Source organism: Hemitrygon akajei, chromosome 14, assembly GCF_048418815.1.
Source record: "Hemitrygon akajei chromosome 14, sHemAka1.3, whole genome shotgun sequence".
NCBI classification, from domain to species: domain Eukaryota; kingdom Metazoa; phylum Chordata; class Chondrichthyes; order Myliobatiformes; family Dasyatidae; genus Hemitrygon; species Hemitrygon akajei.
The window spans coordinates 15,175,406-15,247,494 of record NC_133137.1 but is presented as its reverse complement, the minus strand read 5'-3'; positions in this window follow the sequence as shown (position 1 = coordinate 15,247,494).

The window sequence follows — 72,089 nt, the reverse complement described above, 5'->3', positions numbered from 1 at the left end:
TGTATTACTCTGTAGTGAAAAAAAAACTTTTGTATTGTGTTAGATTTGGAAATTCTGTAAGATTCTGTAGTAGTTAATTTTTACCTGTGGTAAAAATCCTTAGAAGGATGGGGGTGTTACGAATGAGGAGCAAATCTGATGGACAGAAGGGTCCAGAATCGCCAATGCCCGCCCCCCCTTTTGAGAATCGCAAGATCGCTATTATTTCGGGTCTGAGACCCAGGAAATGAGAGAAATACACAGCATGTCAGTAATGAGAGAGACACAGGAACAGCAAAGGCAGTTGTTATAGACACCGCAGAATACACAAGGTTTGGAATGTCTCCTAACAAACGCGGAATGGAACCACTGATTACTGCTATTGTCTCTTGGAGACGGAATTGTGTATTGAGTACTGTACTATTCATTGAAACCCCTCAGGGGACAATCAGAGTGGTCTGGTTGAGGGATTGCATCATCCCAACCTGATTGACATCTGAGACCCCGTGAGTGAGGATAAAAGTCGGGTCTGGGGAACACCCCTCAGACACACCAGGAGAAACGTACGAGACCGGTGGGGGGCTTGTGTGTGTCCATCCTTGCCTGGGTGACGAGTCCTCCACGGAACAGTCTAGCTAAAGGACAGATACGGATCAAGATTGTAACAAGGAAAGCCGGCAAGTTTTTCTATTTCTCTCTCTCTCTCCAACAATTGCAACACAGCGACAAACAAACAACGGCTGCAGCCTGTATGAACTGAAATGAACTTTAGATTTCCATCGGACAATTCATTATCCCCTAGACAACGATAGAGCTTGTTTCTTATTGATTATTATTATACCCGCACTTTTAGGTTTAGTATTGACAACGTATATTATCTGTATATTTGTATTGATATTATTTTTGTGTATTTTTACTAATAAATACTGTTAAAAATAGTATCATCAGACTCCAACGGATGCCTCTATCTTTGCTGGTAAGTAACCCAGTTACGGGGTTCGTAACAATGCAAAGAGATGTTTCACTTTCAGCCTGGGGTCGAGGGGTAAAATTAGTAGCCAGCCGAGGTACTAGTAAAATAAAATGGTTCGCAATGCCACTCAGCTGACTACAGTTCTGCAGGACATGTCTGAGGGAGAGCCTAAGGAAATGAAAGGTACATCATTGAACATCCGATGAAGAAATGCAGTGAAGTTAGTGAAGGGGACCAAGTACCCAATAGAGATCTTTCTTACTGTGGAATCAGCAAGATGAGATAAATAATTCCATAATGAGGTGCAACATATTCCTGCATAGACAGGAAAACAGAAAGCAGGAGCAGGAGCTGGAGGAGGCCAATCACCCTATAAATGACATTGTCATTTAATACCATCATAGCCGATCTTCCCCAGGTCTTAACTCTTCTTCTGTACCAGTTCCCCACAGACATTAATTCTCTACTTCTTCATGCAGAGCATGCACGTGAGTGTGCAAGTTCACAACTAGGTCGATTGTTAGGCCGAGAGTCCATCTTATCGTGCAAGAGGTCCGTTCAAGGGCCTGGTAACAGAGGGATAGAAGCTATCTTTGAAACTGGTGGTACGTGCATTTGTAGACTCTACCCAATGGAAGAGGGGAAAGAGAGAATGTCCAGATGGGGCAGGGGTCTTTGACAGTGCTGGCTGAAGTATGAACAGATCCCACGGAGGGGAGGCTGGTCCCTGTGACGTCCACTACTCTCTGCAGGTTCTTGCCGAGCCAAGCTATCATACATCCAGACAGAGTAGTGTCTGTGAAGCAGCAGCAAGCATTTGTGAGAGTTGACGGAGACTTGGCAAATTTCTTTAGCTTCCCGAGGAAGTGGAGATGTACAAGAACACGTAGAACCCTCTGTACTCCACTCAGTCCTTAAGAGACACAACAAGGCATAAACAGTCAAAGCAAGGTGCGACATGAGACTCCAGTAACACAGAGCAAGAGTAGCTGAAAATGACAAACCTAAAGCAAGGAGGGGAGTGAAATGCTGAATTTAAAGGCAGTCCAACTTACGACAGCACCCCGTTCATAACCCAAGCTGTTGGTAAGTGCCAGGGAAAAGATCACAGAAAGAAAAGTGATGGAAGAGTGGAGGAAGTGCAGGAAAGGGCAGCCGCAGGCCAACTTCAAACTTCACTGACTCCACGGGTGAGTGAACAAATATAAGATCTGTTCTGTTTGACTCCCCCTTCCTCTTCCCACCACCTCCCATCAACCATGGTTGCAGTTCGGGGAGGGGAGTGCCGTTGTGGATCCTTAGGAATGGAAATGCCGTATTCCCACCCAGCAGATAAAGTTCAAAACTCTAGGTAAATTGATTATCAAAGTACATACTGTATATGTCAACATATTCAACCCTGAGATTTGTTTTCTTGTGAACATTCACAGTAAATACTAAGACACATAATAGAATCAATAAAAAGCACACCCAAACAACTAATACAATGAGCTGTGCAAAATACAAAAAGAAAATAATAATGATGATCCAATTTTAGAGGCAGAATCCTAAAAATTATATTACAACTGATCATTATTGCAGATAGGATGGTCCATAATTACTGTCAGGATATAATATTATAGGATAAACAAGCAAGAATAACATATAATAGATATAGCCATTCCAGACACATGTAAGATCCAGAAATCATGAAGTGAAAAGCACCAGAAATGTGCTAAATTAAAGAGAAAATTGAAAGACTATGGAACATGAACAGGGTACATGTTGTCCCAGTAGACAAAAGGTATCACCCCAAGGACACTACACACACAATTAGACCTACACAGCAATATTTATGGAAATCTCCGGAAAGTCACAATATTAAACACCATTAGAACAGTCGGAAAGTTCCAAGCAATTGAAAAACAAGTGTGCTCGGCTCAGCCTGTACCTCAGATTCTACCAATCTGAGCTGAAAAAAAAAGCAAAAAATAAATAAGAATGAAAAGGCGAACACACTTTTGCTATGCCCGTATTAACATATTCTTTTGGCATACTATCTTGCTCCAGAACTGATCTGGAAAATTTACAAACCAAAACCTGAAATGGCATGACAAATGACAAACAGAAATGACAAATTTTAGAAAACACTATGTATACTTGAACACTTTCAGATTAACACTACCTACGGTAGATGGAGGAAGATGAATAACAGACCAAAATATTTACACAACAGTCAGATAAAACATCTAAGGATATATTTTCATCAACAAAAACAGGATTAAGCACTCCATGCAAGCATTGGCAATTCTGATAAGAAGTACACACCCCTGAACTTAAATAAAAGCACAACCCAGTAAAATGAAGAAATTATCATGACAGAAGAAAAAGTTAACCAGTGAAAGAGCATGACACTCCATGGAAGACATCCCCATAATCTGACAGACTAGATGTCGACAAGGAAGCATTGAATGCCCGGTTCAGATTTGAAGACCTCTTTGCAGAAACAAAAGGGTTCCTTGTGGTAATACAATGTTGTTAACACAAAAGATTATCGAAAGTGCATAACAAAAGACCAGTAAATTCAAGATGATAAATGCAGAAAATGCCAAGAGAAACCAGAAACAATCCAACACGTTACAAGATCCTGCAGCAGTTTAACTCAATCTGATTACTTACACAGGCACAATCAAGTGGAAAACATCATTCACCTAAATATTGCTTTGAAGTACAAACTCATAAAAGACACCATACCTTACTATAAATACAAGTCTGATCCAGTTTTAGAGTCAAATTCTGACACTTTATATTACAACCGATTCACTATTACAGACAAGACAATCCATAATAACTGTCCAGATTTATTATAGGATAAACAAGCAAGAGCAACTTACTTGATCGATACAGCCATTCCAAACAAACATAACATACAGAAACCAACAAGTGAAAAATACCAGAAATATGCTGAATTAAAAGAGGAAATAGAAAGACTATGGAACATGAACAGGGTATACATTGTCCCAATAGTAATATCTACAAGTGGTATCATCCCAAAATCTCTGCACAATAGCATTAAACAATTAGGCCAACACAGCAATATTTATACTGTACAAATCTCCAGAAAACCACAATACTAAACACCACTAGAATAGTCCGAAGTTTCTAGCAACTGAGAAATGAGTGTGCTTGGCTATGTCCATACCTTAGGATTTACAAGCTTAAACTGAGAAAATGTTTTTATAAAATAAAAAATAAATAAATAGATTAGGTAGATAGATGAATAGATATACAGACAGACTAGATAGACAGATAAATAAATAGGTAGGTAAGTAAGTAAATAATTAGAGAGAGTGAGAGATAGATAGGTGGGTAGATAAATATCAAAACATGAGATGAGGAACCCTTGAAAGTGAGTCCATAGATTGTGGGAACAGTTCAGTGCTGGGATGAGTGAAGTTGAGTGAAATTATCCCCTTTGGTCAAGAGCCTGAAGGTTGAGAGGTAATAACTGTTTCTGAACCTGGTGGTGTGGGTCCTGAGGCTCCTGATGGCAGCAGTGAGAGGAAAGCATGGCCTGGGGGTGGGGATCCTTAATGACGGATGCAGCTTTCTTGCAACAGCTCCCCCATGTAGATGTGGTCAATGGCGGCAAAGGCGATACCTGTGATGGACTGGGCTGTATCCACTACATTTTGTGGCTTTTTCCATTCAAGGGCATTGGTGTATACATACCGTGAGGTAACCAGTCAATATACTTTCCACTGCACATCTATAGAAGTTAGTCAATGTTTTAGATGACATAGCAATTCTTTGCAAACTTCCAGGAAAGTTGGCACTGCTGTACTGTCTTTGTAATGCCACCTATGTGCTGGACCCAGGGCTGATCCTCTGAAATTTTAATATCAAGGAATTCAAAGTTGCTGACCCTCTCCATCTCTGATCCGCTGATGAGGACTGGCTTATGAACCTCTGGTTTCCTTCTCCTGTAGTCAATAATCAGCTTCTTGGTCTTGCTGACATTGAGTGAAAAGTTGTTGTTGTGCTTAGCCAGATTTTCAATCTCCCTCCTATATGTCATCAGAAAACTTAAATATGGCATTAGAGCTGTGCTTGACCTCACATTTGTAAGTATAAAGTGAGCAGAGCAGGGGGCTAACACACAGCCTTGTGGGGCAGTTGTGCTGATGGTGATTGAGGAGGAGACGCTGCTGCCAAGCCGAACTGAGCGGGGTCTGCCAGAGAGGACGTTGAGGATGCAGTTGTGCGAAGCCTGCAGTCCTGCAGTGGCCATCAAATCCATCCCCATCCATCCTGCCTATCTCCCAAACACTCATTTGTACGTTTGGCATTCTTAACCCCAGGAGGATGTGTAGAAGGGAACTGTAAGCTAGTCCTCGGTGCCTGCGTGGTTCAGCAAATAGAAATACTAACAGTTCAGGTAATGAGCAGCAGTTTATGAGAGCTTGTAAATCACTGCACTGGCCAAGGATAAACAACTTCACACACAGGATGTGCCGTGGCGAGATGTCGGAGAACAGTTTGTCAACTGAAACAACTCATAGGCTTCCTGCTGGAGCAAATTTCTATCTACTGTATATGTGTTGTTGGATTGGAAACGTGTGTTGAAGATTTATTCTGAAGGCAAGGTAGTCTATGTTAATGAGCAGCTTAAATTGCACGGAAGATAAAATTTAATGAGGCTTATCAAAACACTTAAGCAAATATAAAATGATATAAGTAGTTTAATTGAAAATTCTTAAAATGCTAAGAAATAATGGATTTACATAAAATATAGTTAACTGACAGATTATGCAAGATGGTATAAATAATTTGGATTAATATACAGAAACAAGCCATTCCGCCCATCCTGTCTATGCCAGCCTTTGCACTCTGTTCCTGCGTCCTCCCACCTTTACTCATCAAATTCATTCCATCTCCTTCTCCCTCACATGCTTGCCTTCTTTCTCAGAAATGTTTCTCCTACCGTATTCTCACTCACCTTTGGACAAAGAAGTTTCTTCTGAATTCCTTGTAGGATTCCTTGGAGACCATCATATACTATGTGGCCTCTATCTAGTTAGGCTCCTCCTCCTCACCCAATCAGGAAACAGCCTCTTTAAGCCCTTCATAATTTTAAAGACCTCTATTCCGTCACCTCTCAGTCTTCTTCTCTAAGAGAAAGAGAGACTCAGCCTGTTCACCCCTTCTTCATTTACGTTTGTTTCTGGTGTCAGCCTTGCAGATCTTCTCTGCACACACTAAGTAATTAAAAAACAGTGAGAAATTAAAATAAAAGCAACAAATCGGCATTTCATTTTTCAATCCGCGAAGTGCGTTCACCATCTCTGACCCACCCCCCGCCAATCAAATTGCGTGCTGAATCCTGTCCGTGAACCTTGTTCCTGGCTTCCGCTCGGTAATGCATAGGCAAGGAAGCCAGGAAGGATTTCACCTCTTCACTGAAACTGGCAAGCAGCTCTCGACAAAACCCTCAGCTAGCAAGCCTCATGATGTCACTCAATGTGTTGTCAATGAATTCTAACTTCCAAGAGAAAGACACAGAATTAACTCAAACTCTTGTCAGCCAATGTAGAGATGAAGTAAATGTTAAATTGGTTCATCCTGACAAACCTCTATAGATGTGTGGTGGAGAGTATAATGACTGGCTGCGTTGTGGCTTACAATGGAAACACCAATGTCTTTGAAAGGAAAATTCTCCAAAAAGGTAGTTAATTCAGCCCAGTACATCAGGTGTAAAGCCCTCCCAACCTTTCAACACATACATGATATGCTGTCATAGAAAAGCAGCATCCTTCATCAGAGATCCCCAATACCCAGATTCATGCTCTCCTCTTGTGCTGCCATCAGGAAGAAGGTACAAGAGCCTCAGGACTCACACCACCAGGTTCAAGAACAGTTACCTTCAACTATCAGGCTCCTGAATAAAAGGGGATAACTACACTCCCATGCCCCATCATTGAAATGCTCCTCTAACCAATGATCTCACTTTCAAGAACTCTTTATCTCATTATTCTTTGGAGCGTAGAAGGTTGAGGGGGGGACTTGATAGAGGTATTTAAAATTATGAGGGGGATAGATAGAGTTGATGTGGATAGGCTTTCTCCATTGAGAGTAGGGGAGATTCAAACAAGAGGACATGAGTTGAGAGTTAAGGATCACAAGTTTAGGGGTAACACGAGGGGGAACTTCTTTATTCAGAGAGTGGTAGCTGTGTGGAACGAGCTTCCAGTAGAAGTGGTAGAGGCAGGTTTGATATTGTCATTTAAAAAGAAATTGGATAGGTATATGGGTAGGAAAGGAATGGAGGGTTATGGGCTGAGTACAGGTCAGTGGGACTAGGTGAGAGTAAGCGTTTGGCACAGACTAGAAGGGTCGAGATGGTCTGTTTCCATGCTGTAATTGTTATAAAGTTATATGGTTATATTATCTCATGTTCTCATTATTTATATTTGCATTTGCACAGTTTGTTGTCTTCTGCATTCTGGTTGATATTTCATCGATGCTATTATAGTTACTTTTCTGTAGATTTACTGAGTATATCCACAGAAAAATGAATCTTAGCTGACATATATGTACTTTGATAATAAAGTTTACTTCGAACTTTGATAGTTACTCTGTAGGAATGAGTCAATGTCAATATTCAACAGGGGCTTTGAAGCACTGATTACAACATCTGGCAATCTGTTATCTATGCAAATGACAGTAGAGAGTACAGTAAATATTTTATTGCTCTGTTAGTTGGTAAGAGTTTTGAATTTGCTCTAGGTCTTTCCAATAACGGTTTGGTACTTAAAATCCATACACGTTATATTGGGCTACATATCTTACGAATGTGGCATTATACCAATTTTTTAAAGTGCTGTCATCTGCGTTTTATCTTAGCTCAATGAATGATGCAGTTCTCATTTGGTTAATGATCCAGGGAACCAAGCTTTGAAGAATACAGTTGAATTGACATATAGTTTGCCATTCTGCTGTTGATTATTATTTTACTGCAATATCACCATTATTTGTGTTTTTCTGTCAGATGATGTTTTGCAATTTAATGTCCAATTTCAAAATAAAGGCCTCATCCGGGAGAAAAGATTCGAGCATCTTCAAGATTCAACTGCTTTAGACGTGATATTGCAAAGAGCATTTGTTGAACAATTGTCTCTACGGTGCCTAGTTCAATGTGTCCCAAAATGAAAGATTTCATTTTCTTGTTTTAAGCTCTCATTTTCTTCCACAAAATTAATTTTGCCTGTGGAGTCCAGCTTCCCCAAAACATTGTATTTCCAACCACATAGCCTCTCGAAACCCATTGTTTCCATTCCAGCTGCCGCCTCAGTCCTTGTCACTGGAACACACAACTAGGCCTTCACATCCCCAACTTGCTTGCTGCGATACCTGCTCACCTGCACATATTCTGTTTCTTCAAAACTTCCCATTCTTCAGAAATCCTCCCCAGCAGCAAGTAATTTGGTCATGGGTATATAATCCATCCTGCATTGTTAAAAAATTAATAGTTAGGAGCATTTTTAGGAATTGTTTGCTTGTTTTCTCCCATTTTGCTTACACTTTGGGTGGAAAGTCACGGTACGAAAAGCGGTCATTTGGTTTTGCCTGTGATAAATGAACATCTCATACCCTGACTCATGCTCCATAAAACAGAGAGTTATGATGTATTTAGGTACTTTTTGAATGTAAAGGAGTTTCTGCCAACACCATCCTTTCAGGCTTTAACTCTGCACTCAGTGAAATAATCTTTTCTCAACCACTCTAATCCTTGCACTAATCCTTTAATCTAAAATCCCAGTTACACATATTTATGCTGAGGGAAAAGGTTCCTTTTTGTTTATTCACTCTGGTCTCTCCTAGTTTTATCCATTTCAATTAAATTTCCCCTCGGTCTCCCTTGTCCCAAAGTAAACAACACAGTTGGCCAATATCTCGGAATTATCGTTCTCTGGTTCTGCCAACATGGGCACGACTTTTTTTCTGCATCTAGTAAAGCACTGTTCCATTCTTCCTAGTCCAGTTATAGTGTGATCTCGGTGTTCTTTGCTTAATGGCACAATGGTTAAAAGTAATGCTGTCTGAGGGCTCTTCAATTCTGAACTCTGGTGCATTCGGTGTGGAGTTTCCATGCTCTCTCGGTGACTCCCATAGAGCCAAAGGTATGCTGGTTGGCGGGGGTAACTGACTAGTTAAATTACTGTGGTGTATGAGGACAGCAGGAGAATTGATAGAGATGCGGGAGTTGACGGGGCTGGAAAGGAAAATATAGAATTTGTGTAGATGGTGGTTATTAAGTCTATATCCACCTGTCCTCCCATGAAGATTCTTGGACATTTATTCCAGGATAAACATCTTAGTGTCTTTTCACTTACTATATACTTCTTTGCCTTACTTACATCTTCTGGTACCTCATTTTACCCACCTCCCCCAACAAGTCACATCGCCTTGCACCTCGTCGGAATGAATATCTATTTGGCATTTTTGTTACTAAGTAACCAGTCTGTGGATATCTTCTCACAACCTAGAACTTACTTCCCCAATTTTGTACCGTCAACAACTACAAGTCCATTTTGGTCTTCACCCTTATCCTTGGCCATGCCTCAGTCTTTCCTAAGGCGGAAGACTTGGATTGATCAAATCCAATAGCTGGGGACGCATGGGTTTGTTGCTCATTGCATTAATGAATTGAATTGAACTGACTTGAATTGACTTTATTACTTACACCCTTCATATACATGAGTAAAAATCTTTACATCACATCTCTGTCTAAATGTGCAATTTATAGTAATTTGTAATAAATAGTATGTACAACAGAACAGTCAATATTGCATAGAAATACAATTGTATCAGCGTGAATTAATCAGTCCAATGGCCTGGTGTCCCAGAGTCTGTTGGTCCTGGCTTTTATGCTGCAGCACCATTTCCTGGATGGTAGCAGCTGGAACAGTTTGTGGTTGCGGTGACTTGGGTCCCCAATGATCCTTCGGGTCCTGTTTACACACCTGCCTCTGTAAATGTCCTGAATAGTGGGAAATTCACAACTACAGATGCGCTGGGCTGTCCGCACCACTCTCTGCAGAGCCCCGCGATTGAGGGAAGAACAGCTCCTATACCAGAGAGTGATGCAGCCAGTCAGGATACTCTCAATTGCGCCCCTGTAGAAACTCCTTAGATTTGGGGACTCATGACAAACTTCTTCAACCGTCTGAGGTGCAAGAGGTGCTGTTGTGCTTTTTTCACCACACAGCTGGTATGTGTGGTCCTTGGTGATGTGTATGCTGAGGAACTTAAAGCTATATTCACCCTCTCAAACCCAGATCTACTGATGTTGGGGGGGGGTTAGCCTGTTTCCATTCCTCCTGTAGTCCACAACCAGCTTCTTTGTTTTTACAATATTAAAGGAGAGGTTGTTTTCTTGACAACACTGTGTCAGGGTGATGGCTTCTTCTCTGTAGACTGCCTTGTTATTATTTGAGATTAGGCCAATCAGTTTAGTGCTGTCAGCAAATTTAATTAGCAGATTGGAGCTGTGGGTGGCGATACAGTCATGGGTATACAGAGAGTAAAGGAGAGTGCTTAGGATACAGCCCTGAGGGGCACCTGTGTTGAGGGGCAGAGGTGAGGGAGTCCACTCTTACCACCTGACAGCAATCGAACAGGAAGTCCAGGATCCAGCTACACAAGGTAGGGCGAAGGCTGACATCTCTGAGCTTCTTCTCAAGCCTGGAGGAAATTGTGGTGTTGAAAGCTGAACTGTAGTCCAAGAACAGCATTCTCACATATGCATCCTTCTTCTCCAGATGTGTTAGGATGGTGCGTCGTCTGTCGATCGGTTGTGTCAGCAGGCGAATTGCAGGGGCTTCAGTGTAGGTGGTAGCATGCTGCTGATGTAGTCCTCGACCAGCCTCTCAAAGCATTTGCTTATTATTGAGGCGAGTGCAACAGGATGCCAGTAGTTCAGACATCTTTTATCTTGGTCTTTTAGGTACAGGAACAATGGTGGATGTTTTGAAGCAGGAGGGCACTCTACACTGGGTGTGAGAGATTAGGAATGACTTTGTGTTATTGGAAATGTGGTGTGGCAGGGTTGCTGGGAAGAGTGGGTCTTCCATAATTAATATGGACATCCCAGAGACTGGTGTGGGCAACTGAACTTGCATGGTCCTCTATTATTTTTTCCACCTCATCTTTGTCATCAGAATTACCAACACAATGATTTGCTTTCTATACCTCATTCAAGTCCAGGCCTCTCTGTGGTATAAGAACTATTCGGGTCACCCTGGCTGGTGCTAACTAAACTGCATCTCCATTTATATCCAGATAATCAAGGTATCTTGAACCTTCCTGTGAGTCATATTTCTGGTATGCTTACTTTATCCAAGTTCGTACTATCCCAGACCTGACAACCATGACCATGCCAAAAATATGATAATAATATTTATCCACAGACATCATTAGTGTAAACAACTAAACAGTAATAGGAAAATAATGTAACCAAAGAGCAACTGGTCTCCTCGTCCTGATAGGTTTTCCTTCAGAGGTCTTAAAATAAGTGGATGAAAATATTATAGCTACCCAAGTGCTCTTGATTTCCCTCAGCTGTCTAATCACCCTTGTCACTTTACTATTAAATTGCAGGAAAAGGGGCAACTCTAGGCCATTTATTCCAGCATTTAATGTTGTGAAGTTTCCAAGTCCCTATAATAAAAGATTGAATTGTACACTTCCATATTTTCACCTGCTCGGAAAGAATGAAAATAGACTTGTCAACCCAGAAAATTGACTGTCAACCCAGGAAATTTAATGACAATTCTTGAGGGATTAACTAAAACAGCCCCCAGAAGGCATTTGATGAACTTTGCAAGGAAGCAACCTTTGACTTAGCGTGAAGCTTGTGGAGTTGAAGAAATTTGTTGAGCAACTGGAAACAACAATAATAATGGACAAATAATGCAATTATTAGGATGTGGCTAACATGGTCCTATGGAGACTTGTCTAAGTGTTCAACAATCCACTTTACTTATAATAAATTACTTAGATTATTAGATGAAGAGCCATATATTTATGCCTGCTGAAAGATTGATTGTATTGCTCAAAGAGTTGATGGGTACATGAAGTTACTGGGAGACAATAATAGATTAAAGGAAGGGACAAATAAATTTAAAAGGCTTTCGGAATAGGAAAGGATGTGCTCACCCACTTGGATCCAGTGTACTTTCTAACTGATGCAAAGAGGGAAAGAGTTGAAGTCTAAAGAAATATAAGCCAACATACACGAACAGGACAAAAATAATGAAAAAGCTTTTGGAATACCTGATATTTAAAGGATTTCAGTTCCAGATGTAAAAGTTACACTACTGCTGTAGATGGTTAGATCCTACCTCAAGCGCTCTGAAAAGTCAAGGCTCCACCACAAAGGAAGAGAATGTTGAACCTGGACAGGGTGAAATGTGTATTTGCTGCAGTGAATCTTGAATTCCAGAGCAAAGTTACAAGGAGCACACAGAAAAAATATATATATTCTCCATTCAAAGGCTAAGAGGTAATTTCATCAAAATTTTCAAGACATTTAAGGAACCATATTGGGATATGCAGAGTGAGAAATTATTGGCACCAGTTAGGGAATATGGGACTTTGAGGCATAAATTAAAAAGCTGATGCAAGCATTCAAGTGTAAAATTAAGATACATTTCACCACAGGACATTGAAGTCTGGAACACTTTTCTGCAAATTACAGTTGATGTTGGTCCACTTATTTGTTTTGAGTAAAATAGAACAGCATAAGATTCAGACCAGCTGTCGTCTCACAACTCTGGAGAAAAGTCTGCTCCCAGATACTGATTTTGATAAGGTTTCTTCAAATGCGTCTTATTATTAACATGGATAAAGCAGTGGCAGGAAGCAAAGAGTGGGAATAAAGGGAGCCTTTTCTTGTTGGCTGCCAGTGACTAGTGGTGTTCCACAGGGTTCTGTGTTGGGACTGATTCTTTTTACACTATATATCAATGACTTGGATGACAGAATTGATGGTGCTGTTGCAAAGTTTGTGGATAATACAAAGATAGGTGGAGGGGCAGGTAGTTTGGAAGAAGTAGGGCGGCTACAGAAGGACTTAGACAGATTAGGAGAATGGGCAAAGAAGTGGCAGATGGAATACAGTGTTGGGAAGTGTATGGTCATGCAGTTTGTTAGAAATAAAGGGGTTGACTATTTTCTAAATGGAGAGAAAATTCAATAATATGAGGTGCAAAGGGACTTGGGAGTCCTTGTGCAGGATTCCCAAACGGTTAATTTGCAGGTTGAGTCTGTGGTGAGGAGGCCAAATGCGACGTTGGTGTTCATTTCAAGATGACTAGAATATAAAAGCAAGGATGTAATGTTGATGCTTTATAAAGCACTGGTGAGGCCTCACTTGGAGTACTGTGAGCAGTTTTGGGCCCCTTATCTTAGAAAGGATGTGCTGACACTGGAGAGGATTCAAAGGAATTTCATGAAAATGATTCCAGGATTGAACAGCTTGTTATATGAAGAACGTTTGATGGCTCTGGGCCTGCATTCACTAGAATTCAGAAGAATGAGGGGTGACCAAATTAAAACCTATCAAATAATAAAGGGACCTGATAGAGTGGATGTGGAAAGAATGTTTCCTATGGTGGGAGAGGCTAAGACCGGAGGACACAGCCTTACAATAGAGGGGTGTCCTTTTAGAATGGAGATGAGGAGGGATTCCTCTCGCCAAAGAGTGGTGAATCTGTGGAATTCATTGCCACAGGCAGCTGTAGAGGCCAAGACTTCACATCTACTTAAGGCAAAGGTTGATAGATTCTTGACTGGTCACGGGATAAAGGGATATGTGGAGAAGCAGGAGACTGGGGCTGAGAGGAAAACTGGATCAGCCATGATGATGTGGTGGAGCAGACTCGATGGGCCAAATGGCCAATTCTGCTCCTATATCTTACGGCCTTATATCCATACGTTTTGTCTTTTTGGAACACCACAGAATAAAATCAACTCAGCACCTTCGGTGAATCTTTCTTGTTCACTCAGCTTCACTTGTGCCATCATTGAAATATTTCCACAACCAATGGACTCACTTTCGAGGACTCTTCATATCACATTCTCAATATCTATCGTTTATTTACTTATTATTATTATTTCTTCTTTTTGTATTTACAGTGTGTTGTCTTTTGCACACTTGTTGAATGCCCAAGTTGATGCGGTCTTTCACTGATTCTGTTACGGTTTTTATTCTATAAATTTATTAAGTATGCCCACAAGAAAATGAATCTCAAGATTGTATATAGTAGTGGTAGCCAACCAGTCGATCGCGATCAACCAGTCGTTCTTTGAGACTTTCCCAGTAGGTCCCGAAAAAATATGAAAAATAAATACACGAATACATTATGCCTGATAAATCTTTTGATGCAAATATGTAGTAACTTCTACTTTGAAGAAGGTCTACTCAACAACTTCATGCCCAAAAGGAACAACTTTATCTAGGACGGTAAAACGATATTCGCATACAGAGGTTTTCACTAAACTGCGCAGCATGGTGGAGGGCCAATTCACACACGTGCCCCGGGTAGAAAAGAATGGAAGTAAAACCCCACAACCCCGGTGATGCACTATCAATTACTCCAAAAGACTGGAAGTAGAGTAAATACTGAAAGGCTTTTATTAACAATAAAATGGATCCGCGTCCATGCTGTATGTCTCTCCTGGACTGTGGGAGGAGCAGTGACACAATCGGGTCTGTGGGAGGAGCCACAGGAGCAGTCAGCAGAGGGGCGTGTCCAGGCATGTCCAGACAGATAACCCAATTACAACCTATATACATGGTTTACCACACCTGGAAATAATCTCTCTTTACAAACAGCTTTCTGTAGCGGGAGTATTGTTATATTACCATTACCCTTATTGGTATTAACTTATCTTTATAATGCTTATATTACAACACTACTCCCCCTTTAACTTCCAACGTTCCCCAAATGTAAAAGAACTGGGATACAAAAACTGTGGTGTCTTTAGCTTGCGTACGCCTAAAACCTATACTAGTGTCTCAGTAACAGTTCATCAATACAGAACACCTGGAAAACGTGGCAGATTCAACATTCAGTCTAACAAAAGGAAACTGTCCATTCAAATATTCAGTCTGTCAGGAGGTTTGCGAGGGCGCTGTGATCTGTGCACTACCCCCGGTGACCCCGCAGGCATATGTGAGTCGTAGTTAACCCACACTTAGTTGCTTTCCCTGGTTATCGTGTTTCTCTTTTCCCACTGCCCAGTGTCGTGCGTCACATGTGTGCTGACATCATGTGACTGTTGTATTTTTTTAGTGTAGTTGTGCTGCATCAAAGTGACCAATTAAATTAGAGTACAAACTGTCGCGAACATCAATATAGGGCACTTGCTGGTGATATCCTGCAAGGTAGCTAGCTAGCATGGCGGAGGCTCCACGAAAGAAGGCGAAAACATACAAATTCCATCCAGAATGGGAAGAGGAATTTCTATTTACCTTGGTGAAAGACAAGTGTGTATGTATGTTGTGCCACCAAACACAAGCACCGACTGAAAGAGGGAATGTGGAGCAGCACCACAACGCCAACTACCAGAAATTTAAAGACACCTACCCCCCAAACAGCGCAATCTGTGCCAGAAAAGTTGAGGAGCTGAAATTGGGGTTGAAGGCCCAGCAAGCATGCTGCTCAGAGGACATGGATCGACAAGTGTTAAAGGACTTGTCACTCTGTGAATATTTTTCACGACAGTTCGATGAATCCCTGGATGTAATGCAAACAGCTCAGCTTGTTGAATTTGTCAGAATGGATTTCCAGGATTTTACAACAAAGGAGGACTTCCTCACTCTTTCGCACTTAAAGGAGAGAACGAGAGGTGAGGATATTTACAATGAGTTTTTACAAATGTCCATGAAAATGACATCCCCATTCATAAACTGGAGGCAATTACTACTGATGGGGCCCCAGCAAAGCGCGGTGAGCGCGTTGTTTTGATAGCACTGTGCCGTGATGACCTGGATTTTCCCAACTTCCTGGATTATCACTGTGTGATTCATCAGCAGGCCTTGGCTGGGAAGGTCGTGGACTTTTCTCGTGTAATGACACTGGTGGTCAAACTGATAAACTTGATTCGAGCAAAAGCGCTTCAGCATTACGTATTCAAGGCATTATTGGATGAGCTCGATCCCGCTATGGCCTGTTTGATATGCTGGTTACAGTGTTTTCTTGCTTAAATTAATTTGGAAGTTTGACAAAAGCATTTTATGTAATTAAAATACCATTAGCCCAAATAAAGGGCCTCAAGTTGGAAGTACAATCTGAGCTGTTGTTTCTCTAAACAATTCAGTAGGTCGATCTTGCCTTTCACTAAAGCCCAGGTAGGGGATCTCAGGCTTAAAAAGGTTGGTGACCACTAGTATATAGTGACATATATGTCCTTTGATAATAAATTTGCTTTGATCTTTGAACTTTAATAATGTCCTTGTGTGGTAGTGTACCAGCAGCATATTGATGGGAAACTTGAGGTATACACATACCCTAAATAATTGAACATGACTGAAAACATACCTTTCCTCATGGAAACTGTGCCATCTAAGACCTAGACAGCGTTTGAGGGCCAAGAGAAGGAGAAAGGGCCAATGATTGTAGAACAGGGAGTCAGAGTGGTGTGCAGTTAAGTGTGTCTGGCAGGAGAAATGAGGGAATATAACAATGTGGGCTGGGTAAAGGGGTGAGGGAGGGGAGAGGACAGGATTGAGATTTTGACGTAAAGACCAGCTTGCTTTACAGAACTCCCCATGGTTGCTCATAAAGAGACAATTGCTAGTGATTTCGGGAAAAACATGTCCTAATTTCCTTCACTTTACTTCAAAAAGAGAATGAAATGGAAACTTTCACCTGCCATGTGCAAAGAAAAGTGAAACTACATTGGGACACAATAATGGAGCACTCCAAATAGCACCCAGCTTTCCAGAATAACCTGGAAATGGTCGTTCTCACATTGCATTCCCAGTGATGTCAAATTTCAATCATTGAATGGTTGAATCAAGCATGCTTTTAACTAGGATCTGTTAGGGCATTTTGGGGTTAGGACATGTAACAAATAGCTTCCGCAATTAACTTTAGCCACCAGTCTTCATACCTGAATATGGACTGTAGATTAAATTTAAAATGCAGCTCTGGACAATGGGATCCTAGAGCTGTGAAAACAGCAGCTGATTGAAGGACCAGACAATGTTGATTAACATTGTCTGGGATGTAGGTGTGAAGAAGGGGATATGAGATCTATGTGTGGTTTAAAAAAAGCATTGTAGATACATTGTAAATATAGAATTGTCATTTGATTATTAGCATATAAAATGTCATGTAGTGTTCGGTTGAGCAGGCCTCTTCCCCTGAAAGGGTTTCAATATGATACCAGCTGTGTCTCATTTTGTCGAATAAGGGGTATTTCATATCTATCGCTACTCCTCTCAGGAGATTTTGTTCATGCAACAAGAAGATCCATACTTAAGGTCAGCTTTCCAAAGCATGGGACAAGACAAACTTCTGGATATCCAATCGCCTCACCACGGGACCTACCTTTGAGTCTAACATGGAACTGTGATGCACTGGAGAGAGGAAGCACTACACACCTGGCCCACGGCTGGCCGTTAACTCCTTTCATATGATCTGATACGGTAAGGGAAGGAAATAAAGGCATGTGATTTATTTCACGTGAAAACTTAATTACTTGCAAGCATCTGAAGTTATTTTAATTTTATATTTACTTGACTAGTTTTTTCATTTTAATTACTTACTGGAACTGTGTTTTTTAAAATGTCACCGACTCTCAGGGGCATTTAATACATTTCAAAAGCCTTTGGCTGCAGAAGACCATCAGGATATTCTAAGAGGATAGTCTTAGGATGCATACTTGAGGTATGCCTTCAGGACGGGACCCATTCTATCTTCCCCTGCATCTTTCCGGAATGGAGCATCAGCTAAGCTGGTCATACATAAGTAATGCAGCCGGGCTGAAATCACAGACAGTGAGCTCAGTCTGCAGTCACAGTCAAAGATAATCTGGCCTAGCTTTCTGCAAGTGAATTTCAAACCTACCGTGTATAGCCTCCGATAAATCAGCATAATATTTGCTGAGTAATCAAATGTCAGACCGTTACATGTTAAAAACAAACGACAATACGTCTTTCTGTCACAATTTTACAGTCAGACAATAAAAACAAAGTTAACCACATGGCAGTTTGCAGGTCGCTTTACATTCTATTTAAACTGACCCTCCATAGTCATTATCTTCGCTTAGAGATTAAAGGAGGGCTGGCCATGCACCATCAATAACTCTCGGAGACGGGAGGCGAACCATAGGCTTTTATTAGCTGCAAGAGACCACGATTAGTAGTAAGAGAGCACCACACAACATCCTGGAGACTGAGGGAGGAGCAGTGCCTCCAATCGCCTTTATACAGGGGTCTGTGGGAGGAGCCACAGGAGCAGTCAGCAGAGGGGCGTGTCCAGACAGGTATATGTAGTTCACAACAGCTGGAAAAAAATTAACACATGGCTTTCATTACAAAATATTGTCATGGACACTTCAACCTCAGTGTGCACTTGGTGCATGGTACGTATGTGCTGTATCTTTGTGCCCAGTACCTCAGCAAATGCATGTCGATGTCTGCATTGTGTGTTTCTCTGAGCTGTTTTCCCTCAGCAGATGAGTAGTGCCTCCAGCCTTATCTCGTTCTGTTGCTTATGCTCCCAGGGGCATTCTTGTCAGCGCTGGATTACCTTAAGTTGTTCCTGTCAGCAGAGACCTGTCAGCGCTCTATCACACAGCCATAGGCAAACTGTGCCATTCAAGCTAATGACAAAGCAATATTTCCACAAACATCCATCACAAATACCCATTCTTTTTCCCTCATAAATCGAAGTGAATGCTTCTCACAGTGGGGAAAATATTCAAATGAGCTCCTGGACAGCTGAAATTATTTTGCTTTCCCTATCACCATTAAATTGAAATTCCTCACAATCTGTCATGCTACTCGGAAAAATCAGCCGTTTCGCACCAACAAGATGAGGAATGTGAATAAACTGTTTTGTTGTATTTTTGTGGCAGGGTGTTTGACTTCCCCATTTTAATGATTGAGAGAAGCGAGTTCTACTGCAGGCAAAAATAAACAAAATGCTTTACGTCTGTCAGATAATAGCAGGTTGCTTCTTTCCCAGAATCAAACCATGGGATTACATTGTGATGGTATGGAGCAGTAATGTACCAATCCCCCCACACCCATCTGAATTTTAGGGCACTGAAGACATGGATCGGAGTCAAGCCCCTCTTATATAACCATAGTTGGTGAGCAATTCCAGCTGAGAAGAGGTTGAACAAGCAACATTCATTCTATTCAAGATAAAGCTATTAAGAAATTCAAAAATTCTAATTTTATTGCTTGGAGGAGCATTGTTAAGCCTCCCACTGAAATGTTTGTGAGGTTGTGCTTCTGGCATTTAGATTGAAATTCAGTGATGATTTCTTCTTCCCTTTGGCTCAAGCCATGAATGAACTGCATTGACAGGATACTTTATTTTTGTTGCAAATACTTTTTCCGGCAACCTTTATTGATTCTGCCCTCATACAAAGGTGATTGTAACCATCAAGACGTAAGCAGTCTTTTATAAAACTATAGTAGGCACAGAGATGGATATGTGTGAAGCGAGGAAAGTGGAAGAGGATAATGGAGGGGAAAGAACAGGGCAGAAGGGGAAAGGTGAAAGGGAATAAAAGAAGGAGAAATGGAAAGGTGGAATGAGAAAGGGGTAAGGAGGAGTAAGGGAAGAAAATTATGCTGAAACTGGAGATGGTTCAAAGGAGGTTCATGAAAATGATTCCAGGATTGAATGGCTTGTCTTATGAAGAGTGTTTGGTGTCTCTGGGCCTGTATTCACTTGAATTCAGAAGAATGAAGGGTGACCTCATTGAAATCTATCAAATGGTGAAAGACCCTGATAGAGCAGATATGGAGGGGATGTCTCCTATGGCAGACCTGTCTAAGGCCAAAGGACATAGCCACAGAATAGAGGAGCGTCCATTTAGAACGGAGATGAGGAAGAATTTCTTTCGGCAAAGAGTGGTGAATCTGTGGAATTCTTAGCCACAGGCACCTGTGGAGGTCAAGTGTTTATGTATAATTAAGGAAGAAATTGATAGGTTCTTGATTGGTCAGCGTATGAAGGGATACGACAGATAGCAGGAGATTGGGGCTGAGAGGAAAATTGGATCAGCCATGATGAAACAGTGGAGCAGACTCAATGGGATAAATTGTCTAATTCTGCTCCTAAACCTTATTGTCTTATAGGAAGGAGAATAAGAATGAGGGAAAGTGAAGGGGGGTGGGACAAAGGGGAAAGGATAGATGAAAATGTAAGGAAGGAAGAAAAGCAAAAGGGAAAGGTGTAAGGGGAAGGAGAAGAGGAAATGAACAAGGAGAATGGGTGACCTTTGATGTCAACACCATTTTCCTGCATTTCCATAAATCCATTAATATACCAAAATGTATCAGCCACTGTTTATAATTATTTCAATGACTGAACCTCTACAAGGCTCCAAGAAAGAGAATTCCAAAGATTCATCACTCTGCAGGAAGAAATTTCTCCTCATATCAACTCTTAATGACCTACCACCTTTTCTAGGCTTTGACCCATGGTGCTAGACTTTTCAATCAGAGGAAATATCCTCCCTGGCATCCAGCCTTGTGAACGCTGTTAAAATTTTGTGACTCTCAGTGAGATTGTGCCTAGAGACTACAGACCATATCTATTTAATCTTTCCTCAAAAAATGTATCATTTACCTTGCTAACAGCTTGCTTCACCTCTAGACCTCAGTGAAATGTGTACAAGAACACCTTAGTTCTTTAGAACATTAACATTACTCAATCTATTGAATAATTACTTGCATTAATATTTATATTTGAATTGAAAGGTTGTAGCAGGACATCCCATGGAAATTAGCATGCAATCAAGGGCTCCAACTTGTCCAAATAATGTAAGCATAATGACAATTTTTAAAAAGTTGTTAAAAACTCTCTGTAGGTCAGAAAGCTTCACTGGAATGTGAAACAGAGTTAACAGTTCAGATTTTAGACCTCTAATTAGACCATCAAAAATCAGGAGAAACAGACTTAATTTGTGGTTTTGTAAATTTAAGCTTAGGAATAAAGGGCTTGATTCAAAATTATATCCAAACCTTTCAGAAATGAAATAAAATGGAGAAAATGCTGGAAAAACTCAGCAAGCTGGGCAGCAACCATGGGAAGAGAAACAGATTGAAGTTTTAGTTCGAAGACTTGGCATCATCAAACTGAAAAGTTAAAGTTTCTGCCCAGATAAGCGTTTCCAGCGTCTTTTGTTTTGATTTCAAATTTCCAGCAGAATTTTTTTTTTGATATCCATGTCTCAAAAATGATGTTAGGAAACAGTTATAAATGCAGGCAATGGTAGAAATTTGGAACTCCCTTCTGCAAATATCACTCAGTGCTAAGTAAATTGTTGAACAGATATTTCAGGGGTATGCTTAAAATGCAAATTTTATGCATTAATTTCAATCCTAGGATCAAAAACAGAAACACTGGAAGAGTTCAACCAGTCAGGCAACACCTTTGGAATGAGAAGCCAGTCAACATGGGGGGAGGGTGGGGACTTACAGTTATTAAAACAGAGCCGGGTGGGACAGGAGTGAGGTCTAGGACAGCAGTTTATATGGAGGCAGGTTAAGATAGATCAGGTTATAAGGAGCATGAGTATTAACTGTTTGTAAGACGTTTTAAAAAACTGAGATGAGAAAGGGATAATGATGGAAAATGAGAGGAGAGGCGGCAAGATGGTGACAGTGACCAATGTGACTAATGACAACCTCCTGCAGACAGTTCACAAAACTACTTCCTCGTCTCTTTCTTCTTTTAAACATACTTCTACCACTGATCTGTGTGGGATTGAAACCTGTAGTTTGCATTTTGATTATGTGTTTGTGGGTTAACCGAGCGACATGAGGCTTTTGCTGTCTCTAAGAGAATTCAACATGGTTGAGAATGGAGTGTGCGGCCTAATGGCAGGGCATGAACCCATGACCGGCTTCAATTCTCAACCAACTCGCCGACTGAAGTGTTCAGCTGGATTGAAATCAGTGAGGATGAGAGTGGGAGGTGAACAGGTGTTCAGTGCCGTCTGCCTGTGTTTGACCAGTCTCTCTCTCCCCCCTCTCACTCGCTGCAGCCAGAGGAAGGTGCAGGAATCTTGGGTCTTGGGTAAGTTTTGATCAGCACAGTTTGTGGATTGAACTCATTTTTAAACAGGTTCATGGTATATGTGTCTTTGGTTTCCGGTTACTCCTATGATTGTGATTTTAAATGATTTTGTTCGGGGGAGACTGTCACTGTTGCCTGCAGTCAGAGTACTAAATTGAATTGAACTGAACTAAACTGAACATTCCTAGACTGTGGTTTGATGTATCAAGTTCTGTGTGTCTTATGCTCGATTCTTGCTGTTTGTGCAATTTGTTCATTTTTTGCGCGTCGGATACTTGACACATTCTTTGCTGTTTCTCTGTTCTGTGCCTGTCTGTGGAAAGACAAATCTCCAGATTGTATACTGTGTACGTACTTTGACAATATTGCACTTTAAATTTTTGAGAGCATTTTACCTGATGCTGGGAACTTCAAGGATGCAAAGTGCTTAGATGGAAGATAAGATGTTTTTCTTCCAGTTTACGATGGACCTCTCCAGAACCAAGGAGGAGGCCACAGACAGAGAGGTCAGAGTGGGAAGGGATTGAGAATTATTGTAGAAAGCCACAAGAAGCTCACAATCATTTGTCTGGTCTGAAGACAGGCGCTCTACAAAGCAATCTGTGTTTTGTTTATTCCAATGTAGAAGTGTTCATATTGTGAACACTGAATGCAGTACCCTCACTTTGATCGAGTGCAAGTGAATTTGTGCTTCATTAGGAATGATTGTTTGGGCCCCTGGATGGTGTGAAGGGAAGAAGTGAATTAGATGGGTGTTGCATCTCCCCTGGATGCAGTGGAAGGTGCCATGGAATGGGGAGTGGAGGGTGAGGATATAAAGCAAACTACGGAGTCACACAGTGAGTGCCCCCAGTGAAATGCAGAAAGGGGAGAAGAGTGGAAGATGTGTCTGATGGTGGAACCATGTTGGACATTTCAAAGGATAATACACTCAGGCAAGCTTCAGCAAGGAGGAGGAACCAGAGCAGGGGGTTTCATTACTGGAACAAAAGCAATGAAAATAAAGAAAATGGGAAGAGAAATGGCATCTTTAACAGAGGCAGGGTGAAAGAGTGAATGGCCAAGGTCACTGTGGGAGTCTGCTGGCTTGTAAAGGATGTTAGTGTTTATCTCCTGAGATAGAGACAGAGAGATCTAGAAAGGGAAGGGATAAACCATGTGAATGCAAGTGATAGTCCGTATGAATGTAAGAGCAGGGTGGAAACTGGCAGCAAAATTGATGACACTTTCAAGTTCTACATCGATGCAAGATGCAGTATTAATGCAAGATATCAACGTATCAGAGAAAGAACTGGAAATGTGGTTTTGAAAAGTCCTGGAACAGGGTGTGTCCCATGTGTCTAAGTAAAAAGGCTGACAGAGTGAAAGCCCATGGGTGATTCTGTATTTACACCTATCACTGAGGGAAACTGAATGGAATCAAGTACGAGTGTTCTGGTGGAGGGGAGTCGGCTGGGTCTCCACTCAAGGAAGAAGTGGAGGACTCTTAGTCCTCCCTGATGTGGGATGGACGTGTAAAGGGAATGAATATCCATAGAAAAGATGAGCTGGTTGGGACCAAGGAACGAGAAACTGTCAAAATAGTGATGGGCATCAGAAGTGTTATGGACGTTTGTGGGACCAGATGGGACAGGATCAAATCAAGGTAGGGAGAGTTAAGTTCAGTAGGGCAACAGCGGGTTTGTCCTTTTATAAGCTCTGATTCCAGATTAGCTATTAGTGCATGGCTCAATAGGCTGGAAGGGTCTGTACCTATGTGTTTAATTTGCAAATTAACAGTTGTGCAGTTCCAAAGGTCTTAATGAACTGGTTGACAGTTCCATGTTCAGACAGAGAGAAGTTTCCCATTTAATTCCAGCCTTGTTAACCACATACTTTCTCAATCTAGTGCAAGAGCAAGAAAATATTGACCAGATGGTAATGAAGCTGACTCTATACTCTCAGCAGGTAAGCACAGAGCTTGGGGATTCTTCATATTTTCAGTTCTCAATCTAATTTAAAACTGTATCAGAAAAAAAGATTATTAATGCAAATGATCAAATTAAGGCACTCTCTTGTTATTGTGACTATCTAAATACACTTAACCATCTTAGAAAGTAATATTGTGCACCAACGAATTAATAAAACATTAGCATGATAAGATTATTTGCTGAAGTGGAAATAGATTTTTATTTATTTATGTATTTTCTGTATTCAGGTTATGTATTCATATAGCAATGTTCATAACATTCACATAATGCAATGTAGCATTAATATTCATGCAGGGGATGCTGAGAAAAATGAAGAATTTGCTTTCTCCTCATAACTCTCAGATTCTGATGATAAAGCAACAAATGTAGATAGATGCTATTGAAGCTTGAGAGCAGTGATTCCTGTAGTACCATTCATTGGCAGCTTCCATAGGTGACTCTACTAAAAAATTAATTACAGGCTCCTTAATTACAGTAAAATGTCATAGTTTAGACTAAAGTAGGACACGGGAAGATGGTTGTCGTTGCTGGAATGCACTGTGTAAATCCTATTCCACTGCTTAGAAGATGTAACAGCCTCACGACCAAGCAGCCAGACCAGGCAACTCCAGCATGAACGTTCATGTGACATGTAATGGAACACAATATTGTGCCAAAGCAGCTAAAGAGCAAATAAAAAACACCTCTTACCTACACAAAGTCCATGTCCCTCCACCTTCCTTACAGCCATGTGTCTACCTAAACGTCTCTGAAAAATGTACTTGCCTCTTTCACCGTACCAGGCATCCACCACTCTGAGTAAAAAGCTTACCCCTCACATCCCCTTTCAACCACCCCTCCTCACCTCTGAGCACAAGAGTGTTGTCAACAAGCATCTGCAATGAACAGATTCGAACCCCCTTCCTGTGATATTCACTGGCATTAAAGTTGTCATGTATCCCCATCAAGTGGAAAAATACTTAACCTGATCAGCAACTTAAAGAGTATTCTGCAGTGAGTGACTCATCTGCTGACATCTCAAAGCGTCCCACGTAATCACACCAAGAGAATGACAGAAAACCTTAAAGCTCTGTTGATAATACTGTTCCAACAGCAGACAGGAAGACTGAAAACACCCAGCTCAATTGATTGCCAGCCAGTTCCCCACCAATCTAAACATTCACTCCCTCTGCCACTTGTGCATAATGGCTACAGTGTCTGCCTTCTACAAAACGCACTGAAGTTACCCAGCTCACACTTATCTGGGTTGAACTCCATCTGCCACCTTTCAGCCCAGTTTTGCATCCTATCAATGTCTCGCTGTAACCTCTGACAGCCCTCCACACTATCCACAAAACCTCCAGTTGTGAAGATCAAAGTCATCGCTTTTAACTCCTCTCAAGCACTTCGTCTCCAACCACAGATTATTTTCCTTGTTAGTTCTGGGCTGCAGTTAATCTATTTTGAAGTAAAATGATAGTTTTTTTTTAGGGAGAATTAGGATGAAGTGTAATGAACATACACAGTTTTGAAAACTAATGAAAAATGGGCTTTTTTTAGTAAATACAGTATAGGAATGAAATGTTTTTAATACATCTTATCTGCTAGATATACCAACAGACTAATGTGACAATCAGTCAATGTATTGTACTTTCCTGTTCAGCCCTTTTTAAGCAGAGCAGAAGCCATATGAGCAGAATTAGACCATTCAGCCCATTGAGTCTGCTGCACCATTTCATCATGGTTGATTTATTAGCCCCCTCAACACCAATCATCTGCCTTCACCCTCTAACCCTACTAATCAATAACCTATCAACCTCCACTTTAAATATACCCGATGACTTGGCCTCCACTGCTGTCTGTGGCCATGAATTCCACAAATTCACCACCCTCTGGCTACAGAAATTCGTCCTTATCTCTGTTCCTAAGAGACGTCCTTCGATTCTGAAGATGAGCCCTACTGTCGGAAACATCCTCTCCACATCCACTCTCTCCACACCTTTCAATATTCCATACATTTCAATGAGATCCCCCCCTCTTTTTTCTGAACTCCAGTGAGTACAAGCCCAGGTCCCTCAAATGCCCCTCATACATTAACCCTTTCATTCCTAGAATCATTTTTGTGCGCCTCCTCCAGACACTCAGCAATGTCAGCACATCTTTTCTTATATAAGGGGCCAAATACTGCTCATAATACTCCCAAGTGTGGTCTGACCGTTACCTTACGAAGCTTCAGCATTACATCCTTGTTTTTGTATTCTAGTCCTCTCAAAATAAATGCTAACATTGTATTTGCCTTCCTAAACACCGACTCAACCTGCAAGTTAACCTTTAAGGAATCACGCACAAGGACTCACAGCAACCTTTGCACCTCTGATTTCTGAATTTCCTCCCTGTTTAGAAAATACTCCATGCCTTTATTCCTTCTACCAAAAATGCATGGCCATACACTTCCCTGAACTTTAATTCAATCTGCCACTTCTTTGCCCATTCTCCTAATCTGCCTAAGTTTTTCTGCAGACACCCTGCTTCCTCATCAGTACCTTCCCCCTCACTTATCACCTGCCAGGTTGTACTCATTCCTTCTTATTTTAGTTTCATTCCTTTTCCTTTCCAGACTTGATGAAGGGTCTTGGTCCAAAATGGTGACTGTTTATTGCTTCCGATGGATGCTGAGTTCCTCTAGCAGTTTGTGTGTGTTGTTCTAGGTTTCCAGCTTCAGAAGATTTGCTTGTGTTCAGGATGTTGGATGCCTAGTTGCAATTTTCCAGTATGAAGATGTGGAACCAGAAATTAGATTTTATAAGGCAGTATTTTTCAACAGCGTCCAAATGAATTTTGTTCTTAGACAGAAATCGTGGAATTGCAGATCAGGGATTCAGAGAGAGTCAACCTGGCACCAGGGGACAGAACACACGATTGTACTTTGCAGGAGCTTCCTAGGGAGTTGAGCTGATGCTTCAAGATCTCAGGGTGGCTTTGTGTAAGGAGTATTGCTATTTCTCCAACAAATTTAACCTTGATACGTGTGAGGCGATGCTTTTAGGTCGGACTAATAATCATGGAACATCAACAGTGAATGGTAGGATTTTAGGGTGTAATGAAGGATACGGGGACATTGATGTCCATATCCAACAGTCTCTGAAGATGTCAGCACAGGTGGATAAGTTGGATGAGACATTTGCCTTTGATGTAAGAACAGGGAGCATTTTGTACAACTTATAAAACTTTGGTTAGGCCACAATATATATAGTTCTGGTCGCTATACTATGAGAAAGACATGACTGTAATGAGTGCAAAAGAGATTTGCTTTGATTTCTGTGTCATGAATGGGTTAAACTGTCAATGTTCATGATACAACCATATCCATAAGGTATTCAGTCAAATATGAATTTTCTATAGAATTCCTCAAATCTTACTTGTTTTGAAACATTCACATATATTTCTCATGATTATCATTCATATATAGTCCATTTGCGAGGAGAAATTAGGATTGTCTGTAAATTTGCATGATCCTAATAATACAGTTGCCAGCGGCGTTACAGATAATGCCAAACTGATGTCTGGAGACTCTCTTGGCCATGGTTGTCCACGTGATCTGCTGTCACTGATAACAACATGGTGACGATTTTCTTATGTTGAGGAGTTCCAGGTGCAAATCCCTATGTGACTGCAAGTATATAGAGTCATAGAACAGTACAGCAAAGGGACAGGTCCTTTGGCCAATCTATTCCATGCTAACCCAGTAGTCTTCTTCGTTCCATTGACCTGCACTCAGACCAGAGCCTTCCATACCCCTCCATGTACTTAACTAAATTTCTCTTAAATATTGAAACAGACCCCGCATTCACCACTTACTTTGGCGCCTTGTTCAATATTCACACTACCCTCTGAGTGAAGAACTTCCCCCTCATGTTCCCCTTAAATATTTCACCTTTCACCCTTAACTCATGACCTCTAGCTGCAGTCTCACTCAACCTCAATGGAAAAAGCCTGCTTGCATTTAACCTATCTGAAGTATACCACTCAAAACTCTTTATACCTCTATGAAATATCTCCTCAATCTTCTACATACATTCTAAGGAATAAAGTCCTAACCTACTCAATCTTACCCTGTAACTCAGGTCCTCAAGTCCCAGCGACATCCTTATAAATTTCCTCTGTATTCTTTCAATCTTATTTGCACATTTCCTGTAGGTAGGTGACCAAAACTGCACACAATATTCCAAATCAGGCCTCGCCAATGTCTTATACAATTTCAACATAACATCCCAATTCCTGTATTCAGCACATTGATTTATGAAGGCCAATGTGCCAAAAACTCTTTTTATGACCCTATCTACCTGTGACACCACTTTCGAGGAAATATTGTTCCGTATTCCAAGATCCCTCTGTGCTATTGGACTCCATAAAGCATTGCCACTCACCATGTAAGATTCACTTTGGCTGGTCCTTCCAAAGTGAAACACCTCTACCCACAATTCCTCATTAGAAGAGCTCTCCAGTCTGTCCTGACTGAACGCTGCCGTGGCATTTTCCCTGACTAGTAATTCCACCCCCACCCCAATAATCCATGCTGCTCTATCACATCTGCAACAACAGAACCCCAGAACATTGAGTCCCGGAGCATATGACTTGTTGGCATGCGCAACTCCACAGCCCCATGTTATATTTTTCATGACCATAGCCCATTAGGATTCCTGTGACAAAGCCTGGACATGAGACATTCCCAATTTTTACACTCAGGAATCTCCTTAAATAATCTCTCCCAGATTAAAAAAAAAGAGTACTGGGAGTATTTACTGAGTCAGACAGCAAGTGTGAGAGAGAAGCAGAGTTAACATTTCTGGTCTGTGGTCCTTCTTCAGCCTTGACCTTGCCAATTACAAGTATCTCTAGCATTTTCTGCTTGTATTTCAAATTTCCAACGTCTCTAGTTCTTTTCCCCCTGGATTTTCACTCAGTTAGACTGGGTACAAGAAGTTCTGCATCGTTAGTTGAAAGCATCGGCAAGTGATTTGCATATTCTAAAATAGTCTTAAATGCTCTCATCCTCTCTGTTTATCTGAAACATTTTATTAATTTTTCACATTTTTTCATTCTTTCCCCCAAAACAGTTCAATGATGAACTAAACCAAGAAGTTTGACTTAGCAGTGAATAATATCATTGCCAGCTGATTTAGGGCAGGTTTGTTCTGGCACTCACATCAAAACAATTTACATCAAAGTCCTGGCATGGTATCTGAATAAGGAAAGTCTGAAATCAGTCCAGAGTTCAAAATCTAGAACATTTTTTCTTGATATTCATGTCAATTGATCATCCAATTTGATGGATATCCTACAGTTAGGATAAGTCTAAAAACTGATATGTTGTTGTATGCTTTGTGAAGGGATAAATAACTCTAGTCAGAAAGTCTGAGTTTCTGCCAAGGTGATTGAAACTGTATTGAGTTTTGTTTAGTCTTGGAAACATTAATTTCTCTTACAGTGAAGCAAAATATATATGGTTGAAGGAACTTGAATCTAAGACAATTTTTCAGTTTGTCAATTACTTCCTTGATGGGATGACAAGTTTAATAATTCTGACCAGATTCCAAGTAAGACTTAAATCAGTTTAATCAAAGTGATTTTATGATCTAAGTCCAGATCGTGCTTAATTATCCACTATTCCCTGGATGTGTAGCTTACTTCAAAGAAGGATTCTGAAATAAGCTTCACTTCATGTTTAGATAATGCAGTCAGTGTGAAACTCTTTTCACCAGAGAGTTACTTTGCGTAAGAATGAAAATTGTATTCAGCTTCGGATGTTCCTTGCACAGGAATTATTTCCAGCGCTGAATTATTAAATCCTTACTCAAATCAGTTTTTAAAAAAATTAGAATGAAATTATATATTCTAAATGAAACTCTGGTTTTGCTGTTCCAAGTTCGTGAAGGAATGATTCTCTGCCTTACTACCCTGAGAATACTTTGTGTGTCACCCTTACTGACAATGACACAGTCTTCATTTTCAAGAAAGCCTGTAGCAACTTCTCTTCTAAGAATTAACCTCTTCCCGAACAAAGATGTAACTATGGCAGCCTCCGTGTGCTTAGCTTTTTTGGGTCAAATCCTTGTTTCAGGCCTACTGGGATCTCGTTCCCCACCTCCTTATTTTCCATTACAATAAGTAACAGCAGCATCTCCAGACCTTCAATGTTGCCTGTGCAGAGTGCTCATGCTCGCTCTGTGGCCACAGGGGCTAAAGCCATTTGCTCCGGTTTCCTCTCACATCCTCAAACCAAAAATAGGTTAATTGACTACTGTTGGTGGCTGCTGGGAGGATAGGGGTCTGGGCCTGGGGGAAGCAGTGATTCACTTGCTCTTCTCCCAACATTCTGCATTTAGTGTTCACAATGCGTTCTTCTCAGCAGAAATATACAAATAAAGATTGAGTGAGCACTTTCCATAGCATTTCCATTTCAGTGCCTAAGGGAGTCCCTGTTCATCCAGTGGCCAATTAATTTAATTCTCTGTTCCATTTCCATTCTGACCTCAGGTTTTGACACTGTCCCAATGAAATCCAGTTTAACCTCTAATCCCCCAGCTAGGCACATTGCATTTCTTATGATTTAGCAATTCATTCAACAGTTATGGATAACCAGCATCCCAATGCTAGGACATCAGCCTGCAACATTAACTCTGTTTTTCCTCTCTCCACAGAAGCTGTCTGGTCCACTGAGTGTTTATACATTTTTCTGTTATATTTCAGTTTTCCAGTTTTCTTTTAAGTTCTCTCTCTCTTAAGTTCATTCATGTCCTCCATTTTCTCTGGACTGATCAGCTGAAATTAAGAAGCCTTCATCAGCTGCTCAACTGGCATCACCTCTGCTTGTCACACAGAACATCGATATCTACGTTACATTACAGGCCCTTCGGCCCACAAAGTTGTGCTGACCAGGTAACCTACTCTAGAAACTGCCTAGAATTACCCTACCACATAGTCCTCTATTTTTCTAAGCTGTTATTACAGATCCCTGCCCACTCCTCACCCTGTAGTTTAAAACTTGTAATTTTTTTTAACACTTTTCAGTTCCAGTGCAGCATTATATGGTGGTACTATACAGAAATGCGATGTGTCTTGTTGACTATTTCCAGCGCTTCCCAGCTTCCATCGCACACAGCAAAGCTCCAGAAACAGTCATACATACACCCCACAGATCCACACTGCAGAGCCAGCTTGGATACTTGCATGAGTTTTTATTGGTAATCTTTACTTTTAAGATATGCTCTCTGATTTTTTTTTTAGAGATACCGCATGGAACAGGCCCTTCTGACCCAAAGAGCCAAGTGGCCCATCATCCCACCTTTTTAATGCTAGCCTAATCACAGGACAATTTACAATGACCTATTAACCGATGAACCCGTATGCCTTGGGACTGTGGGAGGAAGCTGGAGGAAAGCCAGTCTCGGGAGAGCATGCAGACTCCTTACAGACGGTGCCGGAATTGAAGTCCTAACTCTGATGCCCCAAGCCATGTTAGTTTTGGGCTGACCGCCAATGCTACTGTGATGCCCCATACATGATCCTTAGATATCCGATTTTTACCCTTACTTGCTGATCTTAGCAGAAGAAAGCAAAACATTAAACTTAACAGAGAAGAGAGGAATGTTCTTGGTATGCTCTGCAGCACTGTCTTTCTATGTAATACTGCTTCATAGTGGAACAGCTGCTCATTTAATAGATAGTTAGATACAAGTTAACATGACTCAGACCAGCAGGAGTATGTAGGGGAGACAAGAGACTGCAGGAGCTCGAAATCTGGACTAATGCACTAAGGCCCTGGAAGAACTCAAGTCACGCGCCAGCTATGGAGGGAAATGTACGGTTGACATTTCAGGTCAAAACCCTTCATCAGAACTGGAAAGAGAGGGGAAAGCCAGTGTAAAACACTGGGGGGCATGGGGCAGAGGTGGAGCAAGAGTTGATAGGTGAATCTAGGTGACTGCGGGGAGGGACAGAAATGCAGGTAAGGGGGGGAGTTGGTCTGAGGTAAGGAGGCGATTGACGGAAATAATGCAGGATAATTGTTTTCCTCCTAAAAAGTAAAGATAGAAGATGACTAGAGATTACCATTGCAGGTTATCAAAGCATCACCAATAAACATTTCCTTCCTTTCTACAGGATGCTTTCAGCCATACAGTATCCACGGGGAATAGGGAATGCTGGCTGCATGAATGAATATGACAGTTGCTTCAGAATGACTTAAAACAGGCTATTGTAAAGCACACAGCAGGACTGCACACATAAATCTTTCAATAAACAGTCAAACTTTATCATCTTTCCTTTTACACTGCAATTCTACTTTTTAACACTGAACAGAATTAATTTAAAATACAGCAGAGAAATAAAACAAATGATTGACTGTACTCACCATTGCATGAAGTGTCAAACCTTCAAAGAGGATGTCGCTGCTTCTCAGCTTAAAATGGCACTACCCTGTAAGTGAACTAATAATGTCTTTTCACACTTATTTCAGATAACATTTGAAGTATGCATGGATCTTTATACATAGCCTAGCCTGGGCTAGTCAATTGTTTAAACCAACATGATTTAACTCTATATGTCAAATTGCCTGTTCAAACGTTAGAATACATTTCTCCTTCATACTTTGCCAAGATGACTCTTGACTGATGTAGTGGATAGTGGGGACAAGTACAGCATCGTTAATGAAACACAGTTGGAACCAGCCTTCACTTGAATGAGCTGATGTGCCGTAGGTGACAGGAGACATAAGAACACAAGGAGTTCGAGCAGGAGCAGGAGACTGCTCTGCCGTTCAATAAGATCATGGATGATCTGGCCATGGTCTCAGCTCAACCTACCTGCCTTTTCTCCATAACTCTTAAGTGCCCTGTTATTTAAAAATCTATCTGTGTCTGAAATATATCTATTGAGGTAAACTGTACTGCTTTTCCAGGCAGAGGATTTCACAGATTTACTACTCTCTGGGAAAAGTAGTTTCTTCTCATCTCCACCCTAACTCTATTCCCCTGAATCTTGAGACTATGTCCCATAGTTCTGGTCTCGCTTACCAGTGGAAACAACTTTCCTGCTTCTATCCTGTCTATCACATTCATTGTTGTCTATGTTTCTGTAAGATTCCCTCTCATTCTTCTGAATTCCAGCAAGTACAATCCCTGACAACTCAGCCTCTCCTCATAGGCTAAGCCCCTCATCTTTGGAATCAACCTGGTGAACCTCCTCTACATTGCCTCTAAAGACAGTATCTCATTCCACAGGAAAGGAGGCTGCAATTGTACACAGTACTACAGGTGCAGCCCCACCAGATGCAGCATAAGCTCCCTGCTCTTAACTTCCATCTATCTAACAATGAAGGCCAGCATTCCATTTGTCTTTTTGATAGCCTGTTGCACCTTTTGTAATTCATGCACAAGCACTCTCAAGTCCCTCTTTGTGACAGCATGCTGCAGTCTTCAACCTTTTAAACAGTAATCTCATCTTCCATTTTTCCTTTTAATGGCCTTGTATTTCTCAGCATATTGAGTCTACCAGACTCTTGCTCACTCACTTACCCAGTCTGCATCTCTCTGCAGATTCTCTGCACAATTTGCTTTACCACTCAATTTAGTGACAGCAGAAAACTTAGATTAAGCTACTCTTAGTCCCTTCTTCCATAGTGTTAATGCATATTGGACAGCACGATGTGCGTTATCGTGCTGACTGATTATGAGACAGCAGGTGAACAAAATTGCGTCAGAACCCAGTGCACCAAATTCAGACTTATACTTCTGAAAAAAAGTTTATGAAATTGCTGAACATACTTAGAGAATGTTACTGGTGCACAAGAATTCCAGGTGTGTAAATATGAGATAAACGATGGTTTACTGTACAATACTGGAGACCATTTGGCCATTTGGCCCATCAGTTCCATGTCAGCCCCCAATAGAGCAATTTCAGCAGACCCTTTCCCATCCTTCCTATTTCCTCGTAGACCTGAATTTATTCTCTCTTACCTTGCATCGCCTTTAATTAAAAGAATTAAAAGAGCAGAGAGAAGAATAACGTATTAAAACCAGTAATAACCATCCTAAAATAATCACACAAAACAAGGCTTAATTGAGAGCACTTGTCAACAGATTGTGTGTGTAATGTACTAAAATTACTATTTTTGAACAGGATAGAGTGCACTGGGAGATTAGCAGAAAACCTCTAAATACTGCATTACTTTGGTTCTCCGCATTCCCTACTTCACCCGGAATTGCCTTCCCTCCCCGCCTTCATCAATTTTTATATTCAACGTGTAGACCACAGCTGCTACACAAATGGCATTTTTAAGGCTAATGATACAGTGGTTATTTGATTTGGGGTTTAAATTTCAAATCCCTCCACTGTAGCTGGGTAATTTAAATTCAGTGAATAAATCTGGAATTATAAATGTATTATCCTTACTCTTGAATATAATTGGACCATTTGGGTCATTAATATCACTAATCGACCCATCTAATCCCCCAGACTTTGCTCTTGATGTCCCATTGAAGGGTCTTGGCCGGAAAGTTGGACACTTTATTCCTCTCCACAGATCACAAACACGGGGAAGTCTGCAGATGCTGGAAATCCAAAGCAACACATACAAACTACTGGAGGAACTCAGCAGGTCAGGCAGCATCCATGGAAGTGAATGAATAGTTGACATTTCGAGCCGAGAGTGAAGTCTCTTCAAGCGATGCCTACCCTGTAGAAGTTTAATCTTCCCTTCGGCCGGAGTTCAGTGAAACCCTTTCTCACTGCTCCCCCTCTGTGATCTCTGTGACCCTCCGACTCCTTGCACCTTGTACTTCTTCCTCCACTCCCCCACCCTCTAATTCTGACTTCTCCTCTCCCTTTCCAGTCCTAATGAAGGGTCTCAGCCCAAAACATTGACTGTTTATTCATTTCTGTAGATGCTGTCTGGCCTGCTGAGTTCCTCCAGCATTTTATGCTATTTGCTCCTCTCCACAGATGCTGCCTGACCTGCTGAGTTCTTCCTCCATTTTGTGTCTGATACTCTGGATTTCCGGCATCTGCAGAATCTCTTGAGCTTACGATTTGTCACTCTACTTTGTGTTCTGTTGTTCCAAATGCTATAGATTCAGAATGACCAAAATTGAGCATTCTTGAAGTGCAGATGGCCATTAGCAACACTTTGCACTCCACCATAATCTGTCTGGAAAATTATTCACTCTCTCATTACCAGCACCTCAGTCATTTGGTTTGATCAGCAGTGTATCACAACAAGCCAGGAGCTTTTCCCACACATATAGCTTGCCACTGTAGCTTCAGGTTATGGTATGCAAGCAGATGTAATAAGGTCTAAATTGCAGTAAGTTATTAGGCCAACAACTAATAGGATTATTTCAAAGCTCTACAGTCTTGCTACATTCATGTCTTTGTTCATTATGCAGACTCCTGAGTGCGACTTTCACAAACACCCGTGGAGATCCATGTAGACAGTATCTACTACAACCCCTTCATCAACGTTCTTTATTAACTCATCACAAATAATTTGTGTTAGTCAAACATTATTTGCCTTTAACAGCTCTAGTTTCTCCATGTGTTCATCAACGTTTCTCCTGACTATTCTCTGAAGGGCTTTCCCGCTACCAGGGTTAAAAGGATGGACATATAATCACCCACCCTCCCGCAATTCTCAGCCGCAGTCAAACCTACCCACTCTCTTCGTTGTTGTCAGTTCTGAGCTCCCATTATCACACCAGGCCCCAATGCTGATCATGTATCTGGTTTGGATCTCAGCTGTGCACCCGGACCCATTTCTGACCAAAGTTTCAGCCACGGTCCCAACCCCATCGCACCACCTGGACACACACCACCTCATCACACCCCCAACCCCATTACACACACACACACACACACACACACACACACACACACACACACACACACACACACACACACACACACACACACACACACACACACACCTGGGGGAGTAACGCCCAGCCCCTTGCTGAGGGTGAATCACTGAAGCAAAATCAGGTTAGCACTAGGTCCAGTGGTAGTCACCTTGACTGTTGAGTTGGTAATTGACAACCAATACGAGCACCATAATGAAATGAACATTTTAGTAATCCTCCAAGCTCCTTTTGATTGTGCATTTGAATGCTGAAGACACCCTCAGGGTAAATGTCACAGTAGGCAGAATATCTGATAACTGCACCTGCAATCATTTTTAATATTATATGCTTCAATTAATGTATTTGTGGAGTATGATGAGGTTTGGACTGATACATCTGATATTTATCATTTGCCCTTCAATATTATAGCACAATTTTGATGACAATTAATGATGGACTGTTTACATTTCTTTTAGTTGTCCCTTGTCTCATCCAAGCTTGACGCATAAGTTAATGTTACTGTGTTAGCTTCAAGCACATCAAAGAAAATTGCTCATTAGGGAGGTTTAGATTAAAAAGGAACTGCATTATCTTGGATAATGAGAATATAACTACAATATGTTTTTGGGCCTATGGCCAAGTGCAAAATATTTGTTATTCTTGCAACATTTGTTTGTAACTAAAAACAAAAACAGGAAATGCTGGAAATAACTGCGCAGGTCAGTCAGCATCTATGGAGAGAGGTCCAGTTGCCACCTAACCTAACGAGTATTTTAGCATTCCTATTTTTTAAGATTTTGCACATTTAGATTTTTTCTTTGCTTTTTGTGATTGGATTGAAAATAATTATATTGCATATTTGACCAGTTTTATGTCCCATAAACGTGCAATATAATAATTTTAAAACTCTGCGGCATAGATAACTAGATGTAGATATTTATCATATTAATTATAGAACAAGGTGCGTGAACCATGCGTTAGCCCTTTACAGATTAGACCAGCAAATCTTGAATTCGTCCTTCTCACACAGAGTTTTGATCATCTGGAATAGAGCCGTAAGAAATCGGGACAAAATGTCCAATGTTTGTTACCAGCACTGACTTTATAGTTTAGGAGTGAGCAAATTCTATCTTGTTATCCACTCCATAGCTTCTGTTGAGATAACCACATTGCTCAAGCATAATGTTTGGTCTTTCTTTGGTATAGACCGCTTAATTTAATCTCTGCCTCTTCATTCACTGTCAGCCTTTGATGATAACAGGAAAACCGGTACTCCCCCGCATGGTGAGGGATGGCATCAGAGTCGTAGGTCTCTTTCAATGGATTAAATATTTTAATAAACTCAAGAGACTCTGCTGGAAATCTAAAGTAACACACACACAAAATGCTGGAGTATCTCAGCAGGTCAGGCAGTATCTATGGAAAGGAATAAAGAATTGACATTTCATGCTAAACCCCTCCATCAGGACCTGATAAAGGGCCTCAGTCCAAAATATTGACTCTTAAATATTTTAATTCATTGCTTAGCAAACTTCAAGAATTACCAGGTAAAACAGACTTATATTTGTTACAGGTACATTAATCTGATTTACAATAAGTCAATAGTTTTTCTTGTTGATATGCCACCTTTAAATAGATAGGCCTCCACTCTTAAATCACTGTCTAAAATGATTTGTCCTGTAAGATTAACATCCCCAAATCAAATCTGATCCAGACTGCTCTTAATTGGCAGCTTATTTCTTGTGTTTCATCATAGTTTAACAACAATGTTCTCAAAGCATGTCACTGATCAATAGTGTGCTGGCATTAGTCAAAGTATGTTTATTATCAAAGTATGTATGCAGTGTACAACCCTGAAATTTGTCTTCCCCACAGACAGTCGTGAAACAAAGAACAATGGAACCCGTTCAAAGAAAATAAAATCAACACCCCCACATGCAAAAAAAACCAAATTGCGCAAACAGCAACAAAAAATGAGAAAAACACAGGATCTAAAACACAAAATCAAAAGGCGTATTTCAGTTCAGCTCAGTGTTCATTAGCATTAATATTAAGTCTTTCACATTTACCTTAATTGGATCTCATACATGCAAATAATAGTTTAAGGAAGGCCCCGAATCTTCGGCTTTGCCTGTTGCTTGGCGGCCGGTGCTGGGGTCGAAGCGCTCGGCAGAGATGGTGCTCGGTGCTCGGTGTCGGAGGGCTGGCCGGAGGCTCGAAGTTTTCGGACGGACTCGGATTTGGTTGTGGTCGGGGGTCCCAGAGTGCTGTATCGGCAAGCTGCGGTGCTGGAGGTTCATGGCAGGAAGAGTTTTTCTTCCTTCTACCGTCTGCGTGAGATGATGGGCTGTCGGGACTTTGAGACTCTCTTGTAAACCATGCCATGGACTGCTCTTTATCAGATTACGATATTGCTTTGCGCTGTTGAAACTATGTGTTATAATTATGTGGTCTGTATCATTTAGTCTTTTATCAATTAGGGTATTGTATGCATTGTTGAAATTATATGTTAACTATAACTATATATAACTATGTGGTTTTGTGTATGTCTTGTAGCTTTAGTTTTGTCTGATGGGTTTGTAGTTCCTTTCCGGGGAACGTACTAAGACGGTTGGTAGCACGATATCGATACGCAGCAGCCTCTCTGGACTCTGGATTGGGGATTACCAAACATTATGTGGTTTTTCTTGTGTGGTCTGTTTTGTGCTTTTTCGTGATATCATTCCGGAGAATGTTGTCTCATTTTTTAACTGCATTGTATTTGTGGTTTATAAATGACAATAAACTGAATCTGAATCTGAATGTATGAACCTCCAGTGAATCTATTATTGAGAAAAGACTTTTTTCTACTTTTCAAACTGAGCTACAAATTGTCTTGTCATTTTTTTGTATTGGTGGTGATTTCATTAGAGCTGGCTTTCTCTAGTATTTCCTGCTTAATTTCCCCTTTCCAGGGGTTTGAGTCTTGGCATTGAAGTAGCTCAGATTAGAATGTCTTTTTCTCGGAAATTGGCAAGAATTTCCTCAATGTTGGAGTAGCAATCCTTCTTGGCTTCGACTTTTCTTCAAGGGTTGGAACATATATACTGAAAACTGTTGCATGCTGGTTCCCAGAGACAGAAGACATTTGGTTATTCTATGGAAAGTCAGTGAAACGTCAGAAGTTCTCATTCTTCAGGACAAAAGCAACCCCAGTGAGTGTTCCATAGGTTTAAACAGCAAATGGCGGGGCACTGCAGAGTGCAGTGGAATCTAGAAAGGCAGATCCATAATTCCTTGAAAGTGGCATCGAAGTTAGATAGGTTTGTAAAGAGAACTTCTGGCACATTGGCCTTCATAAATCAGAGCATTGAGTACAGGATTTGGGATGTTTTGTCAAAATTGTATAAGATGTTGATGAGGTCAAATTTGGAGTATTGTATGCAGAACAGGGAAGGTATCAATGAGATTGAAATAGTACAGAGAAACTTACAAGGACTTGAGAACCTGTGTTACAGGGGAAAGATTGGTTCAATTAGGACTTCATTCCCTGGAGCATGAGGGAGATTTGATAGAGGAATACAATGTTATGAGAAGTATAAACAGCGTAAATACAAGCAGGCTCTTTCCATTGCGGTTGGGTGAGACTAGAACTGGACATCATGGGTTAAAGGTGAGAGGGGAACCTGAGGGGGCCGCCATGTGGTGGTGCAAGCATGCAACAATCTGCCAGAGCAAGTAGTGGATTCAGATTTGATAGAAAGATTTCAGAGAAGTTTAGATGGGTACATGGATGGGAGGGCTGTGATTCAGGAGCAGGTCAATGGGACTAGGCAGAATAACACTTAGGCACAGACTAGATGGGCTGAATGGCCTGCTGTAGTGTTCTATAAGATCAAAAAACAAAGGAGCCATTCAGCCCATTGAATCTGCTCTGCCATTCCATCACGTGTGATTTATTATCCCTCTCAACCCCATTCTCCTGTCCTTTCACCATTACCTTTGATGCGCCTACTAATCAAGAACCAATCAACTATTGATAGATAGATAGATAGATAGATAGATACTTTATTCATCCCCATGGGGAAATTCAACATTTTTTCCAATGTCCCATACACTTGTTGTAGCAAAACTAATTACATACAATACTTAACTCAGTAAAAATATGATATGCATCTAAATCACTATCTCAAAAAGCATTAATAATAGCTTTTAAAAAGTTCTTAAGTAGTTTACTTAAATACATTAAATACAATCAACCCGGCACTTTAACATATCTTACTCCTGGCGGTTGAATTGTAAAGCCTAATGGCATTAGGGAGTATTGACCTCTTCATCCTGTCTGAGGAGCATTGCATCGATAGCAACCTGTCGCTGAAACTGCTTCTCTGTCTCTGGATGGTGCTATGTAGAGGATGTTCAGGGTTTTCCATAATTGACCGTAGCCTACTCAGCGTCCTTCGCTCAGCTACCGATGTTATACTCTCCAGTACTTTGCCCACGACAGAGCCCGCCTTCCTTACCAGCTTATTAAGACGTGAGGCGTCCCTCTTCTTAATGCTGCCTCCCCAACACGCCACCACAAAGAAGAGGGCACTCTCCACAACTGACCTATAGAACATCTTCAGCATCTCACTACAGACATTGAATGACGCCAACCTTCTAAGGAAGTACAGTCGACTCTGTGCCTTCCTGCACAAGGCATCTGTGTTGGCAGTTCAGTCTAGCTTCTCGTCTAACTGTACTCCCAGATACTTGTAGGTCTTAACCTGCTCCACACATTCTCCATTAATGATCACTGGCTCCATATGAGGCCTAGATCTCCTAAAGTCCACCACCATCACCTTGGTCTTGGTGATATTGAGACGCAGGTAGTTTGAGTTGCACCATATCACAAAGTCCTGTATCAGTTTCCTATACTCCTCCTCCTGTCCATTCCTGACACACCCCACTATGGCCGTGTCATATACCCAATATACTTTAAATATACCCAATGATTTGGCCTCCATAGCTGTCTGTGGCCATGAATTCCACATACTTACCACCGTCTGGCTACAGAAATTCCTCATCTCTGTTTTAAAGGGGTGTCCCCCTATTCTGAAGCTGTGCCCTCTAGTACTAGTCTCCCCAACATAAGAAACACACCCTTTCACATCCACTCCATCTTGTCCTTTCAATAGTCAATAGGTTTCTTTTTGTAATTTTTTTTATTGAAGCTCATCAAACAAACATTTCCATAAGATGTATTTCAGACATAGTCATATATATCACAAAATCTCCACAAAGTATTTATCTGGGGTACACACTTATAGAAAAGAGTGGAAAGAAAAAAACAAGCAAAATGAAAGAACTATGTACAAGTAGAGAGTGATCTTTTTTTAACAACAGATTCATTGATTTGTGAGAATAAAATCAGGCCTATGAGGCATTATGCAGTTAAACCATTTTTCCCAGTATGAATCAAATTGTTCCAGCTTATGATTAACAGATGCTGTTATCTTCTCCATTTTGTAAATGTCCATTGTAATTTCCATCCATGTATTTAAAGTTGGGCTCTCCTGTGATAACCATTTCCTAGTAAGAGTCTTTTAACCAGCCACCAACAGCATATTCATTAAATATTTATCTCTTTTCAACCATTCTTGAGGTATATATCCAAAATATATGGTCTTACTCTCCAAGGGTATTTCACATTTAAAGATATCTTGTAGGGCATTGTGTATCCCCCTCCAATAGTTTTTGATAACAGGGCAGTCCCAAAAAATATGATAATGATTTGCATTTTGATTTCCACAATTTCTCCAGCAAACAGGGAGGTTACTATCATAATGGGATTTCCGAGAGGGTGTAATAAAATATCTTATCAAGTTTTTCCATCCAAACTCCCTCCATTTCTGTGAATTGGTACACTTCCATTGATATCTCCATATTGTTGTCCATTCTTCCTCAGATATAATTATCCCTCCCTCCTTCTCCCATTTTGTCTTAATGTATGAAGTCAAATGTGTTTTAAGATTTGACAACCCCTTATACATGCTTGAAATGATTTTACTACCATTATCTGAATTATATGCTTTTCTAAAGAGCTCTATCAAGCATGTATTTGCCTTGGTTACATTTTTAAGCGTCTTATTAACATATTGTCGCATCTGTAAATACCAATAAAAATCTTGTTTTTCTAATAAGTGTTTCTCTTTAAGCATTTCAAAACTGAACAGTGTTCCTTCTTTCATTATGTTGCAAAGACTGTTATTCCTTTAGCTGCCCAGTCCTTAAATCTAGCATCCAATTTATTTGGTGTAAAATCAGAGTCATATGCACACCATTTAAGAATTGCAATATCTCCCTCTAGATTATATTCTTTTATAGTAGTTTTCCATATTTTAAGAAACTTCACCCATGGGTTATCAATAGTATTTATGTACCTTTGCAGGTTGTTATCAGCCAAAATTGCTTATATGGGGATAGGAAGTACCCGCTCCTCAATGTTTTTCCATTGAGCGTCATATGATGGGTTGCACCAACATATCACAGCTCTCAACTGTGCTGCAAAATAATAATCTCTAAGAGAAGGCAAGCCCCATCCCCCCTTTTCCTTTGTTAATTGCAAAGTTTTGAGGCCTTTTACCCTGCCAAATATACCTTGATAGCATCTTGTTCCATTCATTGAATTGATTTTGATTAATCTCTATTGGTAGGATCTGAAAGAGATATAACAGTCTGGGCAGTATATTCATTTTAATAGACTCAATCCTTGAACTGAGACTGAAAAAAGGAATCAGGTTCCATCTTGCCACATCTTCCTTAATTTTTTTATATAAAGGCTGATAATTTTGCCAAATCTTTTGGCATAATGATGCCCAAATATTTGAAAAACTCTGTGTGCCATGCCCAGGATTATCGACTTTCAATTTCTCTTGGTGGGCTATAGTAATATGAAAGTAATTGGGTTTTATCTATGTTGATCTTGTATCCTGATAATTAACCATATTATTCAAAGGATTGCATCAATTTAGGTAAAGAGTAAGTTGGTTGCCCTAGATAGATTAAAATGTCATCCGCATAACAAGCCAATTTATGCTCTGTACCTTTAATAGTAATTCCCCTGATATCTTCATTTTGTCTAATGTATTCAGCTAATGGTTCCAGATATAACGCGAAGAGTAATGGTGACCATGCACAACCCTGTCTCATGCCCCTTTCTAGGGTAAGACTATTTGATAAATATCCATTGATTTTAATCCTAGCAGTAGGATTGTCATATAGTGTCTGTATAGTTTTAATAATTGTGTCTTGGAAACCAAATCAATGTAAAACTCTGTAAAGAAAATTCCAATTAACTGAATCAAATGCTTTTACAGCATCCACGCTTATCACTATTGCTTCGATTTTATTTTTTTGTATATGATCCATAATGTGAAGTGTCCTTCGTATATTGTCTTGAGTCTGGCATTGTCATATAAAATCTGTCTGATCATTACATATCATTAGGAGTAGAAACTCCTCTAATTGTTTGGCCATGATAGAGGTAAATAACCTATAATCTACATTAAGAACGGATATTGGTCTAAATGACCTGCATTCCATTTTCTCCTTGCCTTCTTTTGGTATAGTTGAGATTATCACTTCCTTCCAATTGGGTGGCATTTGTGCCTTTTTTAGAGCCCAGTTCAGTGTGAGGAGTAAAACAGGAATTAACTCATTTTTTAAATTCTTTGTACCATTCTGCCATATACCCATCTCATTCTGGTGACTTGCTTAATTTAAGCCTACTAATTGCAGCTTTTAATTCAACTTCAGTTATGTTAGCAGTCATCCTTCTATTTTGTTCTTCGCTTAAAGTGGGTAACTCTAGAGAATTCAAGAAGGTGTCAATTTGGGTTATGCTTCCCCCTGGAACTTTGGAATATAGCGTTTTGTAAAACACTTCAAAAGCTTCTTGAATTTCACTTAGCTTATTTTTTATCACTTTCATTCTTGGGTCCCTAATTCTATGAATTGTATTTTCTGCTATCTTTTTTTTCAGTTTCCACACCAGTATTTTCATAGATTTCGATCTACTTTCATAACGTCTCTGTTTCAAAAACATTAAGTTTTTCCTGATTTCTTGTGTAGCCAAATTATTTATTTCATTCCTAATTCTTTTAATTTCCCCTAATGTATCCTGAGCCAAATTCAATTTGTGTTTTTTCTCTAGTTCCTTCAGCCTATTTGTAATTCCTCTAATGTTTTATTCCTTATTTTTTCTTTTATGAAGATATCACTATAATTTTCCCTCTTAAGACTGCCTTCAGAGTATCCCATAAAATGGGAGGTGAAACCTCTCCATTATCATTAATTTGTTCCTTAAAGTATGGATCATTGAGTAGACTTGAATTTAGTTTCCAAATAGTATTCTTTGGTTGTAGGTCAAAATCAACAGATAAATATCTAGTTGCATGGTCACTTACATCTATTGTCCCAATTCCACAGGTGTTTATTTTGTCTTTGTCTTTTCCAAATGTTATGAAATAGTCTATTCTTGTATATACAGAATGTGGAGCAGAATAATGAGTGTAATCCCTTCTGTCAGGGAAAAGTTCCCTCCATATATCAATTAAACCAACATCCTCAAAAAGTGTATTAACTTTCTTATATAAATATTTTGTTTCATAGCTTTTTCTATTGGAAGAGTCTAAATTTGGTTGTAATTGTAAATTTAAGTTCCCCCCACATATCAGGAAACCTTCTGTTTCCATTACCATATCAGTAATTTTCTGAAAGAAACCAATATCACTTCCCGGGGGTGCGTATATATTCAATCGAGTAACTGAATTGCCATCTATATTCCCCCTTGCCAGAATATATCTGCCTTCTTTATCTCCCATTTCGAATAGTTTTTCAAAATCTAGCTTACTTGAGATAAGAATAGCAACTCCTCTCCTATGTCCTGATTTATATGAGGAGAAAAACAAATTAGTGAAGCCTATTCTCTTTAGTTTTTTATGCTCATTATCACTTAAATGAGTTTCCTGTAAATATACTACATGGGCTTGTACTTTTTTCATTTTGGATAAAATTCTCTTACGTTTGATTGGATTTAATAGTCCATTTACATTAAAAGAAATGAATTTTACCTTGTCCTTAGCCATCTGTATTTATCTGTCAATGTATCATTGAAATTAGAATAAAACTTAATCGATCTACCCCCTGAACAAGTAAGAACCAAGAAACTCAAATAATAACAAAAATGGCAACGAACATGTGATTCCAAGGCTGAGGTCTCTAATAAATGACCCTGCGTTGAGCTAGAGGAAGTGTCTAGCTGTGGGGGATAACCCCTCCTACTTGTGAGTTGAGGGCCCCCATTGCAGTATTCATAAAAGTCAGTGAACAAATCCATTACACAGAAAAGATTTCCCTGTGTACTCCTCCTATATATATATATATATATATGTATATACACACACACACACACATTACACACATATATAGATATTTTCATTTTGGTGGGGAAAAAGGAGTAAGTGAGTGAATAAAGAATAACAACTAAGTAATATAAAATCCACATTATAATAAGTATTTCTTGAGATAGGTATATCACCATGTACTTTTGCTTCTGTTTAGCTTCTCAACATTTTTAAAGTTAGCCAAACCTTATGGCTCTTCTGAAGGGGGTGAGGACTGTCTTTGGGAAACTCCTGGTCTCTTCCTGATATGTTTCTCTCAGCCTCCTCCCATCTCCTGCCTTCTCGTTTCTCGCACTATTTCCCAAGCCGAGCGGGACAATTCCTCAGCCAGGCCTTCCTTCGTTTTGGTCACGCTGACAGGCAACCCTCTGGCCTTCATGTCTGTAGTCGCCTCTTCCACTGTCTGGTACAACCCCGTCCCGTCGTCATAAAACACTTGAAGTTTAGCAGGGTATGGAGTTTGAAATCTAATCTTATTTTGCTTTAATACTCGCTTTACTTCGGAGTATTCTTTGCATTTCTGGAGGACCACGGGGGGGGGGTGGAAATCTTTGTCAAAATATATTAATTTATCCTCTAAAAACACTCTCTTCTTACCCCAGGCCCTTCATAGAATCTCCGCATTGGTGCTGTACCGAAGGAATTTAATTATTATTGAGTGTGGCTTTCTATCCTGGGTAGGTTTTGGAACTAACGCAGCTGCTGCCTCGCTAGCATGCAGTCGGGTCGGAGAGCCGCTCGCTGCACTCCTCTTGGATGCAGGCTCTGCAGTGTCACTTTTTAAATTTCCATTTCTTCTCCCCATTCTTGCTCCTCTTTTCAGTTCAAATATTTTTTGAAAAATATTATATTTGACGGATCAATGGGGCTTAATGGGGCTTGTTATGCGTTTTTCCGGAGGAGCTAGTGACTTAAGCTGCCATTCTTGATGATGACATCACCGGAAAAAACCCAATAGTCAATAGGTTTCAATGAGATATCGCCCCACGTTCTTCTGATCTCCAACAAGTACAGATCCAGAGCCATTTAACGTTCATCAAGCGTTAAATCTTTCATTCCCAGGATCATTCTCATCACCCTCCAATGCCAGCATATCTTTTCTTAGATAAAGGCTCTAAACTGCTCACAATACTCAATGTGCAGTCTGACCAACGCCTTATAAACCTTCTTCATTATATCCTTGCTTTTACAGTATATTCTCATCCTCTCGAAATGAATGCTGATGTTCCACTTTGCCTTCCCTACCAACGCTTCAGCCTGAAAATGATCTTTTAGTGTGTACAGCACAAAGATTCCCAAGTCCCTTTGCACCTCCAAGTTTTGAATTTTCTCCCAATTTAGAAAGTAGTCCTGCCTTTATTCCTTTTAGAAAAGTGCATGACCATACACTTCCCTGCACCGTGTTCCATCTGCCACTTCTTTGCCTATACTTCTAATCTGTCTAAGTCCTTCTGCAGTCTCCCTGCCTCATCAGCAGTACTGCTCCTCCACCTATCTTAGTATCATCCGCAAACATGGCCACAAAGCTATCAATTCTGTCATTTAAATCATTAACATATAATGTGAAAAGAAACAGTCCCAATACCAACCTCTGTGGAACATCATTAGTCACTGGCAGCCAACCAGAATCCCTTTATTCCCAGTCATTGCTTCCTGCCAGTGAGCCAATTTTCTACCCATGCTAGTATCTTTCATGTAACACCATGGGCTTTTACCTTGTTAAGCATCCTTATGTGCAGCAACTTGACAAAGGCCTTCTGAAAATCCAAATAAGCATCTATCCTGCCTATTACTTCCTCAAAGAATTCCCCTTAAGGCATATATGCCAAACTCAAGGCCCACGGGCCAAATCCAGCCCGCGGTGGAATTATCTTTGGCCCGCGAGATAATATCTAATTACTATTAAAGCTGGCCCCAGTAATCGAAGTGCCTATGGCGTATGATATGGCTAATGCTGAGTTTATTCAGGTACCAGGTTTTCAGGGTTTTTAGTGTTTATTCGGCAGTCTTGCTCGGCAGTCTTCTTCATAAGAAACGGAATTTGTAAAGTGAAACACTTTGTAGTTATAGCAGAGACTGAGACACATGAGAGCAGGCTGAAAAAACAGAGGCAACGAAAGCTGCGTTCGCACGCGTCCGACTGATCCGTCCCGCATGAAGCTGCATTTTGCTCAATCCGGCCCGTGACCTAAAATGAGTTTGACACCCCTGCCTTAAGGAAACCATACTAACTTTGGCTTATTTTATCACGTGCCTCCAAGTACCCCAAAACCTCATCCTTAATAATGGACTCCAACATCTTCCTGACCACTGAATTCAGGCCAACTGGCCTGTAATTTTCTTTTTTCTGCCTTCTTCCCTTCTTAAAGAGTGGAGTGACATTTTCAATTTTCCAGTCCTCCAGAACAATACCAAACCTAGTGATTCTTGAACGATCACTACTAACGCCTCTACAATGGAATGTAGTCCATCTGGTCCAGGTGGCTTATCTACTTACGACACTCACTTCTGTCTTCTCACACTCCAGAACTTCTGGTGAACTTCTAATGTCTTCCACAGTGAGGACCAAGGCAAAATACTTATTGAGTTCATGCATTATTTCTTTGTCCCCCATTATTATTGCTCCAGCATTATTTTCTGGGGGTTCAACATCCACTCTTGATGCTCTTTTACTCTTTATATATCCAAAAAGGAATGTCTATGAAGGATCTCAGTCATCCAGTTATTTGTATATCAAGCAGTAGTAAACCAAGGCAACTGAACTTGCTGCATTGTCTAGAAAATATTTTGCCATTCATCTGAGAGGATTCTTCAGTGCTAATTCATGATGGGTAGTTTTCCGGCTACCCTCTGAGTTGTTTAAAGGTATAGCAATCCCAGTGCTTGAGCTCCTAGATCTTGGTAGTGGAACAACTCCAAGGTGTTCACTGCTGGGGGTGTGTCTACCCATGAACGTCCTGATGTTTCAGGTCTTGAAATTCATAGTAAGGAATGGAAATTCCTTACTATACCTTCTTTAAAGAAGGTAAGCCATTGTACACCAGCTACCATATGGGCTTGACAGAGTTGGATTTTGATGGACTCAAAATGCTGGAGAAACTCTGCCAATCAGGCAGCATCTATGGAAAGGAATAGGCTTCAATGCTACTTGAACTGCTGAGTTCATTGAGCATTTTGTGCGCATTGCTCAGGATTTCTGGCATCTGCATAATCTCTTTTGAATTTAAGGATTTGATGCTGTTGCAGGGAAACTAGAGACCAGGCTTTATGAAGAGACCCACTTTCTACATATTGAGGCCAGTTTTCAGAGAAGGCAGATGTTGGTGAAAATCACCACAATGTTCAGCACCACAGCACAGTCCTATGACAATTGAGGAAAAGAGTGCTCAAAGTTTAATGCCTCAAACCTGATACAAAGCTCATTATCTTCTGGATAGTAATCATCCGTAATCCTCCTCAATCTTCTGAAACATAGACTACCATCAGAAAGCAACTCAAATCATTGAAAAGCTGCCACTATCTCCGTGGGACCCTCCAAATCCTTTGAGAGCATGCACACACCCGACATTAGCCTTTTCTCCCAGAACAACAAACCCAGCACCAAGGCTGTCATTACCCTCACCTGGCTCGAATGAACGGGCCGCATTGTTTGTATGTTAACACCAGGTTCCCGACAAGATAACAGGCATTTTACTCCACCATCCTGGATCACAGAGAAAAAAATCCAAAGATGATCCTCACTGGCTCATCGTTGGCCTTTAAGTACTCAAAATGGAGAAGGAACATCTCAGATTAGGGGAATGTAGGAGCCCAGTAAAGGGCTTGGAGGAGTACCCTACCACCCATACTAGCCAACCACCTGTCACAATAAATTCACCTGGCCTATTTGTGGCTCAGATTTTTGAAGCCACATTGGCTTCTTTATCCACCTCAAGACTCTTGCAAACTACAGGGGAAGTAGGTCATGACCAGCCGTTTAGGCTCCTTGAGAAGAAGGTGCTAATGGTTGATGATTGTTCAATAAAAACAATCCATTTTTCTATAACCCCATCCTTGTATCACTGCAACATCCTCCAGCCCTAATCCCATCCACCTTACTCACCAGCTGAAATAGGCATTCTGTTCCAAGTTCCATTACCCAGGATTGCAGTCCCTTGAGCTTTCATAATCCCCTTTCCCTGACTTGGGTGTATATCTTAATTTGCACCCTTCAGTTTCTTTGTCAAATCTCTCTGTTCTTCCAATACTGCATCACACTTTAAACTACTCCATAACAACTTCTCTCCTTAAATTTAGGTACCTGTTACCTGACATCAAATTTTGTCTGATAATATTCCTGTGAGATGTTTTAACATTTTAAATGTGCCTTATAAATGTGAGATTTGAATGCTGTAACATAATTTAAATGGTTTCATCGTGCAGGTCATGAGAGGTACCTTGAATAATGTTCTATCACTACGATGAATGGCGAATTTACTGCAGGAAAAAAATGTGTCTTATCTAATTTAGGAATGGATAATAAAATGTAAGAGCTTGTTCATCTCAATGCATCGAAGAGTGCATATATCACCAAAATGCATGCAAAGGTTAACGATATGACAATTATAATGTCAAGATTTATTAGTGAAGTGAAAGTGTTCTATAAAATCAAGGCGGAAGTTTGTCACAGCCAATGTGACAAATCTGACGGATCTGTGGACGTCGATTCTAAATTTATAGTTTACCTTAGACAAAAGTTAACATCGTTGTAAAAATTCAAAAATCAGGAAGAAGGTACAAGAGCCTCAGAACTTACAACATCAGGTTCAGGAACAGTTACTACTCCTCAACTATCAGGCTCTTGAATCAAAGAGGATAACTTCACTTGCCCCATCATTGAAATATTTCTGCAGCCAATGGACTCACTTTCAAGAACTCTTCATCTCATGTTCTTGATATTTATTTCTTATTTATTTATTATTATTTCTTCCTTTGGGTATTTGCATAGTTTGTTGTCTTGCATTCTGGTTGGAGGCCAGAATTAGATGGTCTTTCGTTGATTCTGCCATAGTTATTATTCTATAGATTTATTAACGTGCCCACAGCAAAATGAATCTCAGGGCTGTATATGATGACATAAATGTACTTTGATAATAAAATTTACTTTGAACTTCAACACAATGAAAAATCAGCTGTGTTATAATGACATCCAAAATCAGTGTTTCAGATGGAATGCAATCCACAGTAAAACAGATGATGTCCTTTAGGTTGTAATTTAACTGTTAGGGTTTTATGTCTTTAGTTCAGCGGATTATAATTCATTGTATGCACATACTCATTTAATTAATGCAGCTTTTGCTGATTTCATTATATTTGAAAAAGAAAAAAACTGTGTGCTTTAGATTTTGCAATTAAATATCAAAATAGTTATGAAGAGTTAGGAATGTTTGTTTTACTCAAACTGCATGTGTCATCGACGCAAAGAAGCTTTAAATTGCTCAATATTCAGAGTATTATGTAGCTGTGTTACATTACACTTACCCAGGCACATTACCAAATGAAGATTGCATTTTCTGATAAAACGGACATCTTTTGAATAATTTATAAAGATCCTGTCTCATTACACTCAAGTTGCCTAGGACCTGGGAAAAATGTAACCATGATGTAATATATATAAGATAAAGCACCAAAATAAAAAAAAAACAGATTTTGAAAGGGAGGATGTTAATCAACCTTGCTGAATTCATTAAGTATTTAATAGAAGGTGTAGCTGGAGGTCATAAAATGTAAGTCACATACAGAGATTTCTGATACATAACAGACTATTGAATAAGCCTCCGTGTGCTTGTCAGCAGAAAGGAGACAATTAAATTGGTTTATTATTGTCACTGGTACAGTGCAAAACTTTGTTTTGCATGCCATTCATTAGATAATTTCATTACACTAGTATACTGAGGTTATTCAAGTTAAAGCAGTATAAAGTATTGGTTACTGAGAAAATGCAGTACAAGACGACAACAAGTTGCAAGGCCATAAAGAGCAGGATTGTGACTTCAAGAATCCATTTATCATACCATTCAACAGTCTTATACAGTGGAATAGAAGCTGTCCTTGAGCCTGATGCTACATGCTGTCAGGCTTTTGTATTTTCTGAGGAAGAGAAGAAAGTGTTCAGGGTGGATAAGGTCTTTGATTCTGTTGGCTGCTTTACTGAGGCAGCATGAAATATAGACAGTCCACAGAGGAGAAAATACATAGGATCTCAAGCTGCACAAATGGGGACATGGAGTACAAAAATAAAAGAAGTGACGATGAGCCCTAATCAAGATGTTTTTTTTTCTGGATTCCTGCCTCACTTGCCAGTGAGAGTAAGAATAGGATTATTTGGCAGATCTATGGGAAGCTAAAGAACTGGTGCAGGGTGCAGGGTTTCAGATTTCTGGACAGGTCATACAATACCTTGCCTGGAAGAGATCCCAATTGCAAGAAAATCTGCAGCTGCTGGAAATCCAAAGTAACACCCACAAAATGCTGGAGGAACTCAGCAGGCCAGGCAGCATCCATTTTTCTCTTTTCTATAGATGCTACCTGATGCTACCTAACCTATGACCTGATCAAAAAGGGCGGATTACACCTGAACCTAAGGCGGATCAATATCCTTGCAGGCAGGTTTGCTAAGAACTGTGGGGGAGAGTTTAAACTTATTTGGCAGGGGAATGGAAGCGATAGGGCTGAGAATGGGGCATTTGGTATGCGACCAGATGCAGTGTGTAGTGAGACTGTGAGCGAGGACAGGCAGATGCTAGGGCAAGATTGCAGCCAGTGGAATGAGTTAAAGTGTACCGAGGGCATAGTCAAAAAGGATGATGAATACAGGACTGAAAGTGTTATATTTGAATGCACGCAGTATATGAAATGAGGTAAATGATCTTGTAGCGCAGTTACAGATTGGCAGGTATGATGCTGCGGGCACCTGAATCATGGCTGAGATCATAGTTGAGAGCTTAACATCCAAGGGTTCACATTGTATCAAAAGGCAGTCATGGGTCTGTAGCAAAAAATGTAATCAATTCCATAGAAAGAGACAACATAGGATCAGAAGATGTAGAAACCTTATGGATAGAGTTAAGAAATTGTAAAGGTTAAAAAAAACCCTGATGGGCATAATATACAAGTCTCTAAACAGTAGCCAGGATGTGGACTACAAATTACATTGGCAGATAGAAAGAGTAATTTTGCCATAATCATGGAGGATTTCAATATGCAGGTAGATTGGGAAAATCAGGTTGGTGCTGGATTCCAAGAAAGGGAATTTGTAGAATGCCTAAAAAATGGCTTTTTAGAGCAGCTTGTGGTTGAGCCCATTAGGGGAACAGCAATTCTGGATTGGGTGTTAAGTATCAGATTTGATTGGGAAGCTTACGGTAAAGGAATCCTTAGCGGACATGAGATTATACTATGATAGAATTACCCCTGTAGTTTGATAGGATAAGGTCAGATGTTTCAGTATTACAGTGGAGTAAAGGGAATTGCAGAGGCATGAGCAATGAACTGGCCAATGTCGATTGGAAAGGGACACTAGCAGGGATGATGGTAGAACAGCAATGCGTGGTGTTGCTGGGGGAAATACAGAAGGAGTAGGAAAGGTACATCCCAAAGATGAAGAGATATTCTAAAGGCAGGATGAAGCAACCATGGCTGACAAGGGCAGTCAAAGATAACATAAAAATAAAAGATTATGGTATAAAACAGAAACTAATGGGCAGGTAGAGAATTGGGGAGCTTCTAAAAACTAACAAGGCAACTAAAAAGAGCCAGTAAAAGAGAAAGCTGAAATATGAAGGAAAGCCAGCCAAAAATATAAAAGAGGATAGAAAAGGATTTTTTTCAGCTATATAAAGAGTAAAATAGATAAGAGTGGATATTACACTGCTGGAAAATGACACTGGGAAAATAGCAATGGGAACAAAGTAATGGTGAATGAACTTAAATATCTTGCATCAGTCCTCACTCTGGAAAACACTAGTAGAATACCAGAAATGTGAGCGTGCTTGGAGGCACGATGAATTAGGCCAAATTCACCATGGTTTTCTCAAGAGGAAATCTTGCCTGACAAATCTGTTGCAATTCTTTGAGATAACAGGCAGGGTAGACAAAGGAGATTTAGTGGATGTTGCTTACATGGGTTTTCAGAAGACACTTGACAAGGTGCTGCACACGAGGCTGCTTAGCAAGATAAGAGTCCGTGGTATTATGGGAAATGTACTAGAATGGATAGAAGATTGGCTGACTGGCAGCAGGCAATGAGTGGGAATGAAGGGCACCTTTTCTGATCGGCAGTCAACATTTCAGGCCAAGGCCCTTCATTAGGACTGGAAAGGAAGCCAGAATAAGAAGGAGGGGAAAGTGGAAGGAGTACAAGCTGGCAAGTGATAGGTGAGGGGGAAGGTGTGTGTGGGGAGGGAGGGGAGTAAAGTAAGAAGCTGGGAGGTGATCTAACATTCAGACATCAATTAAGGTGACCCTGAGAGTTGGACCCATCTGCCTATCAGCATTCGTTAAGATTCATAGTTTCAGCTGACTGCCTGCAAGACAGCAGAAATTCCTAGATTGTCAGGGACAGAAGTGAGTGTAGTTTCTAATGCTAAGGAGAAGGTGCTTAGGAAACTGAAAGGACTGAAGGTAGATAAGTCACCTGGACCAGATAAACTACACACCAGGGTTCTGAAGAGAATGTAGAGGCATTAGTGGTGATCTTTCAAGAATCACTAGATTCTGGAGTGGTTCTGGAGGACTGGAAAATCACAAATGTCACTTCACAGAAGGGGAAGGGGCAAAAGAGAGGAAATTACAGGCTAATTAGTTTGAATCCAGTGGTTGGAAAAATGTTGGAGTCCATTATTAAGGACAAGGTTTTGGGGTACTTGGATATACATGATAAAATAGGCCAAAGTCAGCATGGTTTCCTCAAGGGGAAATCTTGTCTGATATATTTTGGAATTCTTTGAGGAATTAACAGGCAGGATAGATAACGGAGTGTCAGTGGAAGTTGTTTCGTGGATTTTCAAAAGGCCTTTCAGAATGTGCTGCACATGAGGCTAAACAAGATAAGAGCTCATGGTATTACAGGAAAGATACTAGCATGGAGTGAAGATTGGCTGACTGGCAGGGGAAAACGAGCAGAAATAAAGGGGACTTTTTCTGGTTGGCTGCTGGTGACTAATGCTGTTCTGCAAGGGTTGGTGTTGGGTCTGCTTCTTTTCATGTCACATGTCAATGATTTGGATGATAGAATTGATGGCTCTTTGGTCAAATTTGTGGATGATACAAAGTGTGGATCGAGGGGCAGGTAGTGCTGAGGAAGCAGGGAGTCTGCAGAAGGGCTTAGATAGATTAGGAGAATAGGCAAAGAAGTGGTAGATGGAATATAGAGCAGGAAAATGTATGGTCATGCACTTTGGTAGAAGGAATAAAGGCATGGACTATTTTCTAAACAAGGAAAAAAATTCAGAAATCAGAGGTACAAAGGATTTAGGAGTCCTCGTGTAGGATTCCCTAAAGGTTATCTTGCAGGTTGAGTGGGTGGTAAGGAGGGCAAATGCACTGTTAGCATTCATTTCAAGAGGACGAGAATATAAAAGCAAGGATATAATGCTGAGGCTTATAAGGCATTGGTCAGACTGCACTTGGAGTATTATGAACAGTTTTGGGCCCTTATCTAAGATAAGATGTGCTGGCATTGGAGTAGGTCCAGGAATGAAATGGTTAGCATATGAAGAGCACATGATGGCTCTGGGCCAGTACTTGCTTGAGTTTAGAAGAATGAAAGGGAGATCTCATTGATACCTATCAAATATTGAAAGGCCTAGATTGAGTGGATGTGGAGGGCAAGTTTCCTTCAGTGGAGATATATAGGACCAGTGGGCATAGCCTCAGAATTGAGCGATGTCCATTTAGAACAGAGATGAGGAAAATTTTCTTTAGCCAGGGAGTGGAGAATCTGTGGAATTCATTGCCACAGACAGCTGAGCAGGCCAGTTGTTGGGAATATTTAAACTGGAGGCTGATAGGTTCCTAATCGATCAGGGTGTCGAAGGTAATGGGGACAAGGGTTGAGAAGGGATAATAAATGAGCACTGATGGAATTGTGGAGCAGACTTGATGGGCTGAATGGCCTAATTCTACTCCCATGTCTTGTAGTCTGCTTTTGGAGTATTTGCTCTGGTTTTTGTCTCTGGTTCTCGGTACAACACATTGGAAAGAGGGAAGAACTCTAGAGAAAATACCGGAATGATTCAAAGTTTGAGCCACTTGAGTTATGTGAATAAAATGGAGAAGTTGGGTTGTTCTACTTAGAAGTGAAGATGTTATAACAGAGGTACTCGAAATTATGAAGTGTATAGATAGAGTAGTAAAGGAGTATATGTTCCCATTCATGAGTGGTAAAGAAACAGGGGACCAGGGAATAAAGGTAATTGTCTTAGAGACAGAGGTTATATGAGGGTCTACAGTTACAGTTTGGAATGCCCTGTGGAATTAGTACCAGAGGCATTCAAATGGAAGATAAGTATCTGAAAGAATTGGTTAGATTGGTTTCACTCAGAGTGAGTACAAATTCAATAGGTTAAGTGGCCTCGCTCCATGTCGTAATGTAACTTGAAATTTTGTGATATGCCAGACAACAATGCAAATCGTGCAACTCATGGCATACATTAGATGGAATGAACTTTGATGTTGTGGAATGCTTTCTTTAAGAATCCACTCGATCCGAATCCCTTGAAGAAGCTTAATTAGTCAGTTTCTCCGTGGAAGTGATAAGGAAATCCCTACACCATCAAATCTAGATAATGCAAGGATTATTAGCCAAAAAGAAAGAAAACTTCAAGGTAAATCAATTGTTAAATGTGTCATGGGAACATTAATGAAACAATATCAAAAAATAAATGTTAGTACTGTTTCCTGCTTTCAGCTTCCCATAACCTGAAGCTCAGATTTCTGCCCAAGCAAAAGGAAACAAAAAAGAGACTTTCCCACTATGTCAAGTGCTTGTTTAATTAGAATCCTGCTCAGAATGAGAAAAACACAGTGGATATCCCAGTAGGAATAATTCCACAGCTAGAATTCAACACTGTTATTTAAAATACCACTTAATTATCTCCCTGCATAATATCCCCAGGAGGGGAATTTAAATGCCTCAGGTCTAGAGCGTTGCATAGTAGACATAATGTTTTGGAAAGTGAGCAAAGGTCAGCTGTAGCCCACTCAATTTATCATTCATTAAGATCAGTAAGATAGAAATTGTCTGGGCTGTGAGTCGAGCACAAGTCCAATTTCATTTTGAATACTCTGGTCACGATGTTAAATCTTAAAGCGGATGGGCGAGAGGAAGGGAGGGAGGTCAGAGACTCAAGAGATTGTTACAGGATTTGACTCTTGGGAATACAGGTACTGCACTTTGAAGTGGTGGAAGGTCGAAGGTGGACTTCAAGCTAGGTTAAAGCGTCGAGGCCCGAGAGCAGGGAACGAACCGGTGTTCAACCCCACTCCTCAGTGGCAGCCGGGATCCCTCAGCTGAATTCGCCCCGTCTGCCTGAGCTTCACCTGTCTCGCTCCCTCTTTTCGCTACTACCATCAGGCAGAAATGTGCAGAAATTCTGAGTCCCATGTTGCCAGGTTAGGGAGTGGTTGTTGCAATGCAGCAACAAGCTGTTGGCTCAGCGGTGAAATAACTCCGCAGCCCATGGACTCACTTTCAGAGACCCTGCTGTCATGTTTCCAGTATTACTTGCTTACATTTTTTTATTTGCATGATTTGTCCTCTTCTGCACTTTGAATGTTTGTTGGTGTTCGTTATGTGCGTGTGTTTTTTGTGAATTTTAATGTATTTCTTTGTTTTCCAGGGTGGCATGCAAGAAAATGAATCTCAAGGTCGATATGGTAAAAATACTTCGATATTAAATTTACTTTGAACTTGGATATTGACCAGGGGAGGTAATATCTATGACTGGGCTTGGGTGCTGGGACCATGTCTTTTGGTTAGACAGCAACAACAGCGTTATTTAGGCCTTATAATACACTCCTGTCCGATATATTGGATATTTAGGATGCTATGTAGTTCCTGACAAGCAGAAAACAAACTATATTTTTCTTCCAATTTTGATAAGCTTTTGTTGAAACGCAAACACATGTGCACACTTGGTTGTTTGCCAGAGCACTGCCTTTGTACATTTTTCCCACCCTCCGGACAAACCTTTTGCGACAGCTTTGCTTGCTTGACAGGCTCTGAGCCGAAGTCCACAATGAGAATGAAAGTGCTCACAATTCTTTTTAGATCTGGACAGAAGTTCTCAACTCCCTACTGACCTAGTAGTACCTAATCACAGACAGCACCTTTAGGGTATAATTCTTATTTTATTTTCTTAAACTACAAACAAAGCTGGACTTGTTTGACATTTTGCTGCTCCCATCTCACAGCTGCTTTTTGGAAATAGTTTTATTTGCTGTCAAAGTGTATTCTGGTTATTTTAGTTCTTAAAGCAGCAAGATTGATATACTGGATCTCAAAATCTCTCTCATTTTCTATCTTTCCATTTAATACACAGATGTACATGGTCAACAGAAGTCAGAAACATTGGCTAACCTAAGTTCTGCTTAAATTTCCAATTCATTCCCAGATCATAAATAAAAATTAACTACTTGAAAACCATTCAATCCTCTATTGACAAAATGGAAACATAAAATTGGCCATATTGTCAAATAGGTGCTAGTTTGAGCTTAATCTATAGAAGACAGACCAACTGGTTCCTCAGAGACTGCAGGAATTACAAGATGCCTGTCTTATTTAGACCCATTTTCCCAACAGACATACATGCCTGTCTAGTTATTGGTTTGGGATCCATCCAATGGATGGAGCTAGAAGAGTGAGCTGTCATGAGAGTTCACTCAGTGAGAGATGGCATTCCAAAGATCTTCCAAAATGCTTTAAAAGGGGTTTTGAAAAGAACTGCTACCTGTGTTTCCTGTGATATTTGTAACTTGAATCCACCTTAATGACAGAAGCAATGCTTGAAGTTGGGTAAGGTGTATGGAATCTGCAGTGTCACTGGATGTCTCCATTGGAAGTCAGGCATGCTTCATAACAGCTGTGAAGTCACTAATAAGGAAACTATGATACTCTGTATAATAATGTGAGGAGGCATGGCCATCTGTTAGTCAAAACCTGCAAAAATTCATCATCATGCACCAAGGTATTACACCCATAAAAAGAGTATTGGATGAGACTGACACTGAATGTGTTATGTTAATACTGTCCCTCATGTCCATCCCTGAGTTGATAAGACTTACACCAAGAGACCTGTCAAGCTGTCTTTTTCAGAGCAGTCAGAGTGCACTGCACTTACACAGCATGCTGTGCTGGCAGCCGGGCCTTGGAAAAGTCAAGACAGCTCCTCTCTAGCCCCACGAGCATGACTTTGCTCATGTTCGTTCCCCATTCCTTCTCTTTTTTGCTATTAATCCTGTCGAGACATACCCAGTACAATGCTGGGGCAAACTACATAATACAAGGTTCTGACTTATGGATTTGCAAGTATTTAAAGTAATTGTTTATCTTGGTTTGGTAGCAATTTCAATTAAAATGAATTGGTGATATTAATTTAATGCCCCTGTATGTATTCCTGGCAATAACAAAATAAGGAATTTATTATTGATTAATATTTGGCTAATAGTGTATATTCCATCATTAATGTAAGCATTGTATTTAAATTTATTAAATATTTTAAATTCCTACGTGATATAAGTAGTCTGAAATTACAAGGGGTGATTAATAAGTTTGTGGCCTAAGGTGGAAGGAGTCATTTTTGGAAAACCTAGCACATCTATTTTTCAACATAGTCCCCTCTTACATTTACGCACTTAGTCCAGCGGTCGTGGAGCACACAGATCTTGGACCTCCAGAAGTGGTCCACAGCAGGTGTGATTGATAAATTTGTGGCCTAAGGTAGAAGGAGATGAGTTATACAGCTCTCGTTACATGCACACGCAGTTCAACTCTTTGAGTGATTATGCAGAAAGTTTGAAGTTAATAACTCATCTCCTTCTACCTTAGACCATGAACTTATCAATCACCCCTGCTGTGGACCACTTCTGGAGGACCAAGATCCGTGTGCTCCACGACCGCTGGACTAAGTGTGTAAATGTAGGAGGGGACTATGTTGAAAAATAAATGTGCTAGGTTTTCTAAAATTGACTCCTTCCACCTTAGGCCACAAACTTATCAATCACCCCTCATATACCGGTAGTTGTGTTTAACTTCAAGCGGTCTATCACAATCACAAAAAATGTTCTGAGGAAGCAACACTTCTGAAAAAAATTGCTGTCCAGTGTTATTAGTTTATAACTGGTATTTAACGTAAGGAGTTTATACGCCCTCCCCATGACCAAGTTTGTACTCTCTTCAGGTGCTCGTTTCCCCCCACAATCCAAAGATGTAATGGTTGGTAGGTTTCGGCCTGAAACATCGACTGTTCTCTTTTCCATAGATACTGCCTACCCTGCTGAGTTCCTCCAGCATTTTGTGGGTGTTGCTTGCAGTTCCAGCATCTGCAGATTTTCTCTTGTTTGACGGTTGGTAGATTAATCGGTCATTGACTTTAACCTCCCTAATATTGATTGGCACTTGATTAGTTCCAAGGGTTTAGATGGGGCAGAGTTTGTTAAGTGTGTCCAGGATGGATTCCTGTCACAGTATGTTGACAGGCTGACTAGGGGGAATGCCATACTAGATCTAGTATTAGGTAACGAACCGGGTCAGGTCACAGATCTGTCAGTGGGTGAGCATCTGGAGGACAGTGATCACCGCTCCCTGACCTTTAGCATTATCATGGAAAAGGATAGAATCAGAGAGGACAGGAAAATTTTTAATTGGGGAAGGGCAAATTATGAGGCTATAAGGCTAGAACTTGCGGATGTGAATTGGGATGATGTTTTTGCAGGGAAATGTACTATGGACATGTGGTCGATGTTTAAGGATCTCTTGCAGGATGTTAGGGATAAATTTGTCCCAGTGAGGAAGATAAAGAATGGTAGGGTGAAGGAACCATGGGTGATAAGTGAAGTGGAAAATGGACAGGAGGAAGAGTATAGGAAACTGATACAGGACTTTGTGATATGGTGCAACTCAAACTACCTGCGTCTCAATATCACCAAGACCAAGGAGATGGTGGTGGACTTTAGGAGATCTAGGCCTCATATGGAGCCAGTGATCATTAATGGAGAATGTGTGGAGCAGGTTAAGACCTACAAGTATCTGGGAGTACAGTTAGACGAGAAGCTAGACTGGACTGCCAACACAGATGCCTTGTGCAGGAAGGCACAGAGTCGACTGTACTTCCTTAGAAGGTTGGCGTCATTCAATGGTTGTAGTGAGATGCTGAAGATGTTCTATAGGTCAGTTGTGGAGAGCGCCCTCTTCTTTGTGGTAGCGTGTTGGGGAGGCAGCATTAAGAAGAGGGACGCCTCACGTCTTAATAAGCTGGTAAGGAAGGCGGGCTCTGTTGTGGGCAAAGTACTGGAGAGTATAACATCGGTAGCAGTGCGAAGGGCGCTGAGTAGGCTACGGTCAATTATGGAAAATCCTGAACATCCTCTACATAGCACCATCCAGAGACAGAGAAGCAGTTTCAGCGACAGGTTGCTATCGATGCAATGCTCCTTAGACAGGATGAAGAGATCGATACTCCCCAATACCATTCGGCTTTACAATTCAACCGCCAGGAGTAAGATATGTTAAAGTGCCGGGGTTAGGACTCAATGTATTTAAGTAAACTACTTAAGAACTTTTTAAAAGCTATTATTAATGCTTTTTGAGATAGTGATTTTAGATGCATATCATATTTTTACTGAGTTAAGTATTGTATGTAATTAGTTTTGCTACAATAAGTGTATGGGACATTGGAAAAAATGTTGAATTTCCCCATGGGGATGAATAAAGTATCTATCTATCTATCTAGTCAGGTGGAAGAAGGCAGCATACATGTGGTTTAGGAAGCAAGGATCAGATGGGTCTATTGAAGAATATAGGGTAGCAAGAAAGGAGCTTAAGAAGGGGCTGAGAAGAGCAAGAAGGGGGCATGAGAAGGCCTTGGTGAGTAGGGTAAAGGAAAACACCAAGGCATTCTTCAATTATGTGAAGAACAAAAGGATGACAGGAGTGAAGGTAGGACCGATTAGAGATAAAAGTGGGAAGATGTGCCTGGAGGCTGTGGAAGTGAGCGAGGTCTTCAATGAATACTTCTCTTCGGTATTCACCACTGAGAGGGAACTTGATGACGGTGAGCACAATATGAGTGAGGTTGATGTTCTGGAGCATGTTGATATTAAGGGAGAGGAGGTGTTGGAGTTGTTAAAATACATTAGGACAGATAAGTCCCCGGAGCCTGATGGAATATTCCCCAGGCTGCTCCACGAGGTGAGGGAAGAGATTGCTGAACCTCTGGCTAGGATCTTTATGTCCTCGGTGTCCACAGGAATGGTACCGGAGGATTGGAGGGAGGCGAATGTTGTCCCCTTGTTCAAAAAAGGTAGTAGGGATAGTCCAGGTAATTATAGACCAGTGAGCCTTACTTCTGTGGTGGGAAAGCTGTTGGAAAAGATTCTTAGAGATAGGATCTATGGGCATTTAGAGAATCATGGTCTGATCAGGGACAGTCAGCATGGCTTTGTGAAGGGCAGATTGTGCCTAACAAGCCTGATAGATTTCTTTGAGGAGGTGACCAGGCATATAGATGAGGGTAGTGCAGTGGATGTGATCTACATGGATTTTAGTAAGGCATTTGACAAGGTTCCACACGGTAGGCTTATTCAGAAAGTCAGAAGACATGGGATCCAGGGAAGCTTGGCCAGGTGGATTCAGAATTGGCTTGCCTGCAGAAGGCAGAGGGTCGTGGTGGAGGGAGTACATTCAGATTGGAGGGTTGTGACTAGTGGTGTCCCACAAGGATCTGTTCTGGGACCTCTACTTTTTGTGATTTTTATTAACAAACCTGGATGTGGAGGTAGAAGGGTGGGTTGGCAAGTTTGCAGACGACACAATGGTTGGTGGTGTTGTAGATAGTGTAGAGGATTGTCAAAGGTTGCAGAGAGACATTGATAGGATGCAGAAGTGGGCTGAGAAGTGGCAGATGGAGTTCAACAAGGAGAAGTGTGAGGTGGTCCACTTTGGAAGAACAAACTCCAAGGCAGAGTACAAAGTAAATGGCAGGATACTTGGTAGTGTGGAAGAGCAGAGGGATCTGGGGGTACATGTCCACAGATCCCTGAAAGTTGCCTCACAGGTAGATGGGGTAGTTAAGAAAGCTTATGGGGTGTTAGCTTTCATAAGTCGAGGGATAGAGTTTAAGAGACGCGATGTAATGATGCAGCTCTATAAAACTCTAGTTGGGCCACACTTGTAGTACTGTGTCCAGTTCTAGTTGCCTCAGTATAGGAAGGATGTGGAAGCATTGGAAAGGGTACAGAGGAGATTTACCAGGATGCTGCCTGGTTTAGAGAGTATGGATTATGATCAGAGATTAAGGGAGCTAGGGCTTTACTCTTTGGAGAGAAGGAGGATGAGAGGAGACATGATAGAGGTGTACAAGATATTAAGAGGAATAGACAGAGTGGACAGCCAGTGCCTCTTCCCCAGGGCACCACTGCTCAGTACAAGAGGACATGGCTTTAAGGTAAGGGGAGGGAAGTTCAAGGGGGATATTAGAGGAAGGTTTTTCACTCAGAGAGTGGTTGGTGCGTGGAATGCACTGCCTGAGTCAGCGGTGGAGGCAGATACACTAGTGAAGTTTAAGAGACTACTAGACAGGTATATGGAGGAATTTAAGGTGGGGGGTTATATGGGAGGCAGGGTTTGAGGGTCGGCAGAACATTGTGGGCCGAAGGGCCTGTAATGTGCTGTACTATTCTATGCTCTATGTTCTATGTTTAAATTGTCTTGATTAGGCTCGGGTTAAATCGAGCTTGCTGGTCAGCATGAGTCAAAGGGCCAGAAGGGCCTGTTCTACTCAGTATCTCAATAGACAAAATAATACCCAATACCTTTGTCTATACAGTTACAGTTCACATCTAACAGGTTACCCAGCCTGGACATACTAGTAATAAAATCTTGTCTTTGTTAATTCCTTTAACTGATTGTTCTACAGTGAGCTCTGAAAGGAGCACTGAATAAATGCATCAGTTTGATGATTTGAAAACATTAATTGATTGTATTTTTCTCCTGAGTAATTTCATCTTTACTGGTTTTGTCTCTGTTAATCACCCTAAGAATTCCACTGTGGGTATAGAGTGAGAATCTAATTGGATACTAAAACATACTTTTCAGCCAGTGCATTTTTTAGGGTTAACTTTCTCAAAAGATACATATATGCATCAACAGTTTTCAAATATCTGTTCAAACTGCAGTACAGTACAAGATACTCAGATTTTCAAAATAAGTCCCAAAGCAACAAAAATGCTGTGTGAGCATTATTTTGTGCATTTTATAATGCAAATCATTGACAAGTATTTATTAATTTATATTTTAGACTTCACTTATAACAATGGAGGCATTATAAGGAAGATTTTGCTTTTGGTATCTGTTAGATAAAGGATTAATTTCTCTATAATTTTAAAACAAAAGGTAAATTTTTCAGGGGGTAGATTTTTGTACACAAGATAAGTGTACATCTTACCCACGCTTGTGAAGTGAAATAGAGGCTGATCAGCAGCTTCTACCTGCCCGACATATTTGAATGAATTCTGTATGCAGCGAACGCATCTTATGTTGATTTGCTGCACACATCACCAAGAGGCTCAGCATCATTTAATTCTAGCTGTAACACGTAAAGGGAGATTCATGGTGGGCACTGGTACTGCTGAAATTATTCTGAATATTGTTTTCCCAAAGAATTAATAGTGTTTGTCCATGATGCACTGAGGTTATTAAAGGTCATATTGGATAGACGGGCAAGGCAGTGACCAGAAATTGTAGACGAGGTCATTTTAGTGGTCGCAAATAAGTGGTCAAGCTGAGTGATTTACAAATGCCAGTTTCTAACAACTACTTGCCTCACTCACTGCTCGTTCGCCAAACTTAATCCCACAACCGCCAACAATCTCTATTCTCGTGATCCCCCCCAGATAAAACCTTCACAAATTAGGCACCGGTGCGAGCCTTAGACTTGTATCACAAAGGCACATTGGCAACAATTTCACTGACAAATTCTCCTCACCAAATCAGCGGGCATGACTCACTGATACAGAGTAGGCCTCACAGTCTTATGGGAGGAATTAAGGCATACTGTAAAGAGAATCAGAAGCTGAGTGTTATACCTTCATGTGTTAGAGCTCACCCTCCCAAGTGGGCCAGAACCTTGCCATGGGGTTTGGAGGCTTGCGTGTCTCAATGACCCAGTGAGCTGCGCTGGCTGGAGTCAGGGCCTTGTCCTTTGACTCTTGGTATGATCACCCATGCCAAACAAGTCAAAGGGTAGAGGCCAGTCTGGGAGTGGTCCGCTGGTCCTCCTGGATCGTGGATTCAGCTCAGGGCTAACAACCCTGATCACTTGGACTTGTGTTTATTTCTCTGATTCAGGTACATCCATACACGTGAAATTTGGCAGGTATATGAGGAATTTGTCTCGTGCTGCTTCGCTGGTAAGTGGAATTGATGGTCCCTTGATTGTTACAAGGTAGAATATGTATCAATTTTAGATGTGCAATAAGTAGAAGTGATTTTTTGTAATTTTTGTATTAAACTAGTCTGAATTAGCTATTGTAAGGATATGATATAGAGACACCTCCATGACGACCACCACCTTGTCGTAGGGTTTGGAGGCTTGCGTGCCTCAGTGACCCAGAGAGCTATGTTGGCTGGAGTTGAGGCTTTATGCTTTGGTTCTTGGTAGAGTCACCCATGCCAAACAGGTCAAAGGGTAGAGGCCAGACTAAGAGTGTTCCACCAGTCCTCCAGGTTCGGGGATTCAGGTCAAGGCTAACAATCCTGACAGGTAAAACAAGATTGTTACAGAAACAGCAATGAAGGATCCTTCTACATCTGAGTGCGACGGTAATCCTGAGTCTCCACCTGGGACTTCATCTGTGTGTGACGTTATGGACAGCCAGAGATGGAGGACGTTCATTGCTGAACTGAATGCCAGCGGCCTAGCGGGCAGGAAGTAAGTTAATGTCCATAGTGATGTCACTGCTGAGCCCACGTTGACCAATGGTATCCATAAACCTAATCCTTCTTCTCTTATTGCTGTTTCCTTGGCCCTCATTCTCATTTGAAGCCTGTTAATGGTGTCAGAGTTTGTATTTTCTTTTCTTCTCTCACCACTATCCAGTCTTTTCTCCTTTCAGATCTTCAGCAGTGAAGCCTGCCCAGGCAATGAGGAATGAACGAGAAGAAGCTGAAGGTTCGATGCTGACGACAACTTGCAATAGTGGGTTGGACTGCTGAATCAGTAACACACTTTCTATATCGATGGAAATGACACTGAGGAGAGAGTAGGGATGTGGGCTGGAGGAAAGTGGATTCTCAGGAGGTTGAGGAAGATGAGATTGAAATGTATTCCACAGCAATGTTAATAAATTAGCAAATAAAGGTCAACACAGATGATCTTGAAGTAATAGATAATAATGTAGAGCAGGAGTTCACAGCTTTTTTTTAAGGCATGTGCCAATACCTTTAACCAAGGAGCCTGTGGACTCCAGGTTGGGAACCCCTGCTGTAGCTGGTTTCTTTGACAGCTTTAGAAAAGAAAAGATAGGAGCAAAAACAAATGAAATATTCATGACATCTTAAACTGGTTGGGCTGAATGCCCCGCTTCTAGACAATACAAAATCCAATGTTATTTTTCATATTTATCAGCTATGGAAAATAGAATTCTTTATTCTGTTTCATTCACCCCAGTGTTAAAATTACGTTGTTTCAAATCAAGCATGTGGGCTTAAGAAGAACATTCTTATTGTGCATAAATGATATTCTCATTTCTCATACCAATCTTTCTTCTAACTTTTCTGAAGGATTATTAATTTAGTGGGGATTACTGTCAAAAGCATATTTAATTTAGTTTGCTAGTTTAGAAGGGGATTTAGCTGCTGTAATGAAAGTGTAAATACATCAGAGTACAATAAACCAGAACTGGCATCAGTACAAACTATTTAAAATTAGGAACTTACTTTGATCTATTGTTATTAGTAAGGTAGCTTTTTGGGAATTCGGGCTAGTAAATTTCTGTAAAGTTGGTATGGTTGAAGAAATTGTATCCTTTCCAATTCAAGGTAAATATACTAGAAGGGTCAAGCCATTAAGAGTAATGAGTGGTTGGTAATTATCAGGGTTAGGGCACAATCTAATTAGATGGATTGACAGTCTCAGAGGGCTGAACAGCCCAGGCCTGCTCTTCTGCCTTCATGGTCCATTCTAACAACTTCAAAACAGAGCAGAAGTAAGAAAGAAACTCCACAGTAGAAAGCAGCAGGAGGAATAGAAGAGCAAATTTGAGATGATGTGATGGCAGCCTTAGAACTCTCTTCATTGTAACTGAATAAAGAAGAAACTGACTCCAACTTGATGACATGAATATCAATTTCTCCTTCTGGTAAAACTAAAATTCCCTCCCTTTTCCTCTTCTATTCCCCACTCTGGCGCCTTATCTCTTCTCACCTGTCTATCACCTCCTCCTCTCTTTCTCCTATGGTCCACTTTCCTCTCCTATCAGATTCCTTCCTCTCTAGCCTTTACTTTTCCCACACACCTGGCTTCCCCTATCAGCTTCTAGCTATCCTCCTCCTCCCCACCCCCTATCTTTTTATTCTGTCATCATCCCCCTTCCATACCTGTTCCGAAGAAGGGTCTCGGCCTGAAACATCAACTGTTTATTCCTTTCCATAGATGCTGCCTGACCTGCTGAGTTCCTCCAGCATTTTGTGTGTGTTGTGAAGAAATGGACTGCTGTGTTTCCAAAACTCTCAAATGTTGCAGTAAACTCCCATTCTCCTCAATTTTCCATCCTCATTTCATGCTGCTCTTTTCTTGGGCTTCTGTCCTGAAAGCATGAAGATTTTAATAAGAGACATTTCTTCTAAATGTTTTGGTTAATCCCTAATCGGTCACTGGATGTGTCCTTTCAGCAGGTATAAGGACGAGATGTTAATGTTCTAATTTGAGCTGTGCCAACTTTGTGCCAATACAGCTTGATCCGAGTGCCCTGGGGCTCAGCAGGGCTGGACCCCTCAGAATTTTGAAAGCTTGCCAACTTGCACATACTGTACATTGGAGGCACGATTAGCACAAGTCCCTGTCAAAACCATACCGCTTGGAATTCTTGCCAGGAAATCAAGAAAAACAAGTGTCTCATTCCAATTGAAGTGCGGGGATCCTAGTGGTGTATACCAATTCTCTTACCTCCAGAACTAGAGATAATTGGCAACCACCTGTCAAAACAATGCAAACTATTTACACAATGTTTCGGGCCCTGGCCAGAAACATTCTCCATCTCCATAGGTGCTGCCAGGCCTGTTGACCATGTCACCATTTTCAGTATCTAACTAGCTTATCCCATGGACCATTCTCCCATTAGAGACCTTGTGCACTGGCACGCCTTCCTTCCTCTAAGAGCTCTCAGGTGTCACACAATTCGCTAGCTCAGTCAGCCTTCCACTCTGGATTTCTTAGTAGGTGTCCCCATTGTGGTAATTGCTTAGAAGCAAGAACATATAAGCTAGAAGCATGCATCACCATTCAGTACAATCATGGCATTATGCAAATTCAGAATCTCATTCCTCCCTTGATCTATTTAGTTATTATAACCTTATCAACTCCTTCAGGAACATATTTAGCAATTTGGTCTCAGCTGCGTTCAACGATAGAGAATTCCACCAGTTCACAGGGTAAATACATTTTTCCACATCTCTACTTTAAATGGCAGCCCCTCATACCGAGTTCTGGATGCCCCACTATTGGGAATATCTTCCCTGCAGCTGGTGGGTCCAGTTCCGTCAGGATTTTATAAGTTTCAGTGAAATCCCCTCTCATTTTTCTGAACTGTAGTAAATGGCCTTAATGTTTTTGCTTCAAAGATGACTAATCTCATCTTTATCAACATTATGCTTTGACTGCAATGCAATTGCTAGTCATTCAACCTTTTCAAATCACTATGTGTTCACTTGGTGTCCTGTCAAAATGCCCTCCCAGCTACCGTATGTGTTGTCTGCAAATCTAGGGATGCGTTGTATTGAATTCCCTTATTTTAATTACTAAAATTACTGTACATATCCAAAAAACACTCCACTAGCACTGCCTGCAACTCACTTATTCCAAGTCTTTGTTTCCTTTCTGCCAGTCTATGTCAACACCTTACCCCACGAGGTTTAACTTTGTTTGTTAGTCTCTTCTTTGAGGCCCTTTTGAAGCCTCAGAAAGTCCAAAAACACCACTTCAACTTGTTCTCCCTCATCTAAATTACTAATTGCATCCTCAAAAAAGAAGATCCAGTAAGTTTACCAAGGATGATCTGCCTTTTGTAAATCTTGACTAATCTTCTGGAGGTTTTTGAGGATGTAACTATGAAAATGGACAAGGGAGAGCCAGTGGATGTAGTGTACCTGGACTTCCAGAAAGCTTTTGATAAAGTCCCACATAGGAGATTAGTCGGCAAAATTAGGGCACATGGTATTTGGGGCAGAGTACTGACATGGATTGAAAATTGGCTGGCTGACAGGAAACAAAGAGTAGCAATTAACGGGTCCCTTTCGGAATGGCAGGCTGTGACCAGTGGGGTACCGCAAGGTTCGGTGCTGGGACCGCAGCTGTTTACAATATACATTAATGATTTAGATGAAGGGATTAAAAGTAACATTAGCAAATTTGCCGATGACACAAAGCTGGGTGGCAGTGTGAAATGTCAGGAGGATGTTATGAGAATGCAGGGTGACTTGGACAGGTTGGGTGAGTGGGCAAATGTATGGCAGATGCAGTTTAATGTGGATAAATGTGAGGTTATCCACTTTGGTGGCAAGAACAGGAAGGCAGATTACTATCTAAATAGAGTCAAGTTAGGAAAAGGGGAAGTACAACGAGATCTAGGTGTTCTTGTACATCAGTCAATGAAAGCAAGCATGCAGGTACAGCAGGCAGTGAAGAAAGCTAATGGCATGTTGTCCTTTATAACAAGAGGAATTGAGTATAGGAGTAAAGAGGTCCTTCTGCAGCTGTACAGGGCCCTGGTGAGACCCCACCTGGAGTATTGTGTGCAGTTTTGGTCTCCAAATTTGAGGAAGGACATTCTTGCTATTGAGGGAGTGCAGCGTAGGTTCACAAGGTTAATTCCCGGAATGGTGGGACTGTCATATGTTGAAAGATTGGAGCGACTGGGCTTGTATACACTGGAATTTAGAAGGATGAGAGAGGAACTGATTGAAACATATAAGATTATTAAGGGATTGGACACGCTGGAGGCAGGAAGCATGTTTCCGCTGATGGGCAAGTCCAGAACTAGAGGCCACAGTTTAAGAATAAGGGGTAGGCCATTTAGAACAGAGATGCAGAAAAACTTTTTCACCCAGAGAGTGGTGGATATGTGGAATGCTCTGCCCCAGAAGGCAGTGGAGGCCAAGTCTCTGGATGCATTCAAGAGAGAGTTGGATAGAGCTCTTATAGATAGCGGGGTCAAGGGATATGGGGAGAGGGCAGGAAAGGGGTACTGATTGTGTATGATCAGCCATGATCACAGTGAATGGCGGTGCTGGCTAGAAGGGCCAAATGGCCTTCTCCTGCACCTACTGTCTATTGTCTATTTGCTGATTTTTCCAATACTGTTACTGTTTTCCAGATGTCACAATCATAGAGTCATACTGCATGGAAACAGGCCCTTTCCCTGTTGTGTCCTTGCTGACCAAACCATACAGGTCCCACTTGGCCTGTGGTCCTCCATGCCTTGGTGATTCAAGGGTTTGTTTAAATACTTTGTTTAAATGTTGTGAGCATCCCTGCTTCCACCGTAAAGATATACAGTGGATAAGAAGGAGGAGGAGGAGGTGGTAAAGAGTGAGGAGTATGATTTCTTCCTGTGGCTTACAAATGTGAGAAGAGTGATTGGAACAGAAGATTGAAGAGGATGCTGCATCAACGCCCTGCCTGGAGTTCTTATCCTTGATCTCAACATCAGTGCCACTTGCTTTCTGATCCCAGCCAGATGTTTTTACCAGAGGAATTTAATGTTAGTGAGGACATTCATGGATCACAATGGACAGAGAGGAATGGGAATATAAGAATACATGAAACAAGATCAAGCAAAGTCTATATACTCTCTCTGCACTGGCACGAAATAATGCTGTACCACATCCATTTTCTGTCTTAAGTCCCACGTTTCCAGTAGTAGCCAAAAATCTATCAGTAGCTTGCTTGAATATATTCAACAACAAAGCATCCACATCTTTTTAGAGCATCCATCTTTTTTTTTGAATGCTGCAACTGCCACCTTCTTGTCTATTTACTTAACATGTTGGGCTTAGTGAATTACACTGCAGAGACAGAAGAGAACAGCACCCATGGCTTTACTATCTGTACATAGCACTGTACCCTGTAACTCTGCACAGAGGAACTGCTCACTGCATTCATACAAAGCGATGACTGGCTCCCTGACATTTATACATAAACATGAATATACTTGTTCAAGATTCGGACAGAGCAAATGTGACCTGACCATGAAACAGCTCAGAAAAAGACTCCTGAGTTAAACAGCTATATCCATTGGGCTCCAGTCAACTTTTTGAGTGGCACGTCATATCTCCAAGCTACAACACACTGAACAGGTCAGGCTAAGAGAGATCAGTGTACAATAGAGAGGTGGCTGACTGTCTAACCTTCTCTAAGATCAATCTAAGCCTTCCCTCCTTCGCAGACTTCCATTTTTCTTTTATTCATGTGTCTGTCTAAAAATCCCTTAAAAGTCTCTGGCAATCCACTCGATCTATACCTCTTATCATCTTGTACCCTTCTATCCAGTCACTCGTCTCACAGTCCTTCTCTCCAAAGAAAAAAAAGCCCTGGCTCACTGAACCTATTCTCATAACAGATGCTTCCTAATCCAGGAATCATCCTTGTAAAACTCCTCTGCACCCTCCCTAAAGCTTCCATATCCATCTTTCGACGAGCTGATCAGAACTGTACACAATACTTTTCAGTATGGTCCAACCAGAGTTTTATAGAGCTGCAGCATTGCTTTTCAGCTCTTGAACTCAATCCACTGACTAAAGAAGGTCAACACACCATGCGCCTTCTTAACCACCCTATCAAATTTCCTGTATCCTTGAGGGATCTATGGATGCGGACTCAAGATCCCTCTGTTCTTCCACACAGTTGAGAATCCTACCATTCACCCAGTATTCGAGAGGGCTAGAATTAGAAGCACTTGGCATTTCAGAGGAGACATGGCAACATTACAACACAAATATCCTTTGCATCAAATTTCGGCTAATGCTGAAAGCCTCTAGATGCCCACTTGGCCAACTAGTCTCATTCAATATGCTCAAGTCCTAT